Genomic DNA, 60,948 nt, shown 5'->3' on the forward strand with positions numbered 1-60,948 from the left:
GCTATTACATTTTTTGTTTCTGCATGTACCAAGTAATCGTTTAATGTAGTGGTCAAAAATCTCAGAGATTGCAACTTGGCTTGTGGGGGGAATATTTCATCGTACTCTATTTTAATGTTGGTGGTAGAAAAATTAGTTTCAATTACTGTGCTAATGTCTACATTTATGCAATCCAGTTTCTTTTTAGCGAAAATTATCTGAGGGGTATCAAATCGAGGCCAATGGGCAAGAAAGAAAGAGTCAGGGTCGCTGATAAATGCGTACTCTGATCTTCGCGCCGGTAAACTGTAGAACTTTAAGAAGGTTTGAACCGTTAGAATGCGGAATCGGCAGAGGAGCGTTGGCAATCGCGCTTCTTGATACAATACACTATTCGCCACGAACCTGGGAAGTCCCAGGCATATTCGCAGGGCTTCTCGCTCTAACAATACTAGCGGTTTAATTTTATAATCAGCGGCCCCCGAGAATAATACACACCCAAATTCCAATATTGGTCGCACATACAATTTATATATCATTAACATCGTGTGTCTGCGCAGCCCGTATTTTCTGTTGCTTAACCTGCGTAATAAACCTAACGCCCGTTGTGCCTTTGCTGTTATATATTCAATGTGTGGGCTCCAATTTAGTTTTTCATTATAAATCATTCCTAAGTACTTGACTGAATCTACTTGTAGAATAGGTTCCCAATTATACAATACAGAAATTGAAACTGTATCCGCTATAGGAAACGCCAAAAGCGCACTTTTACTGATGTTCAATGACAATGAAATGGATTGCAACCAAATTTCTAGTGTATTAATATATCTTTGCAGTTTTTGATGTAGTGAGTAATAGTCGCTCTCTGCAGCGAAGAACGCGATATCATCTGCATAAATGTAGACAGTGACATCCTGAACAATTGGAATAGAGCTCAGCAGTATATTGAATAATGCTGGATATAGGACGGACCCTTGTGGAACACCACGTTTCTGTTTGAATTTATGCGAACAACAGCCTTCCTTCACGCAATACAATTCCCTTGATTTTAGGAATTCTGCTATCCACTCAGTAATATACTGAGGAAACTTTAGACTCTGCAAGGTGGTCAGTAGAATAGAGTGCTCGACACTGTCGTACGCTTTAGCTATGTCGAGAGTTACTAATGCGGCGTACTGTTTCCTTTTACGAGCAAGCTGTATTCGACTCTCTAAATCCGCATGGGCGCACCAAATTGAGCATTCACAACAAAAACCAATTTGATTTGGCTTTATTATGACCTTATTCGTCATCCAGGAGTTTATTCGGCCCTTTAGAACCCTCTCTATGAGTTTCACCATGTTCGAAGTTAGCGAGATGGGTCTGATATTTTCTATGGTAAAACCTACTCCTTGCTTTTTTATTAATGGGATTACTTTAGATATTTTCCAGTCATGTGGTATCCAGGCATTCTTTAAAGAGTAGTTTATGAGATTAATGACGTCGCCGGGGGATAGCTTGAATAAAATTTTAATCATAGGAACTGTGATTCCATCTGGACCAGGAGCTGACGATCGTAGATCTCGAATGACTTTTGATGCTTCAGACAGCGTTACGTTTTCGAAGTCAGTGCTTATGCTAGACTTTTGCCAGTTGAAAGCCATAATCGAAGAAAATCTAATGTCTAGACCTCTGCCAATTGACTCTAAAGAGTTCTTCGTTTCTTCCAATGATAGTTTTTCATAATTAGTATTTAACGTAGACGGCAGGATTTTGCGAGATCGCATATATTGAAAAAAAGCTTTCTCATTTTTGGATTTCGAGAGAAAATCGAAATGTCTTTTATTATAATCTTCTTTAGCTTGGGCCACCGTGTGTTTAAATACAGCGGCAAGAAATTTATAATCTGCCCAGTTCTTAGGGGACTGATTATGTATTAGCTTCTTCCAAGCTGCCTGTCTTCGTATGTGATCTCGTGAACAGTTGGAATTCCACCAGGGGCTATAGGGTATTCTCTTCGCCGATTTAACAGTAAATTTGGCGTTTTTGTATGCCCTTTTAATTACTGCGCTTATTTTCATAGCTTTAGTGTCATCTCCATCCTGAGAAGGAGCGTCTAAAGCAGTTTTTAGGTTATGTTGAAATTTTGCATAATTTATATAGGTTCGGGCATGGAAGCATGATGGTTTGACGGGGCAAGCGATCTCGAACATTATTGGAAAGTGGTCACTGTTGGAGGCGCAATCAAGGGCCGTCCACGATGTACTAGCAATGGCCGAGCTTACAAAGCTTAAATCTAAGGCGGAGCGTGAATGACCTCGAATAAATGTGGGAGTTCTAGCGTTAAGGCACAATAAGTTGTTGTCTACTGGCCAGTCCCACAACCGTTGTCCACACTGATCAGTTCGAAAACCCCAGCAGGTATGGTGAGAGTTGAAGTCACCAACTATAATTTTTTCTTTACAGCCTGAATTAGCAGCCATATCTAACAGTCTCGTGTCTTGAACGCCTACAGGAAAGTAGACGTTTATTAGTGAGAAAGGCAAGTATCCTGGCAAGGTAATATCTAACGCAAAAATTTCGCATTCAGAAGACATACATTTGTATGAGTTTTTGACTTTTAAACTCAACAGTCTCTCAACAGTGACTCTCAACAGTCTCTCAACAATGACTCAACAGTCTTCTTCTTTTTCTTCTTCTTCTTCCCTATTGATCGTGGTGCATACCCACTATGGAAGATTGGCCAAGAATCGAGTGGTTTTAAAAATTACTGTCCAGATTTGGAATAATGCAGGTATAACAGAGAGATTACCGATAGCCTAAGAAAGTGTGGTGCCTAATGTTATGCATACACATATTTATATAAACGAATTTATTCTTAGAAAAGAGCAATAATTTGATTTTATACTTTATCATTATGTAGACAAGTTAGGATATTGGAACTGGTTAATTAGTCACCCTATTATATTCATCAATATAGTCCCGAATGGCGATGAATACTGTCGCATTAGAGGAACCAGAAATGGAAGCTCCAAAAGACAAAATGACAGGCAGAATAAGTCCATACCAATACCACGTAAAGGTATTTCTAATAGGGTTTTTTGTAATGTGTTAAACCGCCTGCAGGTCAAAAATAAATGGTCTATTGTTTTCAGTTCATCACAGAACGCACACACTGGCGAAGGTGCCTGAGCAGACCTGTGTTTATAGAAAATTAGATTTGGTACCCGGCAACGCAGCCTTGTGATAGCTACTTCTTGTTCACAAGTGCGGCAAAAGTCTCTTTGCCAGGGATATAATAAATAGCGATATTCTGTAGAGTTTGTTAGTGCTGTATTTTTATTGACTTCCATAAGCGTACGTCTGCGCAATCGAGCAGCAGCCACATAAGCGGATGATGGACAGTGCGTTAGAATCAGTTCGCTGATTGACGACATAGCTAAGGAATCGGCTATTTCATTTAGAAATCAACCTTTACATCCCGGAACCCAAACTAATCGTACTTTTCTTAAATGCGCAGGTACTAGTTCAAGAAACGCCTTTGTTACTTGACTATCAGCACCAACAGAAAGTGCCGCACAGAAAAATAGGGAATCTGTTATTATGACAGCTGATGTATTTGCTGTATCTAACTTGCATATGGTGAGCACTACTGCCAGAAATTCAGCCTCAAAAACGGGTATAAAATTGGGTAGTCGAGGGGAATAAATCCGATCTAAAATCGAGCTGAAAATACTAACCCCTGCCTTTTCATCATATCGCGATGCGTCTGTAGCAACAGTAACGTTCGTTGTATTACTGCGCAGGTGATCTTGTAGTAAACCATCCGAAACATTATGGGTAAGTAATTTGGCGTTAATAGGAAAAATGTCGTCAAATTGAATTTCCACCGGGGCTGAATTATCAGGACTCGGAATGGTGTCGGATATACGTACGTTTCAAGACTAAACAGTCAATAAAGCATTGGTGGTGTGCTAATGGTGATGATTATGCTTTCTCTTCTATTTTCATGAACCCACTATAGAGTTAATAAAGAACTAAAATTTATTGTCAGAAAAATAAATAAAACCTGTTTGCTGAGTATAAATGTTAACTTAAAAAGCAAAAATATGAACTCGTATGATCACGAAGTAGTTTTGAGAAATGAAAAAAAAAATACAAGAAAATTTCAAGCAAGAACAAAAACCCACTGCGCTGATTTTTTATTTTTTTTAGTTGTGCGAGGTGAAATTTTTTTGTATATTTGACGTATCAAGCCCCAAACCATCTTAGCGAGCACTGGGCCTCCTGCTATTGTTTGCGGCGTTCTGAGTTCATATGATGAAATTTGTGGCAGTTTATATACTTTGGTGCAGTTTATATTCAAGCGGCTAAGCTCGAAAAACTTCATGCAAGGTACAATATACAGCCATTAGGCGTGGCAGCATGACGAACCTGAAAAATTCGAAGAGTGGCCATCGAATTGGTGCAAATTTCTAGTATTCACGTTATTATAATGTTCACCTTATTCTAAACCCGCATTACTCAGACGCCGCCAAGGAAACTGAAATTGAAGACAGTTGACTAAAAAGCTCACACAGCAATGGTAGACAAATCGATGCCCTCGACTATTAATGCATGATTATTACCGGCAATAGCTCAGTGGCTCAAAAGAACGGCATCCCATTCAGTCGCCAAACACTGTAGTGCATCAACCAACCACAAAATATTCTAGATGTTATGTCTAATTAGAAGCTGTGCTGAGGGGTATTGGCTGTTTTTAAAGAATATCAAGGGCCTCAGACCTTGCCGACGACCACGAAGACATGTACGCTATGAACTAACAAAAGCGAACTGAAAAAGGTAGAAATAGTCTTGTGGAAAGCTGAATACACAAAAAGAACTAAACGAAATTCCACCTAATCATCATATACACTAGAAAATACCTACTTTTAAGTGTGGAGTATATTACGGGCGTGGACTGCCGTTTGCTTACCTATGCCACCGTCATCGCTGGACGTAGCGCAGGCAAAACTAGGTCATCCTTCTGAGACCAACAAAGAATTTAGGACCGTGAATTTTCGTGATAATGGTGGGAATGCTTTCTTGTGTGCAAATGGGAAACTTATTATATAATTTATATGCATTTGTTGTGACCTGTATGGAGCACGCTGTACAATATACTGGCACTGGGACAGCTTGGAGTTTCAAGGGAACAGAGGGTTGGTCGTACTGGTGGCTAGTGATTGAAAGAAGACATCTCGCAACACAAACGTATGTTCATGATTTGCTGCTTCAAATCTTAGCGAACAAATATCTCCATGGTTGTCAAGGCTCCATGCAACGAATCTTGGTAAACTTGAGTGGGCATTGTAAATATAATCAGCGTTCGTTCGTAATCCAATAAAACCATGGACACAATCGTGCTGAGACTTTCCATTGTGCAGCAAGGAGCAATACGAATGACCTCTCCTCACGGGAAAATAAAAACCAGCTTTGATCTCATTTGAATAGGAAGCAGTCCAGATCACTGTATGGGCTGGTGCCAGTGTGAATCACTGCCGTTGTGTACCGGAATCTACAGCGCTTCATTTATTATAGCATCTGCAGCAGAGACCCTGACATCAAAGAAAAAGAAGACGACGTCCACAGCTACACCTCTGCTTGTGAATACTGAGAAAATAACTTATTTGCTTGAAAATGCAGTGAAATCAACTTTCACGCTATACAAGCACGCGTCCTGCATACATGTTTCACAACACAACATGAGATATATGCTAATAATGCGCAGTACAAGCGTACATTGTCATCGGTCGTCACAACATAGAATTATTTTAACGGCTCCATAGTTTAAAGCCAATAACCCACTACTAAAGGCGCACACGTTACGGCACCCTATAGGCCATGTAGGAGACGGGTGCATAGCAAGTTTGAAAAGATTTTATGCACTAAGAGTTCGAAGTACGCACTAGAAACAGAATGTCACCATCGCGCCAACTTTTAAGGGCAAAGCTTATGGGTCCTCCAAGTTTTTTGTTCATTTTAGTAATACCTAATAATAATAATCGTGAAAGCAATATTTGTAATAATAAAAAAAATTGGCAGATCGCACGTACAGTGTGAATCGATGATATGCGAAGAACGAATGAGAAATGTTGATATGTCACTTTAAAATGAGAACAATGTTACGAGGTGGAGTTAAGTGATGCCGTACATGACTTCCGTGTCAAGATTATCATGTTTGAATATGTTGTTTACCTTCATCATCTATTCACGTCACGTGATACCAAATTTAGTATATGTGGAGTTAGGAAAGCGGCCGCAAGCACGCTATGAGCATGGTATGTTTTCATGTTCTTACATGACCTGCGTGTCGGGATTATCATGTTTGCGCCAGTCATATATTTTGTCGTCCATTGACGTCACGTCACACCGAATTTGGTATATGTCGAGCTAGGAAAACGGCCGCGAGCGCATCATGAAGGGCCTGATATACTCCGATGTAGCGTTGACGCGTGCCCACCCTGGGCACAGCGACGCTACGTTAGCAAAACACTAGCACTCTATATTCTGACGCCAGGCGCGACCAGCGTCTGTCAGCGTGGCCAGGCCGTAGAGTAACGTAATACGTTTACCTTGTTACTCTAAGGCCCCCACGGCAAACAGCGCGAAACGCAATATGCCGCATTTCGCGCCGATGCGTTACCCAGACAACACTGCGTCTCCCTCTTTTCGTGACGGAAGGACGCCAGACGCGCTGAAACACGCATGCTTCAAAGCAACGCAGCGTGGCGCACGCCTGAGAGCGTCTATAGCAATAATAACGTTCGTTGTAATACTACACAGGTGAACTTGTAGTAAACCATCCAAAATATTACGGGGAAGTAATTTTGCATTATTAGGAAAAATGTCGTCGAACTGAATTTCCACCTGGGCTGAGTTATCACGACTCGGCATGATGTCGCATATACGTACGTTTAGAGGCTCCAGTAAATTTTGCACAAATATAATTTGTGGCGTGTGAAATCGCGTCCATCTAGCAGCAAAAAAAAAATGATTCCAGGGTAGAAATAAAGGCTGTTTCTGAATGTCGTATTGGTGATTCATAAATTCTTAAGAATGTCTGAACAGTCAGAAGGCGAATTCTACAAGAAAGCCGTGGGACCCTCGATTCGAGATACAACACATTGTTGGCAACTGTTTTGGGAAGGCCAAGGCATAAGCGCAAAGTTTCTCTTTACAGAAAAATTAGAGGCCGCAACTTGTAAGCTGGAACTCCAGAGAAAAGTACACAACCAAATTCCGAAATGGGACGAACGTACATGCGATATATCATTACCAATGTGTCTCTTCTCATACCTATGCGGTAGTTGCTTAACCTACGTAATATGCCAATGGCGCGCACACCTTTTCCGGCGATATATTCGATATGACGTCGCCAGTTCGGCGAGGTGTGATGAATTATTCCAAGGTATTTAACAGATTCCACCTGTGGTATATCCTCATGATGGTAAGACAGAGAGATATTCACAGGGTATTGCAGCGGGAAAATAAGGAGGGCACATTTACTTGGATTAAGTAAAAAGCTGTTGCCATCGAGCCAGCTCTCCAATATATTAAGGTAAGTCTGCAGCCGTTCATAGAACGTCTGACTGTTATCTGCCATTGCAAAAAATGCGATATTGTCTGCATAAACATAACTTGTTATGTCCTGTTTACGTGGAATGGTGCTCATTAGTAAATTAAAAAGCACCGGGGAAAGCACCGAGCCTTGCGGTACTCCCCTCAATTGCGTATGAGTAGATGATGAAAACCCATCTTTAAAACAATAAAATTTCCTGTCTGCAAGAAAATTGTGAACCCACGCTACTATGTATGATGGAAAATCAAGGTATTCTAATTGATCTATCAAAATACAGTGCTCCACGGTATCATATGTTTTAGCGATGTCTAAGGTAACTAAAGCTGCATATTTTTTATGTAGCCGAGCTAATTGAAGCCGACTTTCTAGATCAACGTGGGCATCCCAAATTGAACAACCAGCCCTGAACCCAATTTGACAAGGACTTAGAATTGACCTCATGGTAATAAGTTCATTATTTCGTATATTGATGATTCTCGCAACCAATTTCACTGAGTTTAATGTCAGTGCGATCGACCTTATGTTATCCAACGTGTATGCATCATTTTCATTTTGTATCAACAATAAAATTTTGGCACGTTTCTATTCTGGAGGTATTCATGGGTTCCCTAGCGGTTAATTCACTAGTTCTAGCAAAATATTAGGCGATTCCTGGAGTAAACATTTCAACATAGAGTTCGTAATCCCATCTTGTCCGGGAGCCGTCCTCGGTAAGCTTAATACTGTCTGACTCAATTCAGCTAAAGAAACTTCTGGAAATTCATGCAAGTTTACCAGAACGAACTGAATAGCCAATAAATTAGCAGTGAAGCGGCCTTCTAAACCTTGCGCTATGTCTTCCAGAGAGGTGTTGATTTCTACCGGCGTCAAGACGCATGACTGCAACGTTAAAAGCGCTGGCAGTACTTTTCTTGTCCGAAGATAAGCGAACAAAGCACGCTTATTGTTATATTTATAAAGATAATGAAAATGTCTAGTGTCGTATGCTTCTTTTGCGCGGTTCACTGTACGCTTAAATACGCCAGCAAGGAATTGATAATCCTTCCAGTTTGTTGGGCTCTGATTAAGAAGAATTTTTTTCCAAGTGGCTTTTCGCCTTCTATAATCACGCGTACACTCATCATTCCATCAACGAGAGGAGGGTAAAACGCTATGCTCCCCGTAGACCAGGACACCAGCGGAAATGACAGCGTTGACGACTTCGTTGAGAAAGCCGAGGAAGCCCGCCAGCTTGCACGGAACCGCATTCGCGCGCAGCAAGATATCGACGCTTGCCGTAAAAAACCAAGGTCGAAGGAACGTCCACTATCAACCAGGTGACTATGTATGGGTGTGGACACCAGTTCAACATTGTGGGCTTTCGGAAAAGCCATTGCGACACTACTTTGGGCCTTACGAAGTTGTGCGTTGCCTCAGTGACGTGAATTACGAGGTAGTTCCTCAAAGCTCCAATCACAGTTTAAACCGAAGACGTCCACGTCCAGAAGGTAGTCCATGTAGCACGGATGAAACCGTACTACGCCCGCGAGTTATGAACACTTCGAACTTTTTTTATTATTCACAACAGTGCGAGATTATGTTTGTTTGTGTTTTCGTTGACGTGACCTTTTTTTATGGCTATCTCTAACATTTTAGTCAATCGACCGGGACGGTCACTCTTGAAAAGGGGGAATTGACGCAAGGTATGCTGGCAACTATACAGGCCAGCCTTTGAGGAGGATAACGAAGTGCTTTGTGAGCGCGTGCTCTGGTGTTTGTGCTTTTGGTGTTTGGTCACGAAAGTAAACGCCCTGCTTTTGTGCCTGCGTTCCTGTGCCTTTGTGACAATATACTCGAAGGCGCGCGCCGCGCTGCGTTCCTTGGACGCATGCGCGTTTGAGCGCGCCCGGCGTCCCTCCATTACGAAGAGATGCAAACGCAGTGCTGTCTGAGTAACTTCATCAGCGCGAAATGCAGCATGCCGCATTTTGTGCTGGTTACCACCGCGCCACGCTGAAAAACGCTGGTCGCGTAGGTCGCGCTTGGCGTCAGACAATGCTCGCGTTTAGCTAGCGTAGCGTCGTTGCACCCAGCGTGCGCGCGTGTCAAAGTTACGTCGGAGTATATTGGGCCCTTCTGATGCGTTCGTGGCAGTTTCGCTAGCTGCACGTATACTAAGCTTGGTGTTACGTGATGTTAATGGATGACAAAGGTATTTACTAATGCTAATATGATAATCAAGATAGGCGTGTCATGTACCAACAAGACTACACGCCATACTCATGATGCGCTCGCGGCCATTGCGCGATTTTCACATATACCAAACGTGGTATGACGTGACGTGAATAGACGACGAAGGTAAACGACATGTCCAAACATGATAATCATGGCGTGCATGTCGTGTAAAACTTGACTACAAGGTACACTCATAGCACGCTCGCGGCCGTTTGGCTAGCTCCACAAATACCAAATTTGGTATCAGATGGCGTGAATAGATGACGAAGGTAAATGAGACGCCCAAACATGATAACGATTAATCGTAAGTCATGTACGACATAATTAACTCTCCTCCTAACGTTGTGCTGTTTTAAACTGACATATCAACATTCCTCATTTTGCTTCGCATATCATCGATGCCACTGCACGTCGGATCCGCCAGTTTTTTATTGAATCCAGAAGGTTCACTATTGTACCGCGTAAATAAACAGTAATAAAACATTGTGCACTTGTTATTGTGGTTACGAAGAGGACAATGACATGCTCAAAAACAAGAAAACGTCTTGTTGAAACGTGCACTTGCTGCAAGCTAGAGTACTGTGCATAGCACTGTGGTGAACGACAAAGTGGCGCGGTGCACAAGTAAAAAACAGGAAATTAATAATATTTTATAACCAGCACTGTGCTTACCCTTAACTGCTTGGCACATGCATGCAAGGTAAATCACTTGATATTGTCGCCCCTGTACCAACTGATGTTTTTGTTGTAAAGTTTCGGTTAACATTTTGTCGGGGCTTCTGTTTGTCCATGTTGACTGACCACTAAATGCATCATAATTAGAGCCTAATAAATGAGAGTATGAACTAATAAGATATTAATAGTACGTTCGCAAGCAGCAACGCGACGAAATGCTGTAATCGTTTTGAGGCAAAAACACCGCACTTCTTTATCATATTCAACCTTTCCAATATTTACGGCTTTAGAACCCGGTTCATGTCTTAACAAATGAGTTTAAATGTTCACATAGACATCTCTCTCTAATTGAATATTTTATGCTAATATTTTGAACTGAAAAACGATCAAGTACATTATGTGATTTTTTTGAAGTACCTATAAAAATCATAGATCATATTGAAATACTTAACCCTAAAAACTGGAGCTCTTTTACATAGTATGCTTTTCAAAAGTCTTGACTACTCTTATTGATCCGAGATACGGGAGATATCGTAGGTAGCCAGAAGATACAAATAAAAATGTCCCGGAGTTGCTTGCTCAATACTAGACAAAATATACAAAATTCTTTTACGTCGTGACCGCATCGTCAGTACTCATTCTTCAGCTTGTTTGCTTCATTGAGCAATCAATGGTGGACAAATTATTATGTGTAGAATTATAGTGTGTGCAGATATGCATCACTTTACGACCAGATATTGCACTTTTCTTGCGGGCTCATTGGCTGTCCTACAGCACAGTCGGACGCATTCGAGAACTCCGGCATGTTCATCAACGGCACGACACAGCGGAAGTGGAACGGCGCTTGCTGGTGTACTACGTCGCTCTCTTTTGAGCACCATTTCAAGCAGTGGCCGATAAAGAACAGGCGTTCTGTGGAGATGTTGAGGCCACCCATTTTGAGCCTCCGGTCGTGGTAGGGCAGTGAATAGAAGACCCTGTAAGCAATTTTCACGTCCACAAGGTCGTCTCTGTTCTCAGAGTCGATCAAGTTATCCAATTTCTGGCGAGCCTTGTGCGGTATCTGCAAATTTTAAAATCGCAAAAGCTACAAGTCTCATACCAACACTGCACAAATGATAATTGCAGAAGGTACCGCCTGCAGCTTCATTTTAATCAAAGCTGCCACGCAAAACATGTCGCACTGAAAATAACAAGAATGAAGGTTCTATAGCGATTTTATTATCAACGAATATCGCTGACTATTGCTACTATTCAGAGAAACGAAAGTTACGTCTGCAATATTTAGTGCATATTTTACGTTAGTCGTAAGGAACTGATTGCGCAAAGTTTTTTTTTTGTGAACAGATTCGGCAACTGACAGTCCCTGTCACCTTTTCAAACTTGATTTTTCATGAAATCTAATGATAGAAGGGCATGACAGTTCAGCAACTGTGACAATGTGTTGAGTTATAATAAATAAGTATTATAATGTACATTACATTGAGGCATAAAACAGGCCGACAAACACCAAATTAGCGTATCGTGTAGTGCCTTTTGTGCGAATGACTTGGTTCTGCTTAGTGCTTTACTGTCAGACAAAAGCTATGCAGGTTAACAAGACCTCCTCAGTTTGCCACTTTTCAGCATTTTTTCAGTTATGCGGAACGACATAGCACAACATATATCTCTTACAATACACTCCGTTTATGTACTCCCGCACTCCACATAGAGTTTGGAGTGCGGAAAAGTGGCGCCGTGGCATTGAGATGTCTGTCTCACCCCAGCTGAGCATCTTATGTTTGAAAATCGTTAACACAAAGAGCATCTGGGCCTCAATATATGCAGTCATTCGAAGAGCTTCGAGCACAGGAAGTACGTCGCACAGAAGACGTCACAGAGTGAGCTCGGAAGTTGTTACTAATGGCTACAAATACGAACATGATGGGCGTTTGATGTAGATTTGTAGAAAAATCGCATTTTGAATTAATTAGCAATTGCTCATAGTTTCAACGCTTTATCAAGGAGTTTTTATTGGAAGGTGAAAGAAAGGGGCTTAGTGGTATAGATTGATTGCGAAAACATTACCAACAAAAAAGCTTGGCAGCGCGAACAAACTTCATGTACGCTTGAAACAATGAAAATTTATTGCTATACGTCACAGTTTCTTCATATCAATGATCGTCTGCAATGACCACTCGAGTCGAAAAATGGTCGCCGTATGTAAGCTGCACAACTGCACTTTGGGCAACTACATTAAAGTTAGACTAAATATAGAGTGAATCAGTACGCATGAAAGCCCGTTTACGATTCAGGTTGTCAGGCTGCTTTAAAACACAAAAAAATTCTGTTTTCTATTGTGTCCTGTGACAAGATAAACACGGAATAATGTTTCTTTACACCATAGCCCTCAATTTCAGTGAATTGTGAACATCACAACTATCACTTCATTACCTGTACTTGTACACAACTGCGTATTTTATGTTCGGAAAATGTCAGTGACCACTTTTAAGCATTACCAGTGCTTCGTTTTTATAAACCATCAGTATTTTGTTGTTTAGTACCTAACTGGAACTATTGATGGCACTGTTATCAACCAAGTTTTATTATTGTCTTATTGAATGTCTCAGAAAAATCAGCGTTCGAGATGAAGGCGTAAACTCTTTTTGCTTTGCTGAACATCTGTAGTTGCGATGTGGCACTAATGCCGTAATTCTCTTGGCTGTTTAGGAGCTTTTATTTTTCTGAGACCCTCCATGTTGTGTGCGTCTTGTGTTAAAAAAATCGAAGTTCGGCTTTATCTTCACACCCAAGCTGTCCGGGTTCACGTACTCACAGCGGCTCCGTGGGACGGTCGTAAACAGAGCGCTCTTTGATAGTATTCTCTTGTGAACAAACCTGAGGCCCAAGGACGTGTTTCGGCCACTTCGTCTTGTGCAATTCTCGTGACATCATAGGCATGCATCATCTTGTTGCTGACTATCTGCTGGTTGGTGAATCGTTCGTTGTTTTTAAAACTGTGCGATGGAAAAGAACTTTCAGAATCCTTATAATTAAGTCTCTCACGAATGAGGAATCGTGCCTAAACGCCACCCCTAGGTTAAAAAAATGATGTAACAACAAAACACATATGAAGTTCGAAAGTTGACCAGCGCGTCTTTCCGAATAAGCACCTTTTCAAAGAAAACTTTCAAACAATATTTCCAAAGAAAGCTAGGGGATGGTATTAGCAGTGGTTGTAATTCTGAGTGTAGAAAGAAAAATGAACACAAAGACAGCTGGCCCCCGGCAAGTATACAGTCTCTAATAAATAACTATTGGCCTAACAATTTTCATTTGTGTGTTTATTCATATTAAAAAAGTTGGTGTAAAAGACGCGGCCCACGATCCGCATGTGGGTGGCGGCTTGGCAAAAATGTATTTTTGACCTTGCGAAACGCATCTTACATTATTTACTCACATATAGCGGTTATTAACGCATTGGTAATTGGTCAGACGGGACTGCGAGAGCGCATAGTCAGTGAGACGAGAATGGGAACAGTATGGGTTGAAACACAGCCATGGAAGAAAATCTATATTTCAGGACCGGCCTCCACAATTGAATAATTATCCAGAGAGCTATAGATATGCGTCTGAAACGCCGAGGCCAAATCTCCCCCAAGATATTATTCATATGACATAATGTAAAAGCTTTCTTTCTATTGATGCTTTCTTTTTTGTCGCTTCCCTTCCCCGCACCCCCTCTCCCAGCTTCAATTTCAAGCTTAACCACTGTGCCGGCTCATAGGTGACTAAAATTGGTGATTGTGGCGTACTAGATGAGGTGAGCTTGAGACCTAGGTCCTAAAAGCTAGTTACCTACTTTTATTGCCACATACCCACATTTACGAATGTTTAGCCTAACATTGTTCTTTTAATTGAAGTGACAACACTCACCGTTCCAAGGACGCCATAATTTAGAGCCGGTGGACCCTCGTTGAAGAATATTAGACGTGATTTAATGGCTGTCGGTATGACAAGTGCATTTTGCGAAGCTTCGTAATATGCATGTACTTGCGCCTCATCGTAACGCCACGTCATCGAGTCGGCCCACATATTGCGGACGGAAAGCAAGAGCGCCTTTATCCACGATGGACAAAGGTGGTTGAGTGGTACGTCCGGGTACGAATCTGTTGATTTCACAACCAAATTCGGTTTCAAGTGACTTTATTCACTTAGCACATATGTGCTCTGTGTGCTTATAGTGCGTGGTTGGTTCAAATTGAAAAAAAAAATGTATTCCACAAGAGAAGTCCGAAACATTTCAGGAAAGGTACCCTTAAAATTAAAATATTGCTATAGCGTAGCTCGGCTGAGCCCGGCAATGCAATCAAAACCTAGTTGCCCCCAAACGTTCCACACAATTGTAAACTGAGTGTGCGTAAAATCACTCTGGAACACATGTTACCCGAGGCATGTTACCAACGGAAAAATGTGCTCAGAGAAACGTTCCGCAGTACGAGCACTCACAAGCGTCGTTTCGTCAATTTTAAAACCTGTGACCGATTAATAGGTGTGGCATTGCTAACAACCTCTAAAATTTTCCACTGTCATATTTCTGGATTTTTCTGCCAACGCTTTGCTCACCGAAGTTACTTTCAATCACTTGTTTTATTTGCCCCTTTAATCTATATTAAGTCATTCCGTGCTTATTCTATCAATTTGATACAAAAAGTCGTTACAGAAGTGTATTGAGCCTAAAGCCGTTTTAGATATTTATTGGGTAGATCTCTTAGATGAGCTTTTAATTGAGGGGCATTTTAGAAGTGAAGCTCCTTAAGCCGTTGGTTGTGCGTCCCCGATGTATTAAGTAGTAATGAGTACATAGTCGCCTCTCGTTTAGTCCTTGGAAGGTCTGTTGAATGGCGGTACTTGTATTTGATCATTATATGATGAAAAGATGCGAAATGACTGTACTAGGAATGCTCACTAGATGAACGGACGGATGATTAGACGGACAGACAGACACTAAAATGGACGAATGGACATACAGACAGATCGACGGAGGGCAGAAAGACAAATGAATGAACGCACGGACAGACAGACTGACGGAGATGAACGAACGAGCGGACGGAATATCGGACGGACGGAATGGATGGACACATGGACGCTCGAACGGACGAAAGCACCGACGGATGGACAGATGGACGCACGGACAGACGTAGAGAACCACGGACACGCACACGGACGCATGAACGGATGGTAGACGGATGGACTGATGGAGGCATGGACAGACAACATGGGCTGTCGCACAGACAGATGCACGGACGGACAGACTGATGAAAGCTTCACCCCCTCATCGTCATTCACTCCGCGATCATGCTGTGATTCTTCGAAGTCACACCTATCCCAAATATTGCGTCGGCGGTTTCGTACACACTCCCAACGCGCATGCTTGCGTCTGCGTCTCGTGCCAACGGTCAACCTCCCCGTCCCCTCTCGCCTCGCAATGCCGACGCAGGCAGCATCGGCTAGGGAAAACCGACAGCTCACGCTGCACATCTGTTAACTGGCCATTCCGTATATGTAGGCACGAGACCACATGCTCGAATAATTCAGTCAAGGTTTTCTCTACTTGGCTTTTGCTTGACTTGACGCTTTGATTCTCTTGAGTATGTGATCAAACAACGGACGCTCGGAGCAGTAGGACGCACTGTACATCGTCTCCCGAGCCTTTCGGCATTTTCGCTGCGACGCGTGCTTACTGACCAATAATTTATGTATGAGTGGGTGCATGAGGTTATTGGGAACGCGCGGATATCACTCTCTGCACTGGATTTATCAAGATTCTCCCAGGAGCATCTGCTGACCCGACCAACGCCGCTCGCCGCCCTGAGCCTAGCTGGCTCAGCGCGCGTCCGGCTCCTTGCCTAAGCCTGGTGCAGCGTCTCACGCTACTCACATCGTCGTGCCCAGCCGCCCACCGGAATGGAGTGCGTCGTAGAAGGTCATACCATCTCTGAAGAGGAGTGGTCCGACGATTCCTGGTAATCGCCCGGCTATCGTGCCCAAGAACGACGCCGACGGGAACTTCAAAACCAAGGCAAGCCCGTTCTTCAACCGTGTACGTCGGAGAATGCCCGCGCCGCTGTGCCGGAACGCCAACCCCAGGTCAAGTCACGTCCGCCTCGGTTACGTCGGCGGGCACCACTCCCCCGATTGCCGCAAGACTCCATTCATATAGTAGGACGTCCAAGAACGCCCATCGACTTGACGAAAGTGCCGCCGTGGCAATTGCACGACGCCCTGCTCAAGGCAGCTTCACTGCCAGATCAGCCACCAGCAAGTCGGGATCGCCTTCGGACGCACCCCACCAATAATACCTTTACCTTGAGCGTGATCGACTCGCAACGCGCCCAAGCCTACCTTCGAGTGAAGTCGATTACCATCGGCGCTGCTACTATCGAGCTCCATGTCTACGCCCCCCCTCCAGACGACGCCATACGAGGCATCATGTTCCATGCATACGATGACTTCTCAGACGAAGAGATTTTGGCAGACCTACAAGCCAGCAACCCCACCATTCCTATCGTGAGTGGAAGACGCTTGGGCCAAACTAGGCACGTCGTGGTTGCACTAATGACGCCAAACCTTCCAAAGTGGATATTCTACCACGGAACCGACATCAGGCTGTACCCGTTCTACAACAGGGTGGAATCGTGTTTTAACTGCCGCAAGGTTGGTCACCGCACGGATGTTTGCCCGATGCCACGTAAGCAGCGGTGCCGCCGTTGCGGAGAGGAACACCCCACACCAGGACAGGGCGAAACACCCGCATGCACGCCACGCTGCATCGTCTGCAATGGTGCACACAACACCGGCAGCTCAAACTGCAAGTATCGCTTTATCAAGAAGGCGCCACCCACCCCGCAATCGAAGCAAGAAGCGCAAGAACCTTCGTCGAACATCCATCGCAACCCATCTCACAGTGGCTCCTCCAGCAGACGCTCACCATCATCTCGAGACCATTCTGCATCTCTCCCACCACTCGGGAACAGCAGCAACCAGCAGCAGCGCCGAGAGAGCAGGTCCCCATCCCACACCCGGCGCTCAGGGTCTCGTTCAGCTAAACGACGTGGCAGCAGGTGTCGATCCCACAGCAGGCGCCCGAGGTCACGCTCAGCCCAACGACGAGACAGCAGGCCCTCATCTCACTCAAGGTCCAAATCAGCCAGGCGCAGCCCATCGGTGTCTCGTTCATCCAGTCGAGGTCCCGGAGAAGCGTCCAAGTCGGTGGCCTGGCAGCGGGGCGCCCCGGCATCACTACTATTTTCCGATTCACAGGTGAGGGAGTTGGCAAAGGAGAATTCTGCCCTTAAGGCTCAAATCTCGGCCCAGCAGTCCCAGATAGCTAAATTGACTAGCTACATCCAGTCTCTAGAAGCCAAAATAGATAGAGCACTCAGTATCGACAAACAAACTACACCCACATCATCCGAAACACAAGACGCACATCCGAACCCCCTGGCACCAAACCCGGCGTTATCGCCAGTTCCTCAACTTCAGAACGCTAATAAACGCAAGGCAGCTACACCCACAGCTTCACTCCACGCAGACGCCGACATCACTACAAAAGTAACGACGGCAGTCACGGCAGCCATCTCAACGCTGAAATCCGATCTGAACGCTGAAATAGAAACGCGCTTTAATGCGATCCACCAAACCATCCGGGAAACAACCACCTCATTCGCCGTGTTAAAGAGCTCGACCGAAGCTGCACTGGCCGACTTCAGTGTGCAGTTGGCCATCCACCGCACACCATCCAATAGCCGGCAAACACCGGCCCCTACGCCAATAACATAGTCATGGCGGCTCTCCACACGCTCACCGTCTGGCAGTGGAACTGCAGGAGCTTCCGCAATAAGAAGGGCCATCTGCAGCAACATATCCAGCATATTCAAAACCATGCACCAAATGGGGAATGTTCGCCGGACATCATAGTTTTACAAGAAACGAACACTGCCGCTCAACTGCCCGGATACGCATCATATAATCAGAAAATAGACATATCCGCGAGCGCACAATGCCACACTGCCATCTTAGTACACAAGAATGTCACAGCCATTCAACATGAAATTGAGGGTACGAGTATTCATCACACACTGGTGGAAATTATACCAAAAAGACGAGGAGACAAGCCACTCTTCATTTTAAATATATACAGCCCTCCAAGAGATACAGCTGCGGATCTACCTTACATCTTTCGGAAAGCAACAAATCTGGCGAAGGATGCAAAGCTGCTCGTACTAGGCGATTTTAACGCAAAACATCCCGAATGGGGATACCCGAAATCCAACCCCAAGGGTCGCCGATTATGGAGCATCATACACGACCTAGGTTTCAGTATCCTCAATGATCCGGAGCAATCGACGCGAATCGGGAACAGCGTATGTCGAGATACTACCCCAGACCTCTCCCTTTGCAAAAACACGGAGGGTGCCCGTTGGCAAAACACAGGTCACACCGTAGGAAGTGACCATTTCATTCTAGCGGTAACCATTGAGTTAACCACAAGCAATGTAAAAAAACGAGCCACAGCTCGCATTACAGACTGGGATAAATTCCGCCAACTGCGCAAAGAAACGGCACCCGATTCGGTATTGGACTTGAACGAATGGATACTTTCTTTGAGTCGAGATGTGGACGCTACAACATACCAAGCAGACGTAACTCCGGAACAGCCATCAACAGATTCACGCCTTCTACATATGTGGGAGGCGCATGAAAGCCTCATGCGTAGGTGGCGGCGCCAACGTCACAACACAAGGCTCCGCCGCCGCATCTCGAGGCTCGAACGTGAATTAGAAGCCCACACCGCTGTGCTAACACGCCAACAGTGGGGCCAACTTTGCGGCAGCCTCAATGGCCAGATGGGCTGCAAGAAAACGTGGCATCTTCTGCGACACCTGCTGGACCCTGGTAGCTCCAAGTCGGCCGCACGCAAACAGCTCGCGCGAATTGTCCATCAATACCCGGGCACCAACGAAGAGCTGCTGGAGGAGCTCATCACCCGCTACATCTACACATCTCAGAAACAGAACAGCACAGAGCAGTTGCCTGAATACACTGGAACAGCCAACGAACAGTTGGACGCCGACATTTCGGAAAGTGAGGTTTGCATAGCGCTACATAAACTGCGTACAACATCGGCACCCGGTCCTGACGGGGTGACAAATAAGACGCTGCGCAACCTCGATCCAAAGTCGGTAGGGGCCATTACTGAATATATGAATGAGTGCTGGAGGTCCGGCCATTTGCCATCAGAATGGAAACACGCAAGGGTCGCGTTTATACCGAAACCGGGCAAGAAACTCGACCTGGAGAATCTTCGTCCAATCTCGTTGACCTCCTGCCTGGGCAAACTAATGGAGCATGTTGTCCTCTGTCGCTTGCAAAATTTCGCGGAAGAGCACCGCCTACTTCCCCCCACAATGCTGGGCTTCAGGGCCCATCTATCCACTCAGGATGCGCTCATCCAGTTGCATCACGATCTCCTACGACCTGAGAGTGGCACTAGTACCAAGGCTTTGCTCGGTCTGGACCTTCACAAAGCATTTGACAACGTGAAGCATAGTGCCATTTTAGGCAGTCTGTCCGAACTACGATCCGGGGAACGCATATTTAACTACGTCCGTGCTTTCTTATCTAATCGAACGGTTGAACTCTCAGTGGGTGACCTTCGTTCTAAGCTCATCACACTCGGTGATCGCGGCACCCCGCAGGGAGCTGTTTTGTCCCCTTTCCTTTTCAACCTCGCTATGAGGTCACTACCTCCCAAACTTGACACGATACCCGGCCTGCGATACACCCTCTACGCAGATGACATCACGCTCTGGACGACGGTGGGATCCGATGGTCAAATCGAGGAGACTCTTCAAAGAGCAACCGACGTAGTCGTTCAGCACGTGTCAGAAGCGGGTTTGGAGTGTTCCCAGAGCAAATCGGAGCTACTATTACTGCGACCTCCAGATCGCCGCAAAATTAAGACTCCACTTCCTAGTATTAACGTGTATGTCAATGACACGCCAATTAAGCAGGTGGCCCACATGAGAGTACTCGGACTCATTGTGCAAACAAACCACCACAACAACATTACGCTAGACCGTCTCACCGTAACCGTGAACCAGACGGCCCATCTTATATCTCGAGTGAGCGCTCGCAATCGAGGCATGAAGGAGAAAGAACTGCTACAGATAATTCAAGCCTTCGTTTTGTCGCGCTTCACGTACGCCCTCCCTTATTTGCACCTCCTTCAATCTGAGCGAGCCCAACTAAATCGGCTCTTACGCAAAGCGTATAAGGTGGCATTGGGTCTCCCCCGAAACACATCGACAGAGCACCTCCTCAGTCTTGGGCTGCATAACACCTTAGAAGAACTTCTTGAAGCGCATCTTACGGCGCAAATTCACCGATTACAGGGAAGCAGGACGGGGCGTTGGATCCTTGCTAACATTGACCATGTGGTATCTCCTACGGGTAACGATCCGGCTGTCATCCCCCCCAACATCAGAAAGAAATTCCTCATAAAACCACTGCCAAAGAACATGTTGGCCAGCCATCACGACGGTAGAAGGAAAGCGAGGGCCAAATTTTTGCAAAAAACGTACGCGTCCAACCCAACCGTTGCGTACGTTGACGCCGCCCAATACCGAGAGTTTACTAAAGCATATGCAATAAGCGTAATCACTCTCCCCGGCAACAACGCCAATTCACCTCAAATTAAAGCGGCTGCTTCTGTCCGTGTGCTTAATACGACAGAAGCTGAGGAAGCGGCGATAGCGCTAGCAGCAGCATCCGGATTCACCACTATACTCAGTGACTCAAAGGCTGCTATATCCAACTTCGCACGTGGCATTGTGGCCCCCACAACTCTGCGTTTACTATTGCCCAGTCTCCTTACAGATGCTGAGGAAGACGCACTATCCTCCATTGCGCTGGTATGGGTGCCGGCTCACGCGGGGAACCCAGGGAACGAGGCGGCCCACCTATATGCTCGAGGATTCGTCAGCCGAGCGGTGGTACCCGCCTCTGATTTGGAAAACCCTGGTGAAGCCTTGACATCCTACCATGACATCACACAATATTACCGTCTTTCGAGGCAGACAAAACCACCCCCGCACCATAAGCTAACTAAGCGCCAGGAGGTTATCTGGCGCCGCTTGCAAACACATTCATTTCCGTGCCCATACATTTATGCACGTATATACCCCGACTCGATTGATCCGCATTGCTCGCATTGTGGCTCAATAGCCACACTTAATCACATTCTCTGGGCCTGCAGGGAAGATCCCCCCTCTCTCGATCTCCTAGCCGCTCCCTCGCCAGAGGGGTGGGAGGCAGTTCTGACCTCCACCAGCCTGGCCGTTCAGCTCCAGGCCGTACAAAGGGCAGAGGAGGTGGCCATCAGGTTCAGCCTGGCGGGTCACCTACCTCCTTAAGTCTGACGACAATAAAGTTGTGTTCTCTCTCTCTTGAGTATGTGCAAAGGAAGCAACAGTACCTTCAACCGGTAGTACGGCACAACCCAACATCAGCGTCACACCACTCTTGGAAGGGAACGCTTCTCTTTATTCAATAAATAAAAATGATAAAGACGAAATAACTCTAAAGCATTCGAACCACACCCAATTAAGCGACATTCAAGTGATACGCCTACCACTCTGCGACACATATACTCGTGTTCTCGCATGGAGAGATGCGGCTGGCTTTCTTTATCACACGTAAGGATCAGACGCGCAGTCAATATGTATCTGAATCTATACATACCTAATGACAGGGTAGCTTCAAAGGTTTCTTGTATCTAACTAAATATACACGGCAACGAATACAAAAATTTCTTTAGTATTATATTTAGAGAAACAATAAAAACACAAAATGTATGCCTCGTGAAAGTACAGCAGATAGACGTACAAAAAGAATTGTGCATAATTTGTGCTTAACGGTGTGCTGAAAAATCAAAGCTGTCGACTTTACATCAAAACTGAAAAAAGAAATATGTGTATGTCAGATGACTCATCCAAACTCGTATACATAAGCTTAACTTTATTTGAGAATATGCAGGATTTACAAAAAGCTTTTTACAAGTAAAAGTAGACTTGCGTGTAATATTTACTTCAAGTGATTTTTTGTTTCAGATTTTACCACAAGTTAACTTGAATAACCATTAGCAAATACATTTCCACATATAAACATTTTGAGGTTTCCATTGCCTGCACAACTTGTGTTACGGGTCGGTGCAAAAAACTTACTCACAGATAGTGGAAAGTTGGTGTTAATGATAGAGTTTATCAAAGCTCCAAGAGAGACGCTCTAGGTGCCGACCAGTGCGGACGTGCGAAGATCGGCTCCTGCTTTCAAGAATGCTTTCCTGTGGTATTCACGAATTTGTCGCCGAGTTTTCAGTCCCATCGTGTGCCTAAGTTCTCAAGAAATCAGCAGATACCACCTTTGTGCTGGTGAGTGGACTTTTAAACTGTTTTGGGGGCATTTTTACACGGCAACGCCACCGGGGGATTTAAGCCTAACAACCAAGGAGGCGATTGTCGCCGATGCGCCGACCCGGCGCCAACGTGACTCAAGGCTCTGAGCGTTCCAGAGCCTGCAACTGAGAATAGAATACCAAATAGATGGAGAGGACATCTCTCCAGAGGATTGCACGGAAGACATGGGTTGGAAAGAAGCCGAAACGAGACGCTCAAGGAATAAGCAAGCCGCGGTTAGCGTTCCTGCTGCCCAGGGTTCGACCAAGGCTGGCGTTGCGGGAGACGCTCGAGCCAGTCGTAGTAGGTATGATACCAAGCATACAATCGTGCGAGCTGGACGCATGCCGCCACTACCCAAGGACTTCAGCAAAATTGTGCTACGACCACGTGGAGGATTAAATATCTCGAGAATGGGCACTGGAGCCGTGGCAGACGTGATAGTACTGGCGGCCGGCATCAAAGAGGAGGAGGCAATGCAAGACATCATCAGTTCCAACTTGCAGCAGAACATTATGGTGGCAAGCACTCCGGACCAAGACACAGCTTCAATATACCTCAAGGTCAGGCAAATTGACATTGGAGGCAGAGTTTTCGAGATTAGCGCGTGCGCCACGGCACCCCACGATACTTGTGAAGGAGTGATTCGCCGGATCCCCTTAAGCGATACTGAGGACATTTTGACCCGAAAGATTGTGAACGTGAACAACCCGCTCGCGCTGCAGGTCAAGAGAATCAAGGACACCGGGACAATCATCATAGAGTTCGAAGGACACAAGGTGCCCAGAATCGTGAGATATGGACCTTCACTTTTGCAGTGCTCTCTTTACCGCAAGAACATCGATATTTGTTACGTCTGTGGAAAGCTGGGACATCGGTCTGACGTCTGTCCGAACCCAGCTGAAACCATCTGCAGAGGCTGCGAGTTCAAGAACCCAGATAGCCTGCACCAATGCAATCCAACTCAGGCAGCACAGAAGGTTGGCCCAATATTGGGGATAGATCGGCATTGCCTGGCCCATGAACGGCCCAGTTTTCACAACGTACCGCCAAGATTGGCTATGCCAGCCAAATAGAACGGCGACGTTGGACAAGCGTTGACAACGTACCCCCAATATTGGTTCTGCCAGCCGAATAGAACGGCTATGTCGGACCAGCGTTAACAACAATCCGCCAATGATGGCTGTGCCAGTCTATTAGATTGGTTATATTGGGCCAGCTTTCCGAACTTTCTGCCCATATAGGCTGTGCCGGCCTATTAGAACGGACACATCGGGCCAGGTTGTACAAGTAGCAGCCAATATGGGCGGAGCCATCCAATAAGACCGGCATTATTGGCCCGCCGTTTGAACGTTATTGCCGGCGTCAGCTGAAAAGTCAACATCACGATGTCATAATATTAGAATATGAGCCAATTTCTGCGTGTGCTGCTTTTTGGCGCTGTTCTGGCCCCAATTCACGCGCCAATTTTTCAAGTTAGAGAGAGAGTAATATATGTGCCGGGCACAATATTAGAACTATCTTTTTGTTATTAAACCATGCCCCGCCGCGGCGGTCTAGTGGCTAAGGTACTCGGCTGCTGACCTGCAGGTCGCGGGTTCGAATCCCGGCTGCGGCGGCTGCATTTCCGATGGAGGCGGAAATGTTGTAGGCCCGTGTGCTCAGATTTGGGTGCACGTTAAAGAACCCCAGGTGGTCGAAATTTCCGGAGCCCTTCACTACGGCGTCTCTCATAATCATATGGTGGTTTTGGGACGTTAAACCCCACATATCAATCAATCGATCATTAAACCATGCACAGCTCGTTGAAATGCATAATCGTTGGTTGAAGTTGTGCAAGGTAGACTTTTTAAGTGAGAAAAAATTACCGATCAAGTTTCTCTGTCAGACGTGACGTCCGATGCGGTGCTATCCGTACGTATGACGAAGCTGCTGCTGATACCGCTGTCTTACGCGTGCATGTAGACGTCGAATATCTGACGCAAATCTTATGGTATCATGTGTCGGGCTAGCTATCTACGCGACCTATTCGAATCTGTTTTGCCTTCACAGCACAGTTCGGTTAACGGCACTTGCTGTTGCTTGACGTGTGGGAAGAGCGGGGGTCGTCAGTTGCGTTATGGTGACTGAATCATACAACATATGCAGTTGCCGTGATCTAACACACAGACGCGCGTGCGCACGCACGCACGCGCTATATTCATGCAACGACCACACGAATTCCCAACATCGCAGTGAACGGTTGGTAAGGTGTTGCGGAGTGTGTGGGCGCCGTAGGGCACCCTGTCGGTGCCCAGCTCGTTGCGAACGCGAATTTCGGCGTGGAACGCATCTTTTTTACGTACTTTTTTTACGTGTGCCCAAAGCGGTAGGCTGCGCGATACGAGAAGTACGACACACAAAAAAAGAAGAAACGTCAATGCATAGGGCAAATCGTTGATAACAAAAAAAAAACACGCACGCTCACGCCACTGCAGTGGCGTGAGCGTGCGTGTTTTTTTTTTGTTATTAACGAACCACATGTGCTTCCATAAAACATGACAGCCAAGAATGATGAAGTATTCATTTACATACACATTTCTATGAGTTGCTGAAACTCACGCAAAAGAACATATCTTTCTTCCTTGGATATTGATCGAGTGCCTTGGAATTATGCTATGTGAATTTGACACATCAACAGTGCATTATGATTCCCACCATAAGGGGCCACAATCTTGGCAAGTAATATAAGTACTCTTCCCACCTGATGTGCACCTAACGTAAAGAGGCCTTGTTTCTCATGTTAGCAATATATATATATATATATATATATATATATATATATATATATATATATAAATATATATATATATATATATATATATATATATATATATATATATATATATATATATATATATAACCACTCGAAAAATATACCAGGTGTAACCAGAAAAAGGTGCACCTGCAGTTTTAAAGTTTAAAAGAAGCAATGACATGCCAACCATCCAAAATAGAACGCCCGAGGAAGGAGCATCAATCAGTATTACAGCAGCTAAAAGCCTGCTAACATCTGAAGGTAGTCATGCTGCTCTTCCATTCAAGTATGGTGTACACTGAGAAAAGATACTGAAGATACACCATCAGCAAATGACAAAAGCAATACAGACAGAGCTTTCTCTTATAATACAAAAAGTCTTTAGCTGAGGAGGCAAATAAGTCATTGGCACACAATAAGTGCACAAAAAAAAAAGCTGTCGCACGAGGCTGTCAGCGCTTAGACAACACAGGCAAAAATACAGTAGGCTGAAGAAGGGAAAACCCATAGCAAAAGTTACCATACTCCTGAGTTCTTGCTTTGCGTGCAAATGAAGCTAGCGTGAAGTTGAACAATAGATTAAAGCACCACAGTCAAAATCTGGAAGTCAATGCTTTAGGAATAATACAAAGTACTGAAGAAGCATGCAAAGAGCATTCCTGTGAAGGCAAATATAAAAAAAGACTGAAAGCTCTGTGGCCCTGAACAAGACAACACCACAACCAATCGAAGAGCCGTTCGGACACACCAGCAGTTCTGGCCAACTCTAAAAAGTCACAAAAACATACCTTTAATGCCTTTTTTACAAGAGAACTTCAAAATAAATGTGCATACACCAATGCCAGAAGTATCGATGGAAGCTATTACTCATATTCAGCTCTTCATTGAAACACTGACAGAAGATACTTGTACCTGGATGCTTAATTACTTTGGTAAAACTCAAGAGCGTCGACGCCAAGTGGCAAAAAAATTATGATGGAAGACTACAATGTGATCAAATGCACACGTGAACCACCAACCAAGGTCCTATGCTAGAGTGAATATCGCAAAAAGTCTTGAACGCCTAATGTCACTGGCTCATACTCGGCGTTCTCAATCAAAATCTTGACCTCCCACACAGCATATTATTTCAACAACCTGCCACCTCTCACCATGTCATGAAACAAGCTCGAGTATACACAAACCCTCCTCACCGTTAGGTAGTTAGATAGCTCCACTAGTGCTTCACTCTCGGAACACATAGACCAGGGCCGTAACTAGACGGGTAGTGAGGAGGTTCTGAGCCCCTGAAGTATTTTCATGCTCTGACTTTTCGTCAACAATAGCTTAATCTGGGCAAGTTGGTTCATCGTGGTTGTGTTCTAGTAACAGTGAGAAAAGTTCAGGAAGAGACAAAAAGGACAGGAAAGAGCGCTGACTGCCAACTAAATTTTATTGAAGGTACTACGCCCACTTTTTTACAGAGTACAAGAACAGTGCTCATGCACAACGACACATGTGAGACCATGATAATATAATCTTAACTGAGAAAAGAATACTCTCTCTCCGAATGGATGAGTGAAGGTATACTGATGCACTGATCCATGGCCTTCCTGACAAGAAAATGCTTTCACAGTCTCTCTTTCATTTCTTGTTCTTGCTTTTTTCAAAAACAGTGTTTTATGAAACATAGAACTGCACACACATTCTTTACAGTGTATGGCCATGCGACTACCATAGCCATTCTTAACATTTTAAGCATGCTGTCTTGCTCAAACATTAGGGCATTGCCCAGTTTGTCTTATGTTTACGTTTCCACGTGTCAATAGTATCTCATACACAACATTATATTGGCATTCAGTATACCTATTCTCGTGACGAATGGTGAAATAATGGCTATTCCTGTTGCTTTTTAGTACACACGCTTTTGAAAACTTGCAAGGGATGGCAAATAACAAGATAAAATCATATCGGCTCGCTATTTTCTTTATATTGTGAAACACCTTTATTTATTCAGGTTACCCCTAAAGGCCCTCTAGAAGAGGGTATTACATAGGGGGGGGGGCAATACAACATACAGAAATACATGGGGAATACAATACATGAGGTCAGAAATACAATACATGGGGCCAATACAACAACATAGAAAAAAAAGCAGTACAGCAAGATACAGTGCAACCTGACAACCGCAACAAAGCTCAAACCATGAATACGGGCAGCAATTGCATGGCGTTATACAATAGTTAAAAAACGAAAGAAAACAAACAGCAAAAGCAAAAAATATTTAGTTAGTCACCGTAGTGCGCATGAGCTCTGAAAACTTTACCGAGTCTTTCTCGGTGGCAATATGTGCAGGCAAACTGTTCCACTCAATAATAGTGCGCGGGATGAATGACTGAGCGAACCGAAGTGTGCGAGATAGCGGGCGTTTGACTTTGTTAGGATGATCACGGCGGGGAAAGATGGAACAGGCGGGTTCAAAGAAACTGTCATGTAATGATGGGTGATTGTAAAGTTTGTGAAAAAGTGATAGGCGTGCATATTTCCGACGAGTGGCCAAATCCTCTAGCTCAGCACGGTTTTTTAAGTTAGTTACGCTGGAATAGGTAGAATAATCTGAGTAAATGAAACGAGCAGCTCGGTTTTGCAAAGATTCAATATTTGATACGATGTAGGCTTGATGAGGATCCCAAATGGCACTGGCATATTCTATTTTAGGGCGAATTAAACTGGTAAAAGCAAGTTTTTTTAACTGCGATGGAGCCTGTTTAAGATTTCGTTTCATTAACCCGAGAGACCGGTTAGCAGCTGCAAGAGTGACTTCTATATGATGGTGCCAAGATAGATTCGATTGAAAGTGGAGACCAAGGTACTTGTAGGTAGATGTTAACTCAAGTGTCATATTATTCAACGAGTATTGACTAGGAAAACGTGTAGCAGCGTTAGTAAAGGACATGCACTTTGTTTTAGAAACATTTAACGACATAAGCCAAGTTGAACACCAATGATTAATTTTGTTAAGGTCAGATTGCAAAGCTAAGCGATCAGAATCAGAAGAAATGTTACGGTATATTACGCAGTCGTCCGCGAAAAGTCGAACGTGTGAAGATAAAGAATTCGGTAGATCGTTAATGTAAACGAGGAAGAGTAGAGGACCAAGAACACTGCCTTGAGGTACACCAGATGTTACCGGTAAAGAGGAAGAATAAAAATTCATAGCAAAGGTGCATTGAGACCTGGAGGAAAGAAAAGCTTTTATCCATGCAAGAACTATAGGGTGAATGTTAAGTTGTTCTAGCTTTAGTAGTAATCTGTGGTGAGGAACGCGGTCAAAAGCTTTAGCGAAATCTAAGAAAATGGCGTCGACCTGGCAACCAGCATCCATGGATTTATGAAGGTCGTGAACAAAACCGCCAAGTTGGGTGTCGCATGAAAATCCCTTGCGAAAACCGTGCTGAAAATTGAAAATGATATTGTGACGTTCGAGATAGTTTATTACTTGAGTGTGTATGATATGCTCCATGAGTTTGCAAATGGTACTAGTTAAGGTTACTTATGTACGTACGGTATAGCATGCAAAGATCTTTGGTCATTCTGTTTTTATTTTGGTCCTGTTTTGTTTAACTTGACTTTCTGCAGGAGGGTTTAGCACACGGGTGTGATGGTGCTGTTGGGATATCCAGCATCCTTTAGTCTTTTAATCTGGTTTTTAAGGCTTACCTCATCCTTGTGCTCACATGACTTCTGAAGGGTGGCCTCAATGCACGTGGTGGCAATTCCTCTGTGTATATTGTGTAAATGTGTAATTATGTGTTATGATGTACTAAAAGAGATGTCCCAAGAATCAGAATAAGTGACAGTAGTCAAAGTTTTTGTCACTGCCTTTATAGAAATACCAGTTTATTTGTTGCCTCCTGCAGTATTTTAGGGCCTCTTATATAGATAGGATGTTTTCTCACTTTTATTACATTTTTGTATTGATGATGCCATATGCTCAGGAGGTAGAATGTCGTTATGTTCTTTCTGATAACTTCTAGCTTCTGAGCAAAGATAATGTTTCAGAAAAATGAAAAAAGGCTAGCATAATATTAAGACATGGGAAGAAAGCAGAGTTTATCAAAAATGAATGCATTAGTTGGGAATGACAAAAAAAGATGGATGACAGGTCAGTAATGTCAATTAATTTATATTAGGACACATGAAATGTAGCAGTGGGTGGCAGGTGATTAGTTCCAATGAGATCGAGAAATTATCAGCCATAATATGAAATTGGCTCATACAGGACAGGGAACATTGATTGGGCTTTCACCCTGCAGTGGACATAATATAGGTTTAACGCTAACAATGAGCAAAGCCTGTGAAATTAATGCTCCATGAAATGAGCAGTACTGCACAGATTGCTGTGCTAGACTTCCCATTTTGCATGTTTTTACCAGCTTATCCTGCTCACTGTTCAGACACAAAGCTTCACCAGAAAAACAATGTTATACTTGGTGAGGATAATGCCAGTGAATCCAGTGTTTTATCTACACCTTTCCTCGCTTAAGTCCTCCTCCAAACTATACGATTTTTCTTGGAAATGTTCTGCTTACAGCACACCAACCGATCAAGTGAAACAACTTTATTGGGGTCCTGCAGGACGCGCCCTAGTATGCAATCACCATTTCACTTCACGTTACAACATACTGGTGGTGAAAATATTCTCTGGCAGGGTACAGAAGTGCCTGCACTGAGCTAGCTTGTGCAGCACGGTCTATTCCAGAAAGCTGAACATATGTTTGGTACAGAATTTTGTAACCACACGATGCTTGCACAGATTAAATGTGGCCACACATAGCAACTTCTGAGCTTTTTTATGAAATGATCTCGCAGTATCTGAAAACATTTGTTTTTTTGTTTACTTCATAGTTCCCAGTGAAATATTTCTCTTGTTCCCCTCATTGAATAAGGGCATTTGGTGTGACTAAGGTGTTCCTAATGCCTCACTATGAGATCAGAAAAACGATTCTCCTTGAAATTGCTTCACAAGCATTTCCTAAGATATTGAATGACACTGCTTGCACATGTACAAACATTTGCTAGTTTTATTGAGGGTTCATGATAAAGGGAATCAGTTGGTGCATCCAAGCCGGACAGAGATTGACTGGCCCTGAAAAGGGCTGTTTAGTTATATATCTTGCAGCTTGTTCCAGGTAGACAGGGCTTCATTCTGTAGAAATGGTAACTCATCACACTGGTTCCCCAGCATGAAGAACATAACTTGATGCTAACACTGACTCAGATGTTCTGAAATGTCATAGAGGGTACATGAAGGCTGGGTACATGAAGGTTGCAGTTATACTAACTGTACAGTCAGCATGCTTGTGTGATATGTGCATAGCTGCATCAAAGCCACGTGTGAGAATTGCGTAAACAGCTGAAAATCTCAATGGCAGCATAGCTTAAGAAGTCTGTCATCCCTTTTTTGCCAGTTTTCAATATCATCCTTCCCTTTTCATGCATCTTCTTTCAATATATCTGGGGTTTTAATTCCCAAAACCACAATATATTAATGAGAAGCAAATTTTGAACATTTGGTGTTCTTTAACATCTTCACTTGTTTGCAGCGCAACACCAGGAACACAGGACAGGGAAGGAGCAAAAGAGAAAGAAAAGACGGCGCCGACTCTGAAAAAGACGGCACTGACATCATGACACGCACATGTCGTGTTGTAAGCTGCCCAAAGAGTGGCCTGCCATGAGAATAGTGAAGAATGGGGAATAGGATCTACCAGTAAGGGCTTTGTGTGCAATTCACAAACAGTGAAAAAGATCCACCAGGGGTGAACCACAGGTACATGGTGCACTCTGGTTGAGAGAGAGCAGAGTAAAACAGATGTGCCAGACAGGAGAATATAAATGGTTTTGTCTGGAGCTGGTGCCAGACCGAGCTCTGATTAAGCGTAAGGGAGTATTTAGCGCCAGGCCAATCCGATCCCATTCCTGTGATGGGGTGCAATGTGATGACAGGTGCGAATTCCATTTTATTTTTTTTCCATGGGTTTAGGGAAATAATTTTTCAGGGAGCAGATGAAAATACCTCCGACACACATAATAACATGCTTATTTTTGGGCGTAGTCATGCCTAGCCACCAGATTGGGAGAAAAAGGAATGTTTCCCAAAATGTGCAATAAAGTGTTTGGTGCTACGCCTTGACGGAAGTATTGCTAGGTGCTTTGGAAATCGGTACGCCATTTCTGTAATCGTTAAATATGCAACTGCATGTGCCACTGCTAGGGATAGCGTGACACTCCCAGCCATTTCGGGGTAAGCCGTTTTAATCTACATGAAGATGTTAAGGAGCCCGTTCTCCATCACAGCAGTAGCTGTGGCCATTCCTTCAACTAGGCCTACTGCAGCGCCAACTAAACGTCTGCATGAATTTAGCGCTAGTACCGTACATAATAATCAGCACGTGCCTTGGGTTCACTTCGATGGTGTTGTGAATTCATCTTGCGTGACAATGGTTTAAGTTGCATGCGTGCCTTAATCATTATTGCAATAGGAGACCATGATTTATCGTCACGCATGGTGTTGCTTAGCTCCGTCCTCAGTGTTCGAAGCAGGTTCCGCTTTGTGAGTGCATGAGAGAGGCACAAGAGTTGATTTCTGCTCTGTGTTTCTATAATTCCCTAGCCTGTATTATACAGGAAGCGAATAGTGCTGGTGTGCGTCAGCTGCCTCGGTGCGCTCTCAACCGCCTGCCTGATAAGACTGATAGCTCATTCTATCAGCGCCTTGTCGTACTCCCTCCTCACACTGCGACATATCCTCCACTTGGAGGACATGATGACGGAACAAGATGATACGAAGCCCAAAACCGCAATGTTTCTAAGCCACAACCCGAGCAAACAATTCAACAGTGAGGCCAGAAAATCTACCTGACTAGGCCTGGAGCAACAAGCCAGAGAGCATATTCTTGGCTGGATAGATGGATAGATGTGGCCGTACCCTTTAGATTGGGCGGCGGCTAACGTCACCTAGCCGTAATGCTTAGTGAACTAACCACTAGATTTTTTCCCCTTTAAATAGTAAAGTTGGACGGGTACGTTGAAGTGAAGGGTTTAATTTTCAATCGTGCCTTGACTTTAGCCACCAATCAGATATCCTCCTTCTAGTTAAGTCTACCCGCTTAAAGTCTATTTTGCCCTCCCTGTTCCTAAGCACCAGTGCTTTGAAAAACTTTGCGCCATCATCTTGAACTATAAGGTGAAGCCCTTTACAGAGCATTGTCAAGTGTTCGGCAGTTTTTTTCTTTCTCTTCGCACGCACTGCATATTGTGTCTTGTCTACCTCTTCATATTTGGCACGATATGTCTTGGTTCGCAATACTCCCGTCCTGGCCTCAAACAGTAGAGAACTACCCTGAGTATTATCATAGATTCTTTCTTTGGTAATTTCCTGCTTAAAAGTTCGATAGATCTCTACTGCGGACTTCTTAATCATGCCAATTCTCCACATGTCAGTCTCCGTTTCCTGCAGTTCCTTTTTAACCGATAGTTCTTTCTGGTTTGGCCACCTGCTGTTTTCTAAGTATTTACCAGTCAGTTTCCTGGTTCGCTTCCTCCATTTTGTATTGACATTCTTCATGTACAAGTAGCTGAAAACCTTCATAGCCCAACGCTCCTCCCCCATTTCTCTCAATCGCTTCTCAAATTTTATCTTGCTGCTAGCTTCCCTGCCATCAAATGATGTTTATCCCATATCACCTTGTACTCCCTGGTTTGGTGTATTCCCGTGAGCTCCTAAAGCCAGCCTACATATTTCACGTTGCCTAATTTCTAATCTTGCTTGAACTTCTGACCTCATGCACAAGACCGCGTTGCCGAACGTCAGCCCAGGAACCATGACCCCTTTCCATATTCCTCTAACAACATTATACCAATTGTAATTCCACAGTGCCCTATTTTTCATCACTGCTGCATTCCTGTTATCTTTAGTCGTCACGCATATTTCGTGTTCCCTCAGGTGCTCGGTCCCATTGCTTATCCATACGCCCAGTTATTTGTATTTATCTGTTATCTCTAGCGTGACTTCCTGTATTCTAAGCTCACTACCTTTGTTATCATTAAAAATCATGACTACTGATTTTTCTTAACTGAATCTAAAATCTAACCTATCTCCCTCATTACCGCAGATGTCCATCAACCTCTGCAAATCTTCCTTGTTGTCGGCCATTAGCACTATATCATCTGCGTAGATTAATGCTGGTAGTGCCTGATCAATGAGTTTTCCTTGTTTGACTAAAGAGAGGTTGAAGCCAAGTCCCCTTGCCTCTAATTTGGCCTCTAATCCTTGAAGGTACATCATGAATAAGAAGGGTGACAGTGGGCACGCCTGCCTAAGTCCACGTTTCACCACTGTGGGCTTGGATACCTGTTTTCCCCCTTTTTAACTACCTTGTTAGCTTTATAGATTTCCTTTAAACGATTAGTGACTCCATCTTTTACACCAAGTGTGTCTAGTATTCCCCACAAGTCCTCTTGAACCACGCTATTGTACGCTCCCTTGAATTTCTGCAGGCCACTAGGAAGCTTCACAGCGCAGCGCCTGATCTTGTGAAACGGCGCAGCCATGCAGGCAGGGCATTCAATTCCCTCCCTATTTTTTGTATACTACTGTTCTTGTGTACATCGTAGAACACATAACAGTAATGATAGCAAACAGATCATTGATTCGGGTAGGCTTGGTGTTTTTATTTAAAATGGAACAACGAGGAAGCTGCTGAAGCTCGTGCCTGTATACAGCTGCTTTATATGGAGATGAAACTTTAACGAAAAAAAAAATGTAATGATAAACAGTAGGCTCATAACAAACAACATTTCTCTGAGAGTGCATGGAATATATGTCCCATGCAAGGCTATGCATTGCAGTCCTTACTGCATTAATTATGTACACGTACTGCATGGCATGCAAGTGTATGCAGACACACGCTGACGAAATGACATTTTTTGCTACATACAAACGTGCACCGCACCAAATAAGACGCACGTGTTTGTAAAGTCAGGGAACACTCGTGAATATTGATGAAATCACACAGCTCGCTTACAGTATAAAACAAACGCAATTGCGAACAATAAAATGCGACGCTGTTTAAAGAGGCGGACCCAAGTTACAAGGAGAATTATCAGTATGACATACACACCACGTGTCAAGCTTTTGCAACATCTAAAGAGACTAAATATGGAAAGTTGCCTTTGTAAGTTAACATGACAGTACCAAATGGAAAAGCCACACGATAGAACAATTCATCGTGGGCTAAAGAATGTGTTTTAAATATTATACACAGCTTTGCAAGATAATATCGACGAGTTTTACTCGTCTAGGTGTGGGAGGTGTAGGCCTGATAAAATAAGATGTTGCTTCAGAGCCTTTCTTTCGTAATATTGCAATTTTATTCAACTCTTTAAAAAGCGGCACCGTAAATTTCTACTGGGTGCTCGAACACGGCAAGCAGGTCGCGGGGCAAAATCTTTGTAACATTTTATTACCGAAACAGCGATACTAGCAATGCTTGAGCTGCACTTGCTGTTTTCTAAATTGTAACCTCCTCAATCTCATCACTGTGATCAGGAAACAGAGAGGAAAAGTACAGCAGTTGTACGTAGAGAAATATTCAATTTCAAGCCCTTTAGCAATATCATCTAAACAAATTGCCAGTTCACTGTTGAATTCTCGATGGAAACAAACTGCTGATCAGGGACGCAAGCTTGGCTTGGCACTGGCTTGGCCGTTCATACAGAGCCAAAAGCCGCTGCAGGAAACTGGATTGCGGATCGTATTGAGACAAAATATTTTATACATTTTTGTTTTCTTTGTTTCAATTCTCTAATTGTTCTTGTGATGGCGTGGACCGCGCTTCGTGATCTCATGTACCGGCGCACTGTTTTTAAGTTTAGTATGGCGCACGATAATACATGATTGCGTGCTTTAATTTAAAAAGGTTCGCGAGTATGGCAGCAACACTGCAATGTCGGGAAGAGGCACGGGGAAGAGGATAGTAGTAGAACCAGTAGCAGCTGCATGCCCGGGTGGAGCGACTGATGCCCAGACGGAGGAATGTCAACCCGATGCCTTTTGTGTTGGCCGTTCTGGCAGTTCTGCCGACTTTATAGAAAGAGACGACGCCGTCGCTTGTCCTCTTCTCTTTTCCTTCGGGCATCAGCGACAACATTGACGGACGACGTGTTCGACTTCACCGTGCACGTGAGTATAGGTTGGTTTTTCATTCGAGTGAATTCTTGTTCAGATTTGCAACTTGTCGACTTCATCCTGATCACCTGTCACCGGCAATAAGTCACATACGTGTGATATTTAGGTGAAATAAATGATAATGCACATTTTCTGCTCCATTTGCGTGACTTAGCTACACCAGGACATGAGGTAAAGCCTTTGTCGCCTAGCTACTAGCAGGCAAGATCGATCACTCGCATCCTTCAGTTCACGAATCAACGCGCCTGCCTTAAAATTAGTAAGCTGCTCGCAAAGAAATCTTACCGAGGCAATCTTGTTTTCTGTGAACAATGCACCGTAGATTTGTCTTGAATAACAAAAAAAAACATGAAAAATAAATGTCGCGACCTTTTAGAAAACGCCGTCTCTAAGAGCTAGACGCGGCATTTTGTAAAAGGCTCATTAAATTCAGTATGTTTTCGTAGTTTCTGCTTGAAATTATTATTGTCTATGAATTTCATGGCCCAATCTTTTGCTTTGGCTGAAAATCTCGGCGGCAAAAAACCAGCCACGGCGTACACCGGCTGCCCGCCACAACCTATGAGGGCCTATTATCTTGCTTTCACTAAAAATTGCCTGGCCCAAAAACAAGTGAAAGCTCAAAATCTCTCAAGCCGCAATTTTAAGAGTGGATGTGCGAAGCGCAGCTGCTCCCATCGAAAACTAGTCGTGCAGAGCTAGGCAAGTTTACAAGAGATATAATATTATGAATATATTGTCACGGCCTACGCCACCAAAGTAGCAATGCCACCCCCCCCCCCAAGTGTTTTAAACAGTGCTGATGTTGAGCTTGAGCCTCTTTAATTGCAATTTGTGCAAATAGTCGAGGAAAACATTATACAAAGCAGACAGCGACTTTGCGTGGTGTGTGCCGCGGTAATGCCAGTCATCACTTTATTTTTCGCGTATGCTTTAACACACTTTTCACTTTGTATTTTGCTTTTGTTGTACGCTAATGTACAGTGGAGTCACTGAACATAATAGAGACCATGTATAGAATTAATTGACTAATTAAAAAAAAATCCTGACGCCCAACTTGAACCGATCGGCTATACTTCAAAGTGAACTAATATTGTTTCCCATTCTTTATAGTTTGTTTCAATGCAATACCAAATCTCCGCGATCGCCATCACGATTTTAACCGCCTTCCTCGCCATCATGATCTTAACTGCGGACAAGTTTGTATGTACAGTACCTTGGTAAGCTATATCTGTTTGCAGGTGAATACTTGGCTATGGCACTTACCCGTAATGAAGTTGCACCTGAAGATGCAAATATTGCAAAGTTTCTTCAAGTAGCTTTTGTTAATCTGCACCAGCCAAATACGCTGGTATTTTTAGGAAAATCGGAATGTGCGTTCTCAATTTTAGGTTATAACTTTCAGCGAAGAAACACCCTAAGCTCTGCTCCCTCTGCGTGGACTACTAAATCAACTTGCCTCACTAGCAGCTCATAATTTCTCAAACTTGCATCGTGAGGCAAAACTAAACGGGTGCAAGCACGAGGAGACAACATGGCAGTTGTAGGCGATAGATTCGGTTGGTGCCCGGGCATGTTGGTGGCGCATTTCGGAAGTGACGAAAGGCGCTGCGAGATGCACGTGCACACTTTGTATAGTTGCTGTATTGGACAGCAAACTTTTTTCTTATCTGAGCAGTTTTACCAAAGGAAGCTTCATCATATGGCGTGATAAATGAAGCGAATCCACAGGTTGAACCACATCATAGCCTCGCTCTGCTTTTGTACTTTTTTTAGCTCGCAAAATTTATTTGTACATATAAGTGACAACTTGCCAGTAATAAAACAGCACTTGTTTCTTTACCATATGATCATCTCCGGTGTGCTGCTGCCTCAATATTTCAAATTCTAAGCATTTACACCATTGTATGCTAACTTTTCCTTCAAAGTGAGACAAGCCACATGTGTATCGTAGATCAAGAAGCATGCCAGTATTACGTACTTGCAAGGTAAACATCAGAAATGCACAGTTGATCAAAAATACTAGTTTAATGGTGCATCTACATAGCAGAGCACCTGTGGCACCTCGGGAACAAGATAATGCCACATATGTTACAAGAGATAATTAAAAAAGACAGGGGACGTTCCGTGAACAAATAGAAACAAAAATAAAATGGCACGTGGCAGCGAGCGAAGGCGGCAAGGGGGGGGGGGGAGCCGGTGGGACTTCAGCGGATGAACGTAAGGTGTGTGTTTAATATGTGGAAGAAAAAAAAATTCAAAATTTTGGCGACTGAAACGAGGGTGACTTAGTGAGTGCGCTCATGACGAGAGTAAACACGGTTATTATTTTTTTTTTCAAATCTCTTTTGAAAGCCACAAAAAATCTGTATGTGGTGCAGCCTAACAGAAGGTCCGTGAAGGCAAATTATGAATTCGTCGTTGTACAAAGGCCTATTTTTTTTTTTCATGCGCACCATCCCCGCCGCGGTGGTTTAGTGGCTAAGGTACTCGGCTGCTGACCCGCAGGGCGCGGGTTCGAATCCCGGCTGCGGCGGCTGCATTTCCGATGGAGGCAGGAATGTTGTAGGCCCGTGTGCTCAGATTTAGGTGCACGTAAAAGAACCCCAGGTGGTCTAAATTTCCGGAGCCCTCCACTACGGCGTCTATCATAATCATATAGTGGTTTTGGAACGTTAAACCCCACATATCAATCAATCAATCATGCGCACCATAAATAGTGCTCAAAATTTAATTGCATATGTTGTTTTCATCCTCGCTGTATTCCGTGCTGTTTATGATGTAAAAAAAAAGTAGCACGTTGAAGTGGTGCTGCTTTTGGGCAACAGTTGAAAATGGCGGGGTGCATGAATGCGGAATACTGCCGCTTACACTCAAATCACTCTTGTGGTCACCTCCCACTGTTTGCAGCATGTGTTGTGTATACACAGCTGCAGATTTCCTAGCGAGAAAAATTTGATTTTAGGTGTTTCACGCCATTTTCCATGTAACTATTCCACAATTGCACACACTGATCAGCAGGCTTTCAATTGCACTGAAGGACACAGGTGCCATAAAATTCATAGTCGATTCTTTCAAGAAACCGTATGAAATAGCTGAAGCTTCATGCGTACATAGACACACACATAACATATTGTTTTTTCCACTTTATGAAAGCTGCGAAGGTCTCATGTGCCTCCAAGCGTAACCTGTCTTATTTATTCTCCATCACCGCAAAAGTTTTGTGAGTTTCAAATAAAAGTACTTTGCGCATGGCCACTTTTGGGTAATTTTTTTGTGTAGGTGTTATTTGAGCAGCCTACAGTGTTTACTTTCTAAGCCTGTATGTATATGTTGCATTATAAGGATGCAGAATGTGTTTAGCTGTACAATATAGATGAAGTGTAAAAATTAAGTGTGTCTATTGTAGTGTTCTTGCAACCAATCTTACCCCCGTATTCTAGAACGTCCCTCCACTCAACGCTTCACCTTCACTTGAGATGGCTGATGGGAGCACCGTCTCTAAGCAGAGAAAATTGCTGCATGTCAGCAATAATCTGCTGTGATTCTCGAGTAGCGCAGCGTCGCTTTCAAACGAGCAGCGGCGCAGTGCTCAACTCTGTCAAATGAAGGGTGAAAGTCGAGTCGGGAAGCGTTTACGAATAGGGGGGTTAGTTTTGTTGTCTTGTTAACCTGCCATTAACACTAGATTGATGCTACTTTGCTCTAGCTGTACAGTGTTCTCCAAGGCTCAAGGAGGCACCGCACGGGGAAGGCTCGGAGCAAACCATGCGTGAGTTTCCTTTCATTGTTACACTATGCACGTATTAAGTGATAGACTTTAATGTATGCTATTTGTATTGTGCAAGTTTTTGGGGACATACAACTTCCAACACTTATATGTTCTGACGAAAATCACGCAAGAATGAGCGAAGCTTGTGCAAAAATTATGCAGGAGTGTAAGAAGCTTTTGCAGAAGTCTGTGAAATGAAGTTTTGAAATTTTGTGGCAATGTGTCATTGTAAAGTGGTCAACAGTCTTGCTCAGCATGCTTGACTGCAGGGCTCCCGGCTGCACAGGCGCATCTACGGAGTGCCTGATGCATGATGGGCCAAATGTCAGCCTGCACACTGGTGCCTCTTATCCTCGTTTGTCTGTTACATCAGTGTCTCTTGTAAAGGGGATTAACCGTGCTACCTTTTTTTCGAATGTCATGAGTTGTTTTTCCAGATTATTGTTGTTTTAAGGTAGAGCCTCACATTTCTATCAAATACTGAAGATTCTATTTTTCCTTCTAGATGCTATGAAGTCACTCCTTGTGTTAAAATAGAGTGAACACTGTTATGAGAAAAGCTACTTTATGGAGTTAACTCACTCCATATTGACTTAACACACAGAATTGGTGAAAACTACACTCCATTCCAGCTGCATTAGGAATAATATTCATTTGCATACTTCTGTTTCTTTTGTTTGTTTGTTGGCTGGAGGTTTAGAGTATAGGGAGGCCAGAGGGCACTGTGTAGTCTTTCTTCATCTTCCCAATTTTGTGAACATCAATTGATAGCCGTATGGGAAGAAGCCAGCATGCTGAAACAGCGGTGCAAGCATGCAAGATGTTCACCATTGCATGCAGTCAGTTGCTGTGAGCAACCTACTGCATACAATTAACTGCGTGTGGTGAACTAACGCTGCACTATGTGTGCCTCCTGGAAAGCTGCAATGGTAAAGTGCCACAATCGTATAGTAACATGGATAACATCGCAATTTGTTTGTTGAATAATTTTGCTAACAGAATCAATGGAGTTTTGGATAAATTTGTGTATCTGCCTGGTTCATCAAAGCTACAGAGTCAAATGCGGTATATACTCGCGTATTATGTGTACTTTTTTTGTCAATCCGGTGATGTGCGAAGCTAGTAGGAATCGCTGGCCTAAAAGCTCAACTGGGAATATATGTTGCAGGCGCTGTCACAGCTGTCTCAAAGCGGATTGTCATTTGTTTGCTAAGCCTGTTCAAATGCCCCCATTTTCTTGAAGTTCTTCCGAACAGTGCTCACAAAAACCAGTTCCCACGACAGGGTTATACCAGAGAACAAAAGTACTCTCCGATAATTGTCGGGAACCCAACGTAAAGTAAGATGCAGACAAGGAAGCGCGATGCCAACACAGTGCTGTGTGTGTCGCCCTTCATGCGTGTGTGTGTCCATTCCTTGTCCCAGTCTTCTATTGCGTTGTGTTCCCTCCGATATCTAACCAACACACCCAAGCTTCTATGCTAAGTCTTATTCAACGCACTCTTCTGCTGGCTCCCATACTGAATATTGCATGTCGAAGAACTCCACGCTGATGTGCTTAGCGGTAGCACGGTTTCAGTTTTCTTCGGTAAGCTTTATAACAGCAATCTGCCTCGTATATAATTATTGTAGCCTATCACAAGGAACGGTAAAAACGCAATGGCCAGATGGCGAAACCGAAAAAAAAAATGAGTGCGAAAACCTGCCTCATCTAGTTGATGTGAGAGGTCCTTGCACGCGTTCAACATCTGTGCTGTGTCTCGGGAATACATTCTTGCCGTGGAAGAGGTGGGAAGATAAGAGGCAAACCTTTAGGCATTTCGGACTACACATAAACAGGTTTCCGTTTTCAAGTTCGATATTCTAGGGAAAGCATAAAAGTTCATGGAAGAAGGGACCTAGCACTCAGTCCATTTTGTGTAAGACTGCACTCGCCTGCTCGACAAGAGATGTGCCTGACCAGAGCATCATGAAGTCAAATGTGTCTGTGTGTGTGCTGGCAAGGTGGCTCGGGCTGGTTGGGGAGGGCAAAGTATGCGAGCAAAAAGTTTCTTGTAGTAAAGCAGGCTGGCTAATTATACTGGTGAGCAAATTATGTGAGGATGCAAATTGTGCGAGTAAATATGGTATGTACTCTTGTATGTTTTAGCTCTATTGCTACGGATCCTGCGGATCCAACTTGGCATCCGGCAGCAACAAAGAGAGGCTCTGCAGGAGGTGCGACAGCTGAAGCACAAGGTACGGCTCTTGTCCGTGCCTCAGCACGCCCAGCCAGCACAGCGCCCCTCTGACCTTCCCCGGCTGCCTGCTGGTACAATTGGAGAAGTGGAGGCAGCAGAGGAAGCTGTGCAGAGTAAAGCTGTGGCTGCGGCTTTGGTGTATATTTCTTGATTTTTAATATGCCTATGTAACATGCAGAAATTTAGTACTGCTTTAAGATACTGTGTTTCGGGAAACAAACTAGTCAGGTTATATCATGAGCCACTGTACTACAGTCGAATATGAATAATTCGTACTCAAAGAGGCCAGAAAATTTGTTCAAATTAAAAGAAGTTCAAAATAATGAAAGTTACCGTAATTACTTGAATCTAACACGCACCTTTTTTCCGGTTAAGAGAGTTCATAAATCGCATGTGCGTTAGAATCGAGTACGAAAAAAAAATGAATATGGTCATTCTATTGCCATCGCCACTTACAAAATGGCCGCCCCCTACGTGCGTCGGCATGGCGCGTCGGTCATTTCTGCCTATGTGTTTCCCATGCGCGGCACTTCATACGTGTGCTGAAGAGTTCGTCATCTTGTAGTACATTAGCATCGACGGCATGGTAGGGCCGACTCCAAAAACTCGACGAGTGCACCACAATGCTGCTTCTAAAAGAAAAGTCGTCGCGTGTGCCGGAACGGACAGAAATCGGGCCGCATCGCGGTCATTCGGAGTTCCCGAAACGTGCGTGCGGGACTGGCGGAAACAAAAGCAGAATATTGTCGACAGCAAAGATTCACGAAAAGGCTTCAGTGGACCACAGCAGGGTCGGTTTCCACAAATTGAAGAGCTGCTCGGCGAGTATGTGATTAAGCAGTGAGCGGCACAGCGGCCCGTGACGACAGAACTGCTCCAAGTGCAGGCTATGCAGTTAGCCTTAGAAAAAGGGCTAATGCAGAGCTATTTTAAAGCGAGCAGGTGCTGGCTAACGAACTTTATGAAGAGAAAAGGCTTTTCCCTCCGAAGGCGAACGGGCATATGCCGGAAGTTGCCGGAGGAGTACGAAGAAAAGCTTCAGAGTCTTCAGAGGTTCCTCCTAAACTTGCGGCACAACAAACGGCTACCTGCTTGGGCAAATCGGGAATGCCGATCACACGCCTCTTTACTTCGACATGCCTGGCACCACAACCGTCTAGGAGAAGGGGGCGAAGCAAGTTTGTGTACTGACATCGGGCCACGGTAAAACTAGAGTGACAGCAATGCTCTGTTGCACGTCAGATAGGCATAAGCTTCCCCCGTACTTCATATTTAAACGGAAGACGCTCTCAAAAAGAGTCATTTTCGCGAGTGGTGTGATCAAGCGGGCCAACGAGAAAAAAGGGTGCGCGTTACAACCGATGTCTTAGGTTTTTTTTTTTTGTCGTGGAAACAGGGCGCGCGTTAATATCGAGGACGCGGTAGAATAGAGTAAATACGGTAAACGAGCGGAGGGCTCACCATGCAGTGATGCATGTGCATGGAGAAGTTTTATTCACAAATTACAGGACTTCCGTCTTTAATAAAGTAGTCAATACATGTCTGTACACGTTGGCCCTGCAACGAGTCAACAAGTTTTGCGTGCAGTTTGCAAAGCATTTGTACTTCGGCTTCAGTATTCTCCTGGCAAAAAAAGTTGCGCGCGGCAATGTCCAGTGCTGACACTCTTCGAAGACAACTGTGTTTCCACTGTTACCATCTGCGCTGCAGCCGGAGCGTGGCCAGCACATGATGAGAATGGAGGAGCGTCTCCACCTGGAGAAAAGCAGATCGGCATTCGAGAGAGAAACACTTCGCGGCAGCTCTTTTTTTTTTCTCTTCATGCGCAGTGTTGAAAGGAGAAGAGTCTCTACATAGCAGGAACGAAAAACAGGGAAGCGTGACACCGGCGCGTTGCAGATCGGCATGAGAGAGCCAACTCTCTGCGACAGCTTTTTTTTCCCCTCTTTCTCTTCATGCGCAGTGTTAAGAGGAGAAGGGTCTCTACGTGGCAGGGACGGAAAAAGCCGAAGCGGGGCACAGGAATGTCACAGATTGGCATTTGGCAAACATTCCACCGCAGTCTTTTCTTTCCTTTTCTTCATTTTTTTCTTCAAGCACAGCGATGAGGTGTCTGAAGTGCCACCACAGGATTGGGCGGGGTGCTGAGAGCATTTTCGGAGCGCGGTATAGCTTTGATAGGACCACAGCGTCAGTTCGAATTAAGTGTGTTGGAATTAATGAGATTCGACTGTATTTACTATAGTCTGTGAAGTCCGAGTGAACTGTCCTAAGCTAGCAGACGATGTAGGCGGCATCGTGTGTTTGATGGGCAGTGACTAGCAATAGCCTGCTTAAAACAGACATTCAGTAATTTTGTTCATTTATCACCCTATTTCGTGTCCGCTGCGGCTCTCTCTACTTTGAGCTACAGTTCACCCTGCCTTGTGTTAGCCGATTTCTTACTTTTTTAAAAATCTAACATGCACCCAATTTCGCAGTGTGAAGAAAAATGCACCTTTGTTTATTGTGATGAGATTTCTATAGCGACATGCCTCTTTGTTGGCTATCACAGCAAAATATAAACAGCAAATGGTGCGACCATCTAGTGTGACCTTTATTTTTCTATCAGTTTCATTTATGACCAAGATTTGGTCGCTCTAAGGTTGCCTCTTAGTACGCCTTGATCATGTTCATTTATCTTGTTGTGCTCTGCTTACAATGCATTGATTAAAAACATGTCCAAGCTTCTTTTTGAATTCCACATATTTTATCGTTTTTCACCTGTAGAAGCTACTCCTGGTCAACATTCAGGCAAAGACATTGTAACCTCGAAGAAACGTGTATTGGAATTTGAGCACTGTACAAAGTAAGTATACTATTTCATAGCTAGAATCAATATTTATTAAGGGTTATAACAGTGTTGTATTTGATTTCATAACAGCGAAACTGCATTCAGAGAAGGACTCTGAAAGGTTCTCACACTGAGTGTGAGAGGGCTGATGTGGAAACCATTTTAGGTCAAGTGAGTTGAAGTTAGCGTAAAAAAACAATGAAATGTTGTGATGCCCAAAAATTCAAGTTGTTGTTTTCAGTGTCCTCTTCTTGCAGATTTTTATCATGAAAACATTTTGATGTGCTGTTGCGTTTACCCCATCTATGCTTCTTGCATTTTTTTTTACAGCGCAAGCACCTCCTGCAGATTGGGGGACGTGGCCTCCGAGAAATTGGTGTGAATGCCATGAAGGCTGTATTGGCACATGATGTGCAAGTGCTGTACAGCCTTCATGGCAGAAAAGAGAAAAGGGCCTTTGTGAACCTGAGGCTCTGTAGATTAGTGACAGGTTAGACTTGTTCATTGTTTTATGTGTGTCTACCCTTGTGTATTCTCTGTACTGCAGTGCTTCATGTGTACTATGGTATTTCTGTTCTTGTACGCAGATGTCATCTGCCAAAAAGCAGGGTGCGACCAGGCGGAGGCCCTCAACTTTATTAAGAGGTGGCTGCCAGGGTCTGGTGATCGCTGGGGGGGCAGGAAGCGGCGCTTCAGAGAAGCATTTGTTGTGGAGCAGCCCGATGATCCCCACTCTCAGAGTGCAGATTATCGGCTGCTCGCGGCAGCTGGCTTCCTGCCCAGCCACAGCAGCCAGGGCCTTCACAGCACCACTGTCACTGTACCCCCAACGCAACCTGACCTGCAGTAGAGCGGGCCTTTTTTAGTTGTGTATATATATTTTTCAATGTATACATTTTTTGTTGTACCAAATAAATAAAAAAAAAGAATAAATAGTCTTCAGACTGTCGGTGGTGCACTGTTCGGATAGCTTATGCTGATTCGGAAGCACCATCACCATGTTTTAGTTAAAAAAAATGCTCTAAACTATGAATATCCTCGATTGCCATGTGGGGGACATATGTGGGGATCGCAAGTGGGGGACATACGCTTTCAACATTTACTTCCTAACGACTTTTTTCGATCTGCTGTACCAAATACCAGTACCAAATAGAGCACTCGCTATTGCAAAAGATAAATTGGTAGAAAAATAAACTACACTTCTAGTGTTAGCAAAGGGAATGAGGTATAAAAGATGAAATAGATCGAGTAACTGCTTTCAGTTCTCAGAATTCAATTTTCTGTTGCCCCAAGTATACAGGGCTGCATAGCTACAAGAGCGGGTCATCGAGGCATATTGTTTAAATCTTCCGGTAAGAAAAATTTCCTACTAATAATGGCTACATAATGGCAAGCCAATCAGTAGCCAATATTCGTCGTGCAGGAAACATCGGTGTAATAACGGCATTTGATTGGCTGCAATGTGGCCCTGGATTGGTCCAATGTCGGTCGTACCTCCGTAGCCAATATTCGTCGTGCAGCAAACATCGGCGTAAAAATGGCATGTGATTGGCTGAAATATGGCCCAATGTTGGCCGAACATTGGCAGCTTTGTCGGCAATACGATGGGCCTTCGTCGGCCCAATGTTGGTTGCATACTGGCTAAAACATCGGCAAAACGTCGGCCCATCATTGGCTTGAACGTCGGCCCGACATTGGAAGAAGTTGCACTTCCGACGTCGGCCCGACGTCGGTGCCGATGTTCGCCGATGTTGGTCCAAGATTGGTCCAACGGCGGCGTGCTGCCTGGGAAGATGCAGGCTGTGTGACGGTCACCATCCCACGGCAGACAAAGAGTGCAAGAACAGGTTCTTAGTGCCATACGTCGTCAGACGCAGACATTGGGAAAGATCGCGAGCAGCCGCAGAAGCCCGGGACGCATCAATCACATCGAGTCCAGACATCAACGACAAGCAGCTTACTCCAGCCTACGGGACCCAGAGCATCCAGACTACTCAAGAACAGGAAAAGTGGCCCCACTCCAGAGGGAGGTCGCGTTCCAGAAGAGGTTCTATACTCAAGGCCCGCTCCCAATCACGGGGGCGCTCGAGTTCTCAAGGTCACCATCAGGGTCGGGATCAGCCTGGGCGGCACCCGAATGGCCAGCTGCCTGGCGTTCAGTTCGAGATCACGGCTTCACACCCGGGGAGGACGCCTGCAGTTACTTCGAAAGGCAGCTGGGCTGAGCGAGTGCGCAACGGCGTGGCAGAGGTGATGACAGGTAAGCTGCCAGCGCATGATAGAATTGCACAGCTAGAGCAAGAAAACGCGAGACTTACAAAATCGAATGAGAGGCTATCAGCTGAGTTAAAAGAAATTAAAATTCTTCTCACTAAGCTAACCAGCGCGCAGTCTTCACAGCCAATGCCTCGGCCTGTTGATGTCCCTGTGGCTGAAAACGTGGGGAACTCGAGAACCACAAAAAAGAGGGCAGTCATGGCAGAACACGTGGAAACCAACCAAACGACCATGTCAGATATGAAGGAGGTCTTTGACACGCTCAGCAAAGTAGTAGCCAATCTTAGCGAGCAGATGGGTAGGCTACAGTCAAGCGTTGCGGCACTGGATGAGCATATGACTTTCCGCATTACAAAGGCCGAAGCATATCTGCACAATACAGCAAGGCCTCCTCATGCACCAAACTCACCCCTTCGGCCACCAATACTACTGGTACCAAACCTATCGACAGGTGCAGCATCAGGCTCTGGCCGCCCATGTAATAACCATGATGGCAGCACTACGTGAAGCATTTCGTATCTGGCAATAGAACTGTAGAGGTTGCCTTAAAAAGAAGGCAGCCTTACAGCAGTATATCAGGAGCAGTCAAGAAAAACCTCATACTATATTATTACAAGAAACCCTTTCACCGCAAGCAACGTTGCCTGGATTCCGGCCTGTAATAGGGGATACTGAAGGGAGGGGAGTCTGCACCTTCGTATGCAACAAACTAACGCACGTAACCCACGACCTCAAGATAGAAGCAGGCCGTTTGGAACACGTCATGGTAGAGATTGTGCCAAGTACGAGCAACCATCAGAGCATTTTCATTCTTAAATTATACAGAAGTCCAAAGGAACAAAAGCAAGGGTTCAAGACGGTTCTAAAAAAAGCTGTTAATATCGCCGGGGAATGTCCACTCGTCATAGCAGGTGATTTCAACGCCCCTCATCATACATGGGGTTACAAGTAAAACACTGGGAAAAGAAATCGACTTTGGCAAAGTGCCAGTGAACTTGATCTAACCCTAATCACAGACCCCAGCCTACCAACAAGACTTGGTACATCTTGCTGCAGGGATTCCACCCCGGACCTTACATTTGTAAGGAACATCAAGAAGGCCCAGTGGATGAACCTTGCTGTAGACCTAGGGAGTCACCACTGCATTCTTGCCACTACCTTTTCCGTGGAGCGCAAAAAGCAGAGAGAATTCCACTTCACAGACTGGGATAAGTTCAGGAACATAAGGATGGAAAGGGAACAAGATGGCCACAGACAAGGCTTAGAGCAGTGCGTCAAACAGATTAAAGATGACATCAAATCCGTCTCCTCCACCATTACCACAGATTTTCCGGTTGAAAGAATAGATAGCCGGCTCGCTCATATTCTTGAGGCAAAGCAAGCACCACTGAACCGTTGGAAGGGTCAAAGCCTGAACCGAAGAATAAGGAAGAAGATAGCTGAGGTAAACAGATAAGTCGAGGAACATTGTCACGAACTATCCAGGCAGCAATGGGACGAAATCTGCAACTCCGTCGATGGTCAGATGCGCAATGGCAAGACGTGGAATATGTTAAAACATCTCCTCAACGAAAACACCACCCAAACAAATCAAAAGCATGTTATCGCTCGAATTTTGCATAAAGAGATAGGGCGCACTCCAGAAAAGCAAGTTGTGCAGCAGCTCGTGCATAAGTACCTCCCAATCAAAAGAGTATTGGCACCACCAAGTAGACAGTACCAGGGCAGGCCCAATCCAGGTCTTGAGGGCGACTTTAACGTCGAGGAGATCAGAAGAGCCTTGCATGATCTCAACGGCAGGTCGGCCCCTGGCCCAGACGGTTTATCAAACAAGGCCCTTCGTAACCTTGATGATGATTTAATTGGAACCCTGAATGATATGATAAATGCAGCATGGAAAGAAGGCAGGGTGCCAGAGCAGTGGAAGCTGCCCAGGACGATCCTTATTCCTAAACCAGGAAAGCCCCCTAACTTGGACAACATGAGGCCAATATCCTTGACGTCATGCATCGGTAAGGTTGCTGAACGTGCCATACTGCACAGGATAAACAAGTACTTGGAAGATAACGACATATATACACACAATATGGTTGGATGCAGGGCAGGGCTATCCACAAAAGATGCATTGAAGCTTATCAAACACCAGGTCATCGACAACAAAACGAGAGACGTGAGCACCATTCTGTGCCTAGATCTAGAAAAAGCGCTTGACAACATCCACCACTCATTCATACTCGAAGCAATTTCCAAGCTTGGTCTGGGGAAAGCCTTCTATGACTACGTATGGTCCTTTTTTGCAGATCGGAAAGCCGTGATGAAGATTGCAGATATCGAGACCCCAGCAATCGAACTAGAAGCAAGGGGCACGCTGCAAGGGGCAGTGATTTCACTAATGCTGTTCCACATTGCCATGATTGGACTTTCAAAGAAATTATCGAGCATTGAAGGATTCAAGCACAGCATCTACGCAGATGACATTACCATCTGGTGCACAGGTGGAAGCGAGGGGCAGATTGAGAGCGCCCTGCAAGAGGCGATTGACACTGTAGAAGAGTACCTTTTTCCTTCTGGGCTCAAGTGCTCCTCAAGTAAGTCAGAACTTTTACTGTATCGGACTGCACGCCGGGGACCGAAGCCCAGGGGATGGAAGCCGTTAAACCAGATAGACATCCACCTCCGTACAAATCAAGAGGATACCATCTAGAGGGTGGACTCCATCAAAGTCCTGGGCATGCTGATAGAGTCTACCGGCGCCAACAGCCAATCTGTAGCCAAGTTAACTTGGAAAACAGACAGTTCAGTGCACCTCATACGCAGAGTGGCCAACAAAAGAAATGGCATCAAGGAAGACAACCTCATCAGGTTGATGCATGCGTTTGTTCTAAGCCACTTCACGTACGAGGCAGCAATGCACAACTGGTCAAGAGCAGAGTCCGACACACTGAATATGCTCCTCAGGAAACTTATCAAGAAGGTCCTGGGCCTACCCATACATACCAGCACCGAGCGTCTGCTTGAGCTTGGCACTCACAACACGCTCGAAGAAATAGCAGAAGTCCAAGAGAGAGCACAGTTTGCAAGGTTATCTACAACAAGGTCGGGGAGAATGATCCTGCAGGAGCTGGGCCAACACCCAATGGCAATCAGGCACAATTACAATGATATCTCCGACAACTTCAGGAAGAATATCACGGTGTCTCCTATACCAAGAAACATGCATCCAGAACACAACGTCGGAAGAAGAGTAGCGAGGGCCGGGACTATACTTCGTCAAGTCTCAAACGAAGAACGAGGAGTCGTATTTGTTGACGCGGCTTCCTACGCCAATGGGAAAGCGTTTGTGGCAGTTGTGGTCGATGGGGCTGGCCATGTCGTCAACTCAGCGACGGTCAGGACGAAAGACCCAATCATTGCGGAACAGGTGGCCATCGCCTTAGTACTCAAGATGGATAACATTGAAGTCGTCTACAGTGATTCCATGGCAGCACTACGGGCGTTCGCCAAGGGGACGGTTTCAGAGCAAACGCTGAGAATACTGCAAGGCAAAAAGAACATAACGCGTCATCTTCTGAGTTGGTTCCCAGCTCACCTTGGGCAAATCAATGATTCCCCTCCCAATCTCAATGAAGCAGCACACGAGGCGGCGCGAGAACCCTCCAACCGCGCCTCCCCGGAGATGCGTTCTACCGGTGAAGGGGATAACCGGGAATTTCTTACAACATATAACGAGCTCACTGAACATTTCTACCTGTCTAGAAGGATTTTCCCTCCACCTCACAAAAATCTAACCCCGCCCCAAGCACTTACTTTAAGGCTTTTGCAAACGCGAATGTACCCTACTTTGAAAATGTTACACATCATGTACCCTGACCTATACCCAAGTAATCTTCGTCCACACTGTGGGGAAATAGCATCATTAGAACACATGCTCTGTCAGTGCACCAAATTCGCTCATATATCGAACATCACCTCTGCCAGATGAGAGGCGGCAATCTGCAGCTCATCCTTGGCAGATCTGCTTTGGGCTGTCCACCAAGCCCGCGAGGCGGCTGAGGAGCTTGGCATCTCAGTCCCCACGTGGGAGCTGCCCGCAACACAGTGATCTGTGTTTTGGAGGACCAAATAAAAGTTTATCCAATCCAATCCAATCAAAGCTCCAGATTTATAATTTTGTTGAGACGAGAATTGCAGCATCGAAGTATGTAAAAAAATATGATCTTTTACACGAAGAGGATAAAAAAGTAATAATTCTCAAGACATGTTTTTGTAACTGTACGGTCGGTTTGGCACTAAAAAATGCCAAAGGGAGGAGCCAATATTATTTTTGCCACCTAAACTTTGGATGCCAACACATGTAAGTAGAAGTAAAACGTTTCTTGTTAACATACAAAATTTTGGCAACAAGAATCAACGTGTAGACCTGGTCAACCATTCCCGCTAAACTTTCTATCGTTTTCTGGCTGGAGTAGAAATGACAGCAGTTATAGCGCGAGAACAGAACGATGACAGAGGGACAAGAAGGAGTTCCTTTGTCGTCACTCCGTTCTTGTGCTTTTACTACCGCCATGTCAAACCAATTAGCCCAAACCGCCACGCTTCTGAAGTAGAAAGCGTAGTTTTGTTTTAACTGGCCGACGGCATTATCTCCTCACAGCTTTATATTAATCGAAAAAATGTACAATTCTTTGCATTTTAGGCCCATTCGAACATAACCTTGGTTCCTCGGCTAAGATTGGTTCGGATATCATCACATTTCTATTTATATACTCTTGTTAATTATAGCAAGTCAGAGCTGTAAGCGTTTAAACGAACCGGAAGCAGGTTGCGGTGGTAATGGGACTAGTTTTAGCAATACATTTGGGAGTAAAATTTCACCGCACGTTTATTGCAATCCTCCTCTCAGGATGATTATCGCTTTGAAAACAGTGGCAGCCTCCACAATCATTTCTCCACTTTATTGCTCGAAACGTTTTCACTACTTCATTAAGGAGACATAATTATACGTGGGGACACTGGGATAAATGTTATCTATTGCACAGCCTTCTACCTTTCGAAAAAATCATTTATATTGTCACGGGGGCACCTCCACTTCCACCAAATGTCACGGGGGTGAGAGAATGAATGAAATAAATATATTTACAGAATATACAGGGGGAGTCAGAGGCAGCTGCAGCCAAGATGGAAGAACAACAGCAACAACAACACGAGCACGGTCGCTTTCATCGTCTTCGTCGTCTATGATGCTCTTTCGTTGCTGATGTCGTGTAACAATATATTTAATTGGCTTATTAACATCACCTCATTGATTCACTCCTCAAGTAATGAACTATACTCACTATTACAAGATAAAATCGCGTGAACGTAGGAAGTAGAGAGCTAAATTACCAACTTCATAGCATCCCACTCTACGAGTATAACATTACCTAAAATTTCCATAGGCTCATTCATAGCATCTAAATTGCGGCTCTCGCAAGAATACTTTGCACTCAACACTCATTGATACCAGCTATGCAAGTTTCTCTCCGACTGACAGATTTTCGTTCTTGTCGCAGTGGTACGAAGACGTGTGAGGACCATGACTACTGCATTAAATTCTCGCAGTATAAAGAAAATGTTCTCTATGAATTAATATTGTGGCACCTTTGCGCTAATACACTCGCATTCTTGTACGTCCGCCATTTAAAATAAGTCGTCTTATTTTGGAAGATAATGATTGTATTGAACGAATGTGATGTCTTTTTGCGGATCAAGAAAAGTAGAAAATATTCATATATATTCATATCTGCGGCCTTTTTTGTTACGTCTCACACCTCGGTTACTGTTGGTTTTGCCCAACAACTACTATTCGATTCTCTACTGCATCAATGTTACAAGGTGGGTACGTCACTTAATAGTTGTATTTTCATACGCTGGTGGCACTTTTTAAAAATTAGTTGCCTAATATTGCACACAATCACAAGCCAGAAAAAACGCATAAGTACTGCTTAAACTACCTTCAATGCCTGTAACTTTTTTGTGGCATGTCTCTGTCGGAAAATATTTTTCTCAGGGTACCTACGTTGTTGTTTCAAATTATTAGTTAGGCGATTCGGATCAAAATATTTATTGACGGAATGCATTCTTTCTTTGTCAAAGAAGACAAAATTTGCAAAAAATTGCAAACAAATAAATGGCATGATATTGTAGTATTAAATTAAAACATGAGTCCACACTGTCTCCACTGCGGCGACGGATACCTCGGGCAAAAGCAAAACTTGAAACGCCTTAAATGGACCTGATGGGATTTGTAGTTGTCATTGCACGTTAAGAGAATAATACTATTTGCAACTGTAATGTCGTTCTTGAAGAGCATTTGCACGCACCTTCCCACATAGTTTGGAGTCCAACAACTATCTTTGTTGTTAAAATGTGAAGGTAACTCAAGTTACAGTGTAGGCAAGGTTAAGAATTTTTATTATATTTGCACCCATTCTTTAAATGGCTAACGTTATATGGCCCACTCTGTGTCACCCAAACTGTATAAAAAGAAAGCAGTCCTTACAGTAAAGTTTTTCCAGGTAGTCATGTTCGAGGTGCTGTCGTGGACTTCCCACGAAGTTTCTCATGTAGGCCAATTTATTTTACTACGACTGTTCGATCTTCTCCTGCGACCCGATTGTATAGCTTAAATTCGTCATGTAAGGCATCTCAAATATTCGACAATCACGACCGCTGGATGAAAGAGCGCACGGTACGGCCTGCCGCGTCGAGTGGCTCTCTATGGTAGAGCGCGTGTCAGCCGTACACTCTAAAAAAAAGGGAGCGAGAATGGAGAAACGGGCTCCGTTCCTCCTTCGGCGCAGCGACTTCCTCCCTTTCGGGCGCTTCACCCGTCGCGCCCTCTCGCGGCAAGGACCAAAGGAGCAACGTTCCTCCTTCAGCGTTCAAGTTTCTCCTCAATCACGCGGGTCTTGCTCGCGCGAATGCACACGCCAAGCCTATAGCCGGCCGCGCCCAGTCGCGAGCGATTGCTTTTACCTAAGATTGTTGTAAGCAATGCAGGAGTGACGTTTTCTTTTGTTTTATTAGTATAGAGTAAAAGCCTCTCTTTTTTGTCGTCAGGCACTCGCACGATGCTCCGGACACTTCCATGTGTGTCTAGTGTTGTTTCATACTACCAATTTGTCACGAATACAAGGAGCTCTGCTTCCCAAGCAGTCTTGCTTTATCGATTACCTTAGAGTGTAAAAAAATAATGATTTTTTTCGGTGTCGACATACTTGGTAAGCCCACGCATTTTTAGTTTTGCACGGCACCAACAGCACTCGTGAATTCAACGAGGCGCGTAAAAAAGCATCACACCTAATTTTTCATCATTCTAGGAAACCTGATACCACTGTACACTCCATGCGTGAAAGTACGATCATATACAATTGATAGAGTTATACGTGCCACTACCGCCATATGGATGTCCTTTGCAGTTTACCCCCGATCGAATACGGCCGCCGTGGCCGGAAGTCGAACCTGCGTCCTCCAGCATAGTCACACGACACCCAATAAGGCTACGCTACCACGGCAGGTGAAAGCACAAAGAGAAACAGGCTGCGAAGTTGCACCGAGTGTTTATTCGCCAGGCTAGGTTACAACCATCAGAAACTTTTTAAACATCATCATAACTAAACTTTTGTGAAAAGTAAACCAATGACTTCTGTAGGTTAAACCAAATTCTGAATCGCATTCGTTTTGAATGGCCCATGCCAGCACTGAGAAGTAGGAAGGAATTATGCACGCGTGCAGTATGCCTTTCTCGTCCATGATTCTCCTTTGTCGTGAGAAACTCAACACAAAATGCACTTCTAGTAACAGCTGTGCACAGCAAGTAAGTACTAACGCTCACTCACCTTTGTGAAAAGAGTATTCCGAATCCAGAGTAATAACCACCACAGCCGCAGCGCTAACAACGAAATTGTGGCACGCACTATGATTGCCAGTTGACTCGCGAGGCGAATCGCGAGAGGCATCTGAAGCAACAGAAATGTATGCAGACACAACATTATATAAAGTTATAGTAAGCTTGCGCACTGCAGCAATAGTCCCTCCACTCAAGTATTAGAGCTGCCGCGATGCCAACAGCCACTGTCATAGCTCACGAAAAAATACCGTCGGATGCGAGGTCATCGCTTATTTCTCTCGCAAGACCCGCGTTGTAACGTACGTATACACTGCTAGGACGGTCGTTATCGCATCAAAAACCTTGTCATTGAAGGGCTAGTGCTGTACTGTATCCATGGCTAACGGTCACACTTGTGGTACGCACGTAAAAAGAATATAAGCAAACGTTAAGACGAAGCGACTAAACGAGGTCGACGTGACCACAGAACACCTACCACGACGGAGACAAAGTTTGGTCTGCATGCTGCGCCCTCTCCAAGTAACAAGAAGAAAAAGAAACGTGACCTCCGAAATGGCTAATGCGTGGCAAGGGTTTGAACTCTCGAAGGCTTCAAGGAAAAAAAAGTAACTGTGGCAGTGGTCAACAGATGGCGCAGCGTTCGGAATGCCGTAGGCAACTATGCAAGGCTTGGGGTATCCGCCTTCGTGAAAACCTGATAAGCTCTAGTAATTATTTTGTTCATTATTGTGCAATCATTGATAAACTCGCGTTTGTCTTAGCATCGGATACAATATATTTACGTGTGCGCATGTTGTGGTATTGATACGAAACGTAAAAAAAGTGTAAGAAACCTACTTGTAACCTGTGCCACTATGGTCAGTCGAAATTCATCGCTATATAAGCTGGCGCGTCTTCATACTATGGTGTGAGTAAACATGTCGTAGTGTGATTTGTTGCTGTGAGTGGTTGATTGTGCTCTTGTTGCGTACTTGTTAGCGTATACGATGGCGTACATTTGTTGCGTGCTATATGTGCAGCATGTGTGCATGTGTAGTTATATGCATTGCACCAGCGCATATTTAGGCTTCCGGTGTCAGTGACAGTAATCCTCAATAGGCTGTGACGTAAGTAATCCTGAATGGGCTGAGGCGTAAACAATCCGCAAGGGAGCCGTGAAAGTGGGTATGACAATGTACGTCGCGGCAGGCAACTTTTTTTTTAGTTTTGTTCAGTCCCTCTAGATGGCGCCAGCTACCACCTACTTCACGGTTATGACGCTCTCACACCTCTAGCTACTTATATAACGTTTACCATCGGTCTGTCGAAGCTGCAATACTGAGTAGGAATGGTTTCGCTGCGATCGAGTCTACGGTTCGGAGGCACATCTCGTGACCTGTGGACCCGTAAACGCATGGATAACCTCGCTACACTATGTGAATCTGCGAGAAACAAATACAGCAAGCCTAGCATGCACTTTTCAGGTGAGGGCTCTGCAGTATATATCCGTGTCTATCGGAGTGAACGTGGCTTCGCTGACCGAACGAAACGTACTTGCTCCGTCGTTTTCTTTCGCGATGTGTTCACCGCCACATGTTCGTCTGCTTGTTTTTATAATCATTTCGTGCAATATCAAGCTCAGCCGGACCGTTTTTTGTAAATTTCAGTGCCGTGTACTCCTTATCAGTCGAGAATCGTTGCATTTGCTAAGCCTACTCGCTTCGCCGGGGGGCAGCCATGTTGATTTTTATAAGGAGGAACGTGTTTCTCCGTGGATAAGGGAGCAACGTTTCTCTATTTAAAGACGAACATTGGGGACATCTCCGTTTCTCCCTAAATGGAGAGAACGTCACTCCATTTTTTTAAGAGTGTAGGGTCAGTTGCGGCCGCTGCAGCGCGTCGGGGCGGGAACGGGAGCGACGGGAAAACGAGTGGCGGCGGCTCCCTCGCGGCAGCAGCCGCAGCAAATTTGCTGGTGTTTGTCACAACAGTGACCCACTCAGTTGTTCTAATCAGCATTTTTAAAGATCTCATTCATCGCAGCGGTGACATATCGCATATTTAGTAGAATTCGAGGCGCTATCTAGTTAAAAAGCTAATTATTTTTTGCTGTGGGTGCCGAGCACCTGACTTTTTTTTTCAGGAGCAGCTTCTTGCTTTGAGGCTGAATGAAATATGCACAATGCAATTGGCTGAATGATAGAGACCTGAATGAGTGACAAAGTCGATGTTCGATTTATGAAGATGTCTTAAACTAACATATTTTGATTTTTGTGACGTTTATACAGCACTTTCGCGTTTTCTCGGCCGGGATACTTGACAGTAAATTTTTTCGACACTTCACAATAGACGCTCATATTTTTTATATGCTGAAAGCATATCAAAGAACCATCAATTGAATATTTTTCACGTTGTCCGGGACACGCTAGTGTGCCGAAAAGTAACGAGGCTTCTAACGTTAAATAAAAGTGGTTTCTACAAACATAGTGACGTGCTCCTCGTAACATTAATAAAGAGGCGGCAAATTATACGTCATTAAAAGTGACATGAAAACTTCTTCACACACACACACACACACACAACAAATAAACAGTTGTGGATGACAGAACCGCATGACGGAGACTGCCAGACGACAAGCGCATCGGAGTGCTATCGGGATTTGCCCGTGCCCGTGGAGAGGCTAACATGAAAAGGCCGAAAGGATGGTTTTATTGTCGATAGATAGAGAAGCCAAAAGTTGGGCGCACAAGCTGGAGCTATTGTCGAATCGTTTTATTATGCAAATGTGTGAAGAAGCGAAAAATTATAAAATGTCAGGGTAAGTCTTAAATTGAAAATAAATAAAATATTTTCACGCATCTTGTTCCGACTATGTGTTCACTGTTGACTTAGTTGCATTACCATAAGAACGTCGAAAAACACAAAAGCATTTAAAAGGGTAGGAACGCAAGCAGTTGTGCTCGCCCTCTGCAGCATTTCATCGCTCTTTTCGTTTCACAGTTTTGATATCATTCATTTCATAACTGCTCGCTCAATTGTCAGCATTGTAGTTACAGTCACTGAAATTTCAAAAAAGCTCGAGTCCACTGTTTTGAGATCGTACGCATGCTAAGTGTAACTCGTGGCTGCTGCATCTGATTCTCTGTTGTATGAATACTATAGACGAGTTTGGAGGAAGTAAGAAGACTACCTTATTTGGTGTTAAAGGAACAGTGGCAACTGCAATTGCTGAAGTTACTTATTCTAATTAAAATGAATAAATCTGAAGCAACGTCTTCCGAAGCGACATACTCACAGTTACTAGAATCAATTTAGACGCATTAAAAAGTTGTAGTTCTTCCAGATCTGTTGGTTGTGATCACGTAGCATCCGAGTAAAATGTGCTCACAATTTTTACTTCCGCGAAAACTGATCGGTGTGCAAGTATAGTAGTAAATGCTAAAATACTTTGCTGTCTTAGACTATTGATGTTCCTGTGCAAGCCACAAAAACACGAAAAGTATGACTGTTTTGTGTGATGAAGAACCTAGAGGAAGGGGTCACTTCAAAGAACCCAAACGTTCGACTCTTTATTTATTATACCCTGCATGAAAACATAGAGGTTCACACATGCTCATCAAGCCTGGCACACATAGCAAACCACCCCATTCACAACTTGATATCTAAAGGTTGATCACTGCGTGAGGCATATTTGCCTGGGGCACTTTTGCCATGAAATACGATGTTCGTTCTGCATCAGTGAACCTAATGCTTTTATATAGAATCCCTCCACTAATTCTCGAGCCATGGTGTTCCTGTTTCTACCGATAGTCAGAATCGTATTTAGGCGTGGCTTACATGTAAGAAAATTGCGCTGCGACCCAAACGTATGTACTTCAGCTTTATCTTTTAGTGAAAGCTCGCGTTCCCGCGCACGCTCATTCACGCACGTTCAAATCTGGCGGACATGCATCTTGCCGAATCATAGCACGAATTCACAAACGACAGCGGTTGCCTATTTTAACGCGAAAGTCCTAAAGGGCATGTTTCAGAGACGTTCCGGTGTAAAAGTCAGCGTTGGTGCGGGCATAGTTATAGTATAGAGCGAAAAATCAATTTGTGCGTGATCAAATATTCGGATAGATACAAATAAAATAATTAAGAAAGAAATCTCTGTGTGCGTGAGGAGCCTAAAACCAAGGCCATCTGCGTGGCAAGTAGGTGTTCTACCACATAGCCATACCTCTGCTCGGATATGCAGTGAAACAAACTTTCATGCTTTACGAGGTTTCACAATACCACAAGTAAATCGCAATGTCGTTTTATGGTACAAGCGTATATTGCCTTTGGGCGTTGAAATATGTCATTATCACGTTGACTTCACTGCTTAAAGCCGGTCACTCATTACAAAAGCCACACGCGGTAATGTACACATTTCTCTAAAACTATGTGGCAATTGCATAGCTTGTTGGAAACTTTTCAACGCGCATTTTGCTCGTGATTGAATGCATGCTTCATATTGCCGCATGAATTCGCGTGGTTTTCGTGTGGAAGAGGACGAAGAGGTTGGGATTGAGCCGCTTTTTAATGCCGCATGAATTCGCGTGGTTTTCGTGTGGAAGAGGACGAAGAGGACGAAGAGGTTGGGTTGGAGCAGTTTTTCTTTTTGTCCTAGCTTGACGAGCAGTTCTGCGGAAGGTTTCCTTGAGTGAGACAAGATTGGTGACAAGATTGGTGGAGCTGCTGGGTACGACAACTGACGACGCACCCCATGCACAAGAGCCCATCCAGGAGCCGGAACACAAGCCCTGTGCCCGTGGACACGCCAGTTCACAGAACAAGCCGCCGCCAACGAGGCCTACCACCAGAGACACCGGCACAGCTTATCCATAGAGCGACTATGACTTCGCCTCAAGGCGTCATGGAAACTCCTACGTCGTCGGCACCAATTTATTGCACTGTCCAGAACCCGCTGATGCCTAGTCCCTTTCACGGAGAGCTGTTTGAGGATGTGGACGACTGGCTGAGCGAGTTCGAACACGTCGCAGCGATCAACTACTGGGACGAAGCCGCCAAACTCCGCAACGTCTACGCGTGTTTGAAAGACGGCGCCCGAACGTGGTTCATGAACAGAAGTGATGTCTTGACATCCTGGCGCGAGTTCCAGCATCGCCTCTTGGAGACCTACCGGAGCCCCGACCGCCGCGATCGTGCTGAACGTGCATTGCATTCACGCATCCAGATGCCTAATGAGACCGTCACCATGTACGTGGAGGACATGACGCAGCTTTTCAGGCGAGCGGATCCGGCAATGCCAGAAGAAAAAAAGCTACGCTATCTGATGCGAGGCGTGAAGGAGCAGCTTTTTGCTGGTCTAGTGCGGAGTCCTCCGAAGAGTGTAGCAGAATTCCTGACCGAAGCCACTACGATGGAGAGGGTACTTCATCAGCGGCTCAATCCCAACCTCTTCGTCCTCTTCCACACGAAAACCACGCGAATTCATGCGGCAATATTACGAAAAATTCAGCCACATGTGAAAGCTTCACTGGCACAAGGCACTTTCACTTTTATCGATAATATTAGGAAATCTACAATTTAAACTTCATTTATTGATATGTGGTGTTTAACGTTCCAACACCACCATTTGTTTATGAGAGACGCCGTACGTAGTGGAGGACTCGAGAAAATTTTAACCACCTGGGGTTCATTGACAAGCACCCAAATCTGAGCACATGGGCCTACAGCAACTTCGCCTCCATCGAAAATGCAGCTGCCACAACCAGGATTCCATCCAGCGACCTGCGCGTCTGCAGCCGAGTGCCATCATGGCGGGGCACAATTTCAACTTTTCAAGTGACATGAAACAATCAAATGTATGCACTAAAAAGTTGAAGCATGCACTAGGGACAGTATATCACTATCGCGTTCAAGTTGAAGGTGAAGCTTAAGGGTGCCCCACTTCTTTGTGTGGCCTTCACATGCTT

The 60,948-nt window shown here is 44.6% G+C and overlaps 1 protein-coding gene across 1 annotated transcript; it reads left to right on the forward strand.

The window, feature by feature from the left end:
- The first annotated feature begins 16,939 nt into the window (after window positions 1-16,939).
- LOC142802905 (uncharacterized) lies at window positions 16,940-45,688 on the forward strand. The gene is made up of 6 exons (XM_075887989.1): window positions 16,940-17,164; window positions 17,572-17,770; window positions 39,703-39,765; window positions 41,915-42,003; window positions 45,169-45,328; window positions 45,426-45,688. The coding sequence occupies exons 1-6, from the start codon at window positions 16,940-16,942 to the stop codon at window positions 45,686-45,688; spliced, it is 999 nt and encodes a 332-aa protein (XP_075744104.1).
- Window positions 45,689-60,948: the final 15,260 nt, after the last annotated feature.

This window comes from Rhipicephalus microplus, chromosome 3, assembly GCF_043290135.1.
Source record: "Rhipicephalus microplus isolate Deutch F79 chromosome 3, USDA_Rmic, whole genome shotgun sequence".
In the NCBI taxonomy this organism is placed as follows: domain Eukaryota; kingdom Metazoa; phylum Arthropoda; class Arachnida; order Ixodida; family Ixodidae; genus Rhipicephalus; species Rhipicephalus microplus.

What these genes read in the sequence shown, in the direction of transcription:
- LOC142802905 (XM_075887989.1), top strand. Translation starts at nt 16,940, where the DNA reads ATGTTCCATGCATACGATGACTTCTCAGACGAAGAGATTTTGGCAGAC. An exon ending in TACTATTTTCCGATTCACAG is followed by an intron (nt 17,771 to 39,702) that starts GTGAGGGAGTTG and finishes ACTTTGCTCTAG; the next exon opens with CTGTACAGTGTTCTCCAAGG. An exon ending in GCTCTGTAGATTAGTGACAG is followed by an intron (nt 45,329 to 45,425) that starts GTTAGACTTGTT and finishes TCTTGTACGCAG; the next exon opens with ATGTCATCTGCCAAAAAGCA.